This window comes from Globicephala melas, chromosome 9, assembly GCF_963455315.2.
Source record: "Globicephala melas chromosome 9, mGloMel1.2, whole genome shotgun sequence".
NCBI lineage: Eukaryota > Metazoa > Chordata > Mammalia > Artiodactyla > Delphinidae > Globicephala > Globicephala melas.
In genome coordinates this window covers 48,390,402-48,457,575 of record NC_083322.1, presented here as the reverse complement: position 1 = coordinate 48,457,575, position 67,174 = coordinate 48,390,402, and the positions used below count along the sequence as shown (strand labels likewise).

Below are 67,174 nucleotides of genomic sequence, written 5' to 3'. Positions count from 1 at the left end.
AATATTGGGGACTGTTTTGGAAATCATAGATTATGTAAATTTCCTGGGATCAAACAGAAAGAGCAACTAACAAAAGAAAGGCGGAAATCTCCTACTGACAAACGACCTATTTCTTCCCTAAACTACCCTTTATGATGTGTGTGGAAAAACAACCTAATGGTCCTGGGGACTTTTAAGTTGGACATTGAAGACACCTCGATTTCCCCCCAAACTTTAGGGCACAGTTTGGAAGAAAGAATTTGCCTGTATATTGAGGGGGAATAAATTAATCTTTAGTGCTATCTAGGGAGATGCCTAAGTTGCCTTTTGAGGGTCCTGTGCATAGATTTTAAATTCTACAAAAGGAGAGGAAAAGGAAAGAAGAAGAAAGGCAAGGCAGAAGAAAAGAAAGCGCTGTAACGCCTTTCATTTAGCTTGGGGATTCAAAGACTAAAGTTAAATCCGGCCATAAAGTTTATTGCTTCAGACTCACAGGCTGGTGAGAACAGTCCCACCGAAATAAAAAGAACGTGCAGGCAAACAAGGTTCAGGGCCTGGTCCCTGGTGCGGGGGAGGGGGTGCTGAGCCCTCCCCCGCAAGGTGGCGACCCGCGGTCCCCAGCGTCCCGCGGGCGCCAGCGGCCTGGGCTCGGCCTGGCGACCCAGGGGCCCAGCCTAGAGGTGCCGCCCGCACCCGGCCGGCCTCTGCACCCTCGGGCTCTCCCGATCCAGCCTGCGACCCGGCCCCAAAGGCCGCCACCTTCGTTCAGTGCTGCCAAATGACCCCGGCCCGCGGAGACGTATTGCCACAGCCCCGTCAGAAATCCCGCCGGCGTCCGCCTCGGCCCTGCCCGGGCCTTTCTTTCAAACTCCCCAGCGCGCCCCAGCGCAGCGCGGCCTCGGCGCCCGCAGCCGGCGCCACCCCCGCACCCGGCTCCCAGCCCCCACCCAGGGCTCCGCAGACCCAGCAGAGCCCGGCCCTCCAGCCCCGGGATGGGGGCGGCTCTGCCCGGTCTCTGCATGCAGGCCTACTCGCACACAAAAATCATCTTTTTGCACGCCGGCGAGAGCAGCGGAAGTCATTAACATCCGCGCTGGTGCAGCAATTAAAGTTAGGCCCAGGGATGCGGCGCGGCCACAGGCGCTCTGCACCGTGGTGCCTCCGAAAGCTGGCTCTTGGCGCTCCTAATTTGGGCAGAGGGAAAGTTTGCTCTCCCCTTTGGAATTCCGAGGCAACCTCAGAGTTATTGAACCAGAGAGAGAAAGAGAAAGATCCAGAAAGAAAGTTTTCAGAGTACAAATAAACTTGAAAGCGCTCAGGGGGCGAGCTTACCTTAACTCGGAGGGAGCCATTTTTTCAGAGTTTTGAGAAACTTGCGGTCTGGACACTTCTGGACCTAAAATTGACAATTTGAATGACCAGGTGGCACACGTAGCCTGCAAAAGAGTCAAATGGAGTCCAGCGTCAGTGAGATTATATGTTATGTGGTATATAATGTTGGATGTCAACTCCCCAAAACCATAAAACTTACTTTAATGGCCCCACGTGACGTTTTATAGCCAGTGAGCCGATCTGTCTGTGCTATGGATGATTTTACGATCTAATTCATAGACAAAACCCTATTCATTTGGCACCCAAATGTCATATAGCCGGAACTGGGGCTTATAAAGTTTACTGTTTTATAACTTTTTAAAGGAAAGACGGCATCAGTGTAAGCAGTCGGTAAATGTGCAAATCTCTAGTTGCGTTTTAGCTGCTCTGAGGAGTTTCCCAATCGAGCTAGGATGGGGTAAGTACCTTCGATTTGTAGCAAATTAATTATAGCAAAAGAAGCCAACTGGGTTCAGGAGGGCGAGGAGTGGGAAAGGGTGCCTGGCTGGGTTAAGGGCAGAGGGTCTGGGGGCCACAACTTGACATAGCAGCCTCTTCAGCAAGTGGAGGCCTAGGATGGCCTTAGGAGAGAAGCGGCATCTGTGTGGGCCCCCGAGGGCCGCTAACAAAGCCCTGGGCTTTTTCTCCTTTCTCTCTCTTCCTCTCTCTTTCGTACCCATCAAGTTAACCTGGTTTCCTCAGAGACGGGCAGGTTGGACTCAGGCTTTGCAACCACCTAAAGCTTTTCCACCTTCTGCCCTGAACTCTCTGATGGGTCAGTTAGGGAGGCCACGGGTCAGGGTGTTGGTCTGAGGTCCCCTTGCACAGGCAGACTGCTCAGGTAGCCTCAGACTCACTGCCTCCCAGCACTGGACAGACAGACAGAAGAGCAAACAGAGCCACTTGCTATTTGGCACAAACCAGACCAAGAGAACTTACAATAGAAAGTTTATTTTTTGTTTCCAGTCAGTATTTTTTCCTTAAAAACAAATACAAAAAAAAAAAAAAAAAAGCTGATCACAGTTTGCTTAAACAGCCAGACTTGGACAATATTTGTAACTTTGTTCACAAAAACATACATCACTGAAGCTGCGCTTATAAGAGCCACTTCCAGAGTTCGTGCAAAGGGTCCTACAAAGGCACGCAGGGACACACCGCTCAGAGTCACAGTTTTCATCACAGAGTCACTAGTCACTACACGTCGAACAAGTTAAGTTGTGTCTCATCAAGTCACTTCTACAACAGCATTAATTACACAAGGAATATAGGTAGTTTGAATAAAAATATCTTTAACAGCTTGGAGCTATTGAGACAGGAACACTTCCACTCACATGCACAGTTAAACAACTGGAGTGCAACACACAACATTGGCACTAAACGAGGTCGAAGGGGGACTTTTTTGTGTTTTTTTTCTCTTTTCTTTTTTTGTCATAGTTACTTCAAGTAACACAGCTTGCTTCATATAAATAAGTTAAAACATCTATTTTTTTTTCAAGACAAAGCCATTCAGGACAAAGAAATGAAGAGAAAGCAGATCTACTTATACAGGCGCTATAATGGCAATAAACAGGCTCATGATTAAAAGATGAATTAGGGCAACGAGAACAGGGCTTCTTCACAGAAGGAACACAAGGGAGTTTCAGAAAGTCACCTTAGGACTGACACTACGCGGGACCCGGCTAATACTGCTCAGTACTTTAAACGCTCAAATACTCAGGGGCGGAAGGCCCCTCCCGCCGCCGCCATGCTCATGCTTTTCAGCTTATTATCTTTTTTCCACTTCATTCTCCGGTTTTGGAACCAGATTTTAATTTGTCTCTCGGAGAGGCAAAGAGCATGTGCTATTTCAATCCTTCTTCGGCGGGTCAGGTAGCGGTTGAAGTGGAACTCCTTCTCCAGCTCCAGAGTCTGGTAGCGCGTGTAGGCCGTTCGGGCCCTTTTGCCTTCCGGGCCGCCTATGTTGTCTGCAACAGAAAAGTCAGCGGTTTAGCCACCCACTGCTCAGCCTCTGGCTACCAAAGTCCGCCAGCTGGACCAGCCAGGGTCCTGAACGGGGGAGAAAAGCTCAACAAGTCTCCCTCCTCACTCGCCCGCCCGCCCCTCCCGAATTTCCTTCCCTCTTCCTTTCTAGAGAGAAAACAATAAGATTTGGACTCTGGGAACAATCGGCCCATCCGAAGCTGGAGCCGCGTCCCGGACGATCCCCCGGCTTTCCCTCGCCCCTCTCTTGCCCTCTGGCCCTGCCCCTGGCGCCCTGAGGCGGGGCACAGCCCTCACAGGCTGCCCACCACCCAGAAACCCACCAAAGCAAGGCCCTTTTCTGTGCGCCCAAGTAGCCTCCAGATCACCCTCCCTTAAAGTTCCAGCCCCGCGAGCCGCCTCCTGTTCCAGCCTGCACGCTTGGGGCGCCTGCTTTCTTTTTCTTCCCTTTCCTTTCCTGCTCTCCCTCCTGCCCCCAAACTTCAGAATCCCGCCGGCTCTCGCCTCGATTATTCCCCCCACCAAGCCCCTTTTCGGGGACTCTAATTAGTAACGCTGTTTCCCCAGCGTAGCCCTCCTCATAAATTATCAGTCCTGACAAGCCCGATTCACGGCCCCTACTGCCATCCTCTACCTCTCTGCGCCCTGCTCGGCTGGCCTGACCCATGAGCGCGTTCCGAGGCGCTGGGGTTGGATATGTTTTTTTTTTCCTTTCCCCCCTTTTCAACGTCTAAACTTGGCTAGCCAGCGGCCCCTTTCCCCGCATTTGTGAGCGCTGGGCGCTGCAGAAAAGAGAAGGAGGAAGAAGGAAGGCAGGGGAAGGAGAACGGCGGGGAGAGGCTCCACAGGGCTGGGAGAGGCGAAACCAGGACAGTGACGGGGAGAGAGAGGGCGGTAAAGGAGAGTGTGGGGGGGGGGAGGACCGAGAGCCGCGCCCCCGCGGCCGCGTGGATTTAGGAAAAGACTGGCTTTACCATGACTTATGTGCAGCTTGCGCATCCAGGGGTAGATCTGGGGTTGGGCGGGCGGCGCCGGGCTCGGCTCGCTCTGAGCGCTCGCCTGCTCGCTGCTGGCGGGGGCGTCCTCCTCGGCTCCGGACGCCGTGCCAACCCCCTCTCTGCTGCTGATGTGGGTGCTGCCGGCGTTGGCCGAGGCGCCGCTGGAGTTGCCCAGGGAGTTTTTCCCGCCGTGGTGGCTGTCGCTGCCGGGCGAAGGGGCCACGGCGGAGCAGGGCAGCGGGTCGGGCGGAGGCGAGTGCGTGGACGTGGCAGGCTGGCTGTACCTGAGCTCGGCGGGCGCCCCGCTGGCGCTGGCCGCGTAGCTGCGGGCGCGCTCCGCGGAGCCAAAGTGGCCGGAGCCCGAGCGGCCGACGCTGAGATCCATGCCATTGTAGCCGTAGCCGTACCTGCCGGAGTGCATGCTCGCCGAGTCCCTGAATTGCTCGCTCACGGAACTATGATCTCCATAATTATGCAACTGGTAGTCCGGGCCATTTGGATAGCGACCGCAAAATGAGTTTACAAAATAAGAGCTCATTTGTTTTTTGATATGTGTGCTTGATTTGTGGCTCGCGGTCGTTTGTGCGTCTATAGCACCCTTGCACAATTTATGATGAATTATGGAAATGACTGGGACATGTACTTGGTTCCCTCCTACGTAGGCACCCAAATATGGGGTACGACTTCGAATCACGTGCTTTTGTTGTCCAGTCGTAAATCCTGCCTGATGACCTCTAGAGGTAAACTCGGGCACTAATGGGGGAGTTGGGTGGAGGCGAGAGGAGTGGCGCGCGCGCCCCAGGCGCGTGCCCGCCACTCGCCGCCGTCGTTCAGTCGGACTCGAGCGCCACCCGCTGGAGGCAGGGCGCATCCCTCCGCTTCCGACCCGGGGCTGCAAGGGCCGGGGTCGAATTGAGGTTACAGCCCATTATGGCAAAATTATTGCATTTCCCTCGCAGTTCCATTAGGATGTACCAATTGTGAGGCCGTCAGCTGCCGATCGCGTGCCCGGCGAGGATGCAGAGGACTGAGGGGAGATGGTGACTTGGATTTTATTTACAACAACTTTATTTCCCTGCTGTGCAGCCCCTCTTATTTTTGTGTCGAGGTTGGGGTCGGTTCTGACCGTCGTGCCGGCAGCTCTGAAATTTGAAAATACAGATATCACCTTCGGGGAAGGGGGGGGAGGCCATTTAGCCAATTGGAGAAATAAATCCTACCCGCAGCAGCAGCTACAATTACGGCTCTGTTTTTGCGAGCGCATGAGGGACAGTGTCCCTGCCGCTCTTAAATGACAGGCGTCTATTAAAGATAGCTTTTGTGTAGCGTTTCTCCGAGGCGAGGTCAAATTCCATACACTATTATAGCCGGAGTCGATTTTTCTTTCGTGTAAATATGGTTTTCGTGTCATTAGTTTGCTATTTGATTTGCTATAAGTATCCAGCCTGGAGAGTCTTCACCACCGGGTCACTTTCCTCGAGCCAACCGGGCCCCAAGTCGGAGGGTTCTCGGTGAACCCAGCGAGTGGGCCCAGGCTCCCCGCAGCCACAGAAGCTGCTTGGGCCTGGGGATTCGTGGGCCGAGTTATTAGGGTCTTGCTTAGACCTCCAGAAGTAAAATGAGGACGCTAATGAAAGCATTTTGTGGCAGTGCCTAGTACCTCCGTAGTTATCTTCCTGGGTTCTGAAAGACGAAAGTAAATCACAAATATAGCTTAAAGTTGGGTGTGGGGGGAGGTGTCCCCGCTGGAGAGGTCAGGCATCTCAGGCGCCCCTGGCACATTTGGAAATCAGGACTCTTGCCGCTCCCATAGCCCTGGGCTGCATCCTTAGGTCCTGAGAGCTGTTGTGGTGGTAGCGCCGGCCCTGTTGGAGGCGGGGAGCCGGAATCCGGAGCTCGGGGAGCCCAGTCATTCCCAGGGCTGCAAGATTCCACCCGCGCCCAGGTTGGCTCGGCTGGGCTGAGGCTGCTTCTCTTCCAAGGACGGTTGCGCGCTGGGCCGAGAGACAAGGCTCTCTCGGGCCCCCTTTGTTCCTCGCGCTTCTTCCTTTCTGGGGGCGGCCTGGGAGGCCTCGGCAGAGCTGGGGCCCCAGACTTTAGGCTCCCTCTTCCCAGTGGCCGGAGTTGATTTGGTGATGCCCTCCGGGACTTGGTGGCGAGGAACCGAGGCGGAAACGCCCAGACACCAAAGGGGGCTCGGCACCGGGTTCTTTCCTCTCCAGCAACCCCGGGACCCGAGCTCAGGGGCGTGCAGAGGCGCTAACACAAGAGCCGGGAACCGATTGGGGCGCGCCCTGAGACCCGGAGCGGGCTTGGGCAGGCTTGGAGAGCGGGATTGCGTGTGCAGTGCGCCTCGCTCTACCGCTGGGATTGGCTGTGTGTGAGGTGTTTTTTTTTTTTTCTTGTAAGAAATAAATGCTCAGACGTTTGCAAAGCGCCGGGCTCCCCTGAAGCTGCGAAAGCCCCCCGGATGGGAGCAGGCGGGAAGAAAAGTTGGGGAGTAGGCGAAGGCAAGGGGGCAAAGCCGAGGGAGGTTGCGGCGCGGGCCTGGTCCCTGCCCAGGCGTCTACTCGCCCGCTTTTGCCTCAGCGTCCTCCCCGCTGGGTTGTGTGGAATTGATGAGTTTATTTTCCTTTTTCCACTTCATGCGGCGGTTCTGGAACCAGATCTTGATCTGGCGCTCGGTGAGGCAGAGCGCGTTGGCGATCTCGATGCGGCGGCGCCGCGTCAGGTAGCGGTTGAAGTGGAACTCCTTCTCCAGCTCCAGCGTCTGGTAGCGCGTGTAGGTCTGGCGGCCTCGGCGCCCGTGACTCCCGTACACAGCACCTGCGGTCAGAAATGGCCGGGCGCCGGTAAGCCAGGATCCGGGCAGCCAGACCAGTCAGCCCCGCGCCCCACGCCCCGGTCTCGGGGCTGAAAACCACCCGTCTCTCCCACAATGTCTGGGGCCGAAAGCGGGCTGGATGGGAGAAGATTATTTCATATTAAGCGAGATGTGTTCCACCTAAAACGACTTGGGGTGGGAAATTATTGTTTTTGAAAAATCTGCTCTGTAAAAAAAAATTACAAGCAAAAGAATAGAACAGCATTCTTAGATCGGGGTACCTAAGCCTGTTTTGTGGGAGTAGAGTGTGTGTGTCTGGGAATGGTGGGTATGGAACCCTGTGGGTAGGGTAGACGCTCCGAATTCACACACGGACCTCTGTGAAGATGTTACTGTGGCCAGCCATGTCAGGACACAATATGCTTTTTTAAAAAAAATTTAAATGGTGAGCCCTCTCAAATCTTTGCAAATGCCTTCCAATTGTCTGGCCCTTCTGAGAAACGCAGAGCTCTTGAAAACACAAGTGGATTTTAAAGCAAAAGACTGTAAGTTGAAAAATCCGCACTAGCCTCTGTCCTTCTCCAAGGATTCCCTGTAGATTTTTTGGAAACCAGGAGCAAAGAGATGGAGCTATGGGCCACCTGGGGTTTCTGGAATGAAGGACTGTGATGGGCTATCTGTTCTAGTGCCAAAGGAACCCATGGGTGGGGGGCTCCCCCAAAGCTGGGTGTATGAGACACAGGCAGGGCCTCAGAAGGAGGCAGAAGTTGGCTGTGAGTGAACAGTTGAGTGGAAGGGGGAGGGGAGGGAGGAGAGAGAGGAAAAATCCTGAGGCTGGGGATGTGGCCCTCCAAGGCTTTGGGGAGACACTGCAAGGGGCCAAATGAGGGCCTTTATCTAGATGCGTTTCTGAAGGGCAGAAAGGTGAGGGGGTTGGGAGGGAAAGGGGAGTTCTCAGAATGGGTGCAGAAGGCCATCACGGCTTGGGGATCTGAGCAGGGTGTTACCAGCGTGCAGTGAGGGCAGGCGCTCTCTCCCATCCAGCCTTGCTCTCTCTTCAGGTTGCCCCTGTCACTGGGTCTCACATAGCATGGCAGTGAGCCCCCCACACGCTCCCTAAGTTGTCACCTTACATGGACACTAGTGCCCCGCCTTCATGCTGCCACAGCCTGATTGCCCCATTGGGAATGGGTTGCATTTTTTATTTTTTGAAATCTCTTTTTAAAAACCCAAAGAAACTTTGTTCATTCTTTCCTCCTTTCTTTCTATTTCCTCTTTCTACTCTCTCTGTCTCCTCCTTCCTTCCTTCTTTCCCTGCCTCCTTCCCCCTCTCCCTCCACTCTCTTGAGGGGCTGCAGGGAAACACCTTACCCGCGCAGGAGTTCATCCGCTGCATCCAGGGGTAAACAGGACTCGTGTACTTCCGGTCGGTGCCTTCGTCATGGAGGGCTTTGCCCGGCACGCTGTTGCTGTCGGGTTTGTACTGCTGCTCGGGAGAAAAGTGCAGGTAGTCCCCGGGGCCCCTTTGCTTGCCACTGCCCGAGGGCGAGGCACCACTGAGGTCCTTATCAGAATAGAAACATGAGGCCCCGTACTCGTAGGACGCCCGGTTGCAGGCCAGGACCGAGTTGGACTGTTGGTAGAAACAAGGTGAGGTGTACGTCTTGTCCGGGAGGCTCGACGCCCCGTACGAGGCCGGGAAGGGCCTCAGCGCGTCATAGCCGGCCGGGTAGAGGGGCAGCTGGCCCAAGAAGGAGTCCTGGCCGCTGGGCAGGCTCCCGGGGAAAGTGGGATTCACAAAATAGGAACTCATTTGCGCGCCCCTCTGCAGGACTGTGATTTGTTGTGTATTAGTACATCTGGCTATAACTATTAGTAGTCATCGAACTGGTTTGTTTCTGGATGGCCGAACGCCAAAAGCGACAGCAGCAAATCGCACCAGCTGACGCGGCGGCGGCCAATGGGAGCGAGCGCCGGAGCCCGCTCCCCGGGGACCGCGGCGACCGAGGCAGCAAAGTTACAAACAGCCCCCAGCCCGCCCGCCCGCCGCCCGCCCGCCGCCCGCCCGGCAGATTAATGGGCGCGCACAGCCAGCCGGCCCGGCTCTCTTCCCGAAAGCCGGTGGCGGGCGAGGCCTGGGCAGGGGCGTGCGGCTCGGGCCGGGGTAGGGGCACCCGCGTCCGGGTTGATGCAAAGACCTGGCCAGGCCCGCTCTTTCCTCCCCCCACCACCCCCCTTTTGCGTTGTTGGATTTTGCTGGGTTTTCTCTCCAAACAGGAAACCTGACAGCCCCGCGCAGGGAGGGGCGGTGACGAGGATGTCTTTGCTCCGGGCCGGCCTGCCCTCCCGGCAGGGCCCTGAGTTTGCCCCTCCCCCTGCACTCCCCTACCCGTGGGTGCGGGTTCCGGAGCTGGAGAAGGGCTCTGAGAAACCAGGCCTTCACCCCTGCTCCTCACTCCTGCGCCTTAGGGATCGATGCATCACCTCCTCCTCTCCTTCCCCACTCCCACCAAGGGCCTGGGCCTCGCCGCCAAGGAGAAAGGCTCACCTCGAGCTGACCAGGACCAGGACGAGGCTAGTCTCTAACCCCGCAGGCCCCCTACTCCCACATACAACACGTCTCCTTTGAGTCTCCAGGGGCCTCCTTCCAATGGCCAGCGATTGCCTGGCCTCAAAGCACCCCTCACAAGCTGTGAGCCCTGCTCCTGCTGCCTCTGAGCCCAGGAACCGAGAGGTCAGAAACCACTGGTTTCAACAAGAAAGGGACCTACAGAGGAGTGGTTGTGAGACTGAGCTCCGAAGCCAGCCCTGGGACCTGCTCCCCTTGCCCAAGCCCAACTCGCCAGACTCTCCCTCTGCCTGCCACCCTGATAGCTCAGAGATGAGACGGATCCAGATGTGGAGTCTCTGTCCTCATTTCAGAGGTGCTGGTGACCCAGGGTCCCTGGCCCAGCCGGGCACAGAGGGCAGCTCCGCGGGCCCAAGGCCGCGGGAATGATGGATGTGCTTGGCTTCTGGGTCACCTGTCCATGGGCTCTGTCCTGGGATGTCCCCTTTCCTGCCCTTTCTGGGACATTTTGGGGGACCTGCCACCCACAGTTGCTCCAGGACCAGAAACAGTTTGTCTCACCAGCTCCAGAAATTCTCTGAATTGCTTTTACTGCAGCCCCAGGCCTGGCCTTCCCCAAACAGGACAGGAAAATCCTGTCCTGGGCTGCGCTCTCTTGCCTGAGGTGTTCCTTTGAGATAGTTGACTTTTATAGCACGTGGATCAATCTCATTTTGTAAATGTGATATCTTTCCAATGGCATTTTTACAACTGTATTTGTTAGGCTTGTAAAACCCCTTGAATTATTTTTAAAATGCTCAGTTCTCTGGAGCCTGAAGAATGATTTATTTATGTGATTTGGTTGAATTTCCAGAGGGTGTTTATAAGATCTGTAAAACTGGCGAATGCAGGCTGATGGGGTTCAGGACTTGGGGGGTGTGTGGCAAGGCCCCCCTAGGAATCTGGCAACGACTTCCTTAATCTCTTCCTTGCTTTTCGATTTCTCCCCTCACTTCCCCCAAGGAGAAAACATTGGGAAAGGACTGGGCTATGACTGGCCTCTCCAGAGACTGTGGTGCATCCTCGAAATCGGCTGCTGCCCACCCAGTGGGGGCTGCAGCCAGAAGCCTTCTGACTGTGCCCCAATCAGTCGAAGCTGGGAAGGTTTCTTCTTTGCATATATAAATAAGGGCCTGGCAGGAGAGGACGTAATTTTAAATTGTCCTCGAATTTCTTTAGGGAAAGGATCTGATAGGTGAAAATGAAAACTCAAGAGTTAAAAATTAAAAAGTGATTTACAAAAATGTTGTGTTAGAAGAGAATCATGTTTGAGTTGTTGTTTCTTTAACAAGACCATCAGATGATGGTGATTTCAAGCAAGTTATTATCATGTAAGATGAAAATGATCATTTGGAAATGTTGATAAATGTTTACATTCATAGTTTCTGCTTCATTCCTCCAGGTCCCACACGGTGTTGGGGCTGGTGGCAGTTTACTACTGTTATTAGTATTTGTTATGGTTTGACCCGGATTCTCGATTTAATCATCGTCCCAGTCAACGAAAGAATTTGATTTCTCAGCTAAGAGTCAAAAAACAGTATATTTCTAGCTTCTATAGAAACTAAGATGGAAAAAATATATTAAACTGAAATGTCTACGTGTTAGCCAAGGCTGGTACATATCACGTTGACAGCCGTCCAGTTTATTTCTCCAAGCAGCATTAGGTGCATATATATATATATGTATGAATATATATATATGTGTGTGTGTATATATATGTATGAATATATATATATACATATATATATATATATGTGAAGAGAGAGAGCGCGCCATTCACGCAAGAATAGAAGCCCCAGACTCTGGAGGGAGCCTCTCCTGGGATGGTGAGAATGGCCACCAGGACTCTTTTCTAGGTCAAAGCCACATAGAAAGTGCACTCACCTTTCAGCTGCTCTTCGAGGGGGCCGGGATGGCAAGCAGAGCCTTACAATTCACCCTTTCCCGGGGCTGCCCACTGAGCTCCTCGACCTCCGCCGGTCTGGCGAGAGGCCTGCTGGGGGGTTCCTTGAAGGCCACTGCGTCCGCCGAGACCGCTAGCCCAGGCCAGAGCCCATAGCACACAGGTGCGGCCTCTGCCTGTCACAGGCCTTCGCTTGGAGCCAAAGCCCGCCTTCCTTGCCATAGCCAATCCTCCTCAGGGCCAGCCAGGCCTGCAGCCCTCAGGACTACGAGTGCTATCTCCGATTTCAAAATCCCACAGCGGACGCGTTTCCCGAACCAGTGTGCGCCCCCGGGGCGCCTTGGGACGCGCAGTTTGGAGCGAAGCAGCCGTGACGTGCCAGGCGGCCTGTGCAACCAGTCTCCATGGTGCTGGGGTGGCGGCAGGACTCGAGTCTAGTCGGGCGTCCAGCTCCGGTCAGGGGTGGCCAAGGCGGGGGAGGTTCCCGGCCAGTCAGGCCCTGGGAGGCCGCCCCGAGGTCCTCCCTCGCCCCCCTCTCCTCGGGCTGCTTGGGAACCTCTGAGGGGCCCGCGCAGCAGTCGCGCCAGGCTGCACGACTCGGGGCTGCGGCTGGCGTCGGTTCCGGCGACGGCCACAGCGTGGCAGCAGCGAGCGCCCGGCGCGGTCGCAATAAATAATCTGCTCGCGGCAGCCGCAGTCAAGCAGCTCACGGCCCCGCGATGCAAATGCGCCTTTATCCGCCCCAGCGCACCCCCCAGCGCGGGTGGACGTTCCCGACGTCCACAGGCCCTTCTAAATTGTAGAGTGCATACCAAGGCATCATCTTAAGGTGGGGAAACAACAACAACCAAAACCAAAAAGCAAACAAAAAGAACTCCCAGAACCTCAGGTTCATTTCTGGTCGCTGTCCCAGGAAGCTCCCGGGACAAATCTGATCGAGGTACACCCAGGTCAAATTGGGTCTGTGCCACCGCTCTTCGTCAAGCCCACGCCCGCGGCACCCTCCGCGCCTCCTCCCAGGCGGCTGCACAGTCCTCCCCCGGCTCTCGGAGATGGGCAGCGCGCGGTCGCCAGCCAGCCCGCTGCGCCGAGGTGGCTGTGGCTGGGAGGAGGTCCCCTATCGCCCAGACTCGGTTTGCGTCCTTCCTTCAACCTTGGCTGCGGGCCCCTGCCACTCGCAATAACACCACCACATCCTCTGCACCGAAACTTCCCGCCAAGCAACACCCAGCCAATTAACCCCATCCTCTCCTCCAACACAGAATTCCACCCACGAACCTATTCCCTCTCCCCGCGCTTCAGACACCTCTCTCATCGGAAAACCGCGTGAAGGGAAGCAGGCACTCAGCAGAGGACCCTGGCTGAGTTAGTAAGTTTTTGTTTGTTTTTTTCCCTCAGTCTACTTTTCTCTCCAGAAACCAGTTCCCACAGAATAGAAGGTGCTGTGTTGATGCTGATAAAACCCCTGTCGATGAATTCACTTTGCCCCCGCCTCTTACCAGCTTCCCAGGTCGGGAACTGTCTCCAGTTATTGGGGGATTCAATCCTGCCAATTGGGTTATAAAAAAAAAAAAATCCAAACCCGGGAGGCTGGCAGGGAATGCAGGGTGCAGGGCCACTTCCTTTTGGGCTCTGCGAGGTCGCCGAGGAAGGGGAGAAAGAAAACCTCAGTGTTCCTGCCCCGTGCCAGGGCGCTGTGCCACAGAAGGAAAGCAGGCATTCACTGCCACGGTGAGCCCGAAAGAGGAGAGGGAGGGAGGGTGTGTGTGAGTGTGTGTGTGTGTGTGTGTGTGTGTATGTGTGTGTGTGTGTGTTGGCGAGTGCGGGCTGTAGTGTGTGATGGAGGCGCGTGTGTGAACGGGTGAGTGGGTGGGTGAGGGTGAGTATGCCCCTCTTCAGAGCCGCCCTGGGTGCCCTCTCCCACTGCCGCCGGTGCCGGCTACCGTCTCACAACCTTTGCTCCTGTCTCCCCACACGTCTCACCTGCAGATGGCGGTTCCCAGAAGCTCCTGCCCCTCTGACAGCTGTCGCCTGGGCAGCCCGGGGAGACGAATTGTCCTCTTTCCTGGTGCTAGAGGACGCAGGAAATTAGCCAGGTTGCGAGTTGCAAAGCGGCCGCGGCGGCGCCGGGAACTGGACGAGCCCCACCTCCAGCGGGAGCGGCCGGGCCGGGCCGGGCCGGGGCCTCGTCTCGCTCGCCATCGCCGGACAAAGCACAGCCGAGCCGGGCTGGAAGGCAGAGCGCCGAAGCAGGCAGGACGGAGCGGAGGAAAAGAATGCGGCTCTATTCTCGCAAGGGAAATTATAAAAAAGTTCATGTTCACGGTTCCCATCCACATGACCGACAGCGGCCAATGGAAGGGCCGAACAACTCATAAAGTTGTATTGCAAAGTTGTAAATTTTCATAAACAACAACGGATTTATGACCCTTTCCCCATCACTAAGAGGAGGCAGCTCTTACACCGGCGCCATCTTACCACCGAGGCCGCCCCGACTTGGGGCCGCAGGTTTTACAGACCCAGTTGGGCCGGGGTTTATTAAGAGTAATAAGAAGTGGGCCCAACCCAAGCAGGAGACAGGAGTCGAGGTCTTCGCCCGCCGAGCTCACCCTGTTCTGCGCTGTCCCCACCACCCCTCGCCCCTTCCCCAGCCCCTCAATCCTTCTCATCCAGACGCCCGCGCCAAAGTTTCGAAGCCGGGTTTGCGGCCCCTGCCCCTTCCCATACCCCTCAGCTTCAGTGCTGGGCCCTGGGGCGCCCTCGCTTTGCCTGAATGTGGGCTTGGGGTCTATATCAGAGGCCCTGAATCCCGCGTCCTACCCTGGGGTCGGGTTCAGGGCTCGTGGAAAATTCGGAATCAATTGTAGGGTAATACCCCTTTCCAAGCCCGCCCTATAGCCTTATAGGAAAGGGTGGATTTGGGATTCTCTCATGGAATTTATGGAGGTTTTGGGGGAGGTTCATAGAATATAATGTATCAATCGAAGATTCCATTTTCAAGGGATCTGGAAGATGTTTGCACACACATGCAAACCGGACAAAAATCTCCACACAGAGAAATGCACATATACAATTATGGACACACAGAAACGCATGCGCCCAATTATGGACGAAGAAATACCTGCAATTGTTTACACACAAAAACACCTGCACTCAACTATGGACAAAGAAATACATACAATTATGGACTCAAAAATACACAGAAATACACATGCAAAAAGAGGTACACACACCTATATGAATCTACACATAAAAAGTCCACGTGAAAAGGGATTCGAGGTGTATACACCAATACGTGACACCCAGCACATAGACCCTATTCTTTCTTCCATTTTTGCTGTCTCAAAGCCCCTTTGGCCACATAGACACAGCCAGGGCTTGCTCTCCACTCATGCTCACCCTCTCGTCCCCAGGCCCCCTCCCCCCTAGATAAAGCGGTCCACATTTCTTTGTCATCGAGCATCTTTATTTTTCTGTTACATAAAACACTGTTCACTGGGCAAGACAGGAAGTGTACCTTCCTGTTCCTGGAAGCCCAGGCTAGAGCCAAGAGGGATGAGGGGGACACAGGACAACACAGGAGATAGAGGGCGCTGGGGAGGGCTGCCCTCCCCACACGCTATAGAGTTGGGTCAAGACAACACACCATGCTACAAAGTCACCCCATTAACACATCCTTCCCAAGTCAGGACATTGCCTTACAAATGAGCTCCAAGACTATATAAATGACAAAAAAAATCTTGTTCAAATATACAATATTTGCCATTGTAGGAAAAGTCAGGGTGTACATATTCAACATGGCTGGACAGCAGGACACAGGGGCCAGGGGAGGGGCAGGGAGGCTGGGAGCATCTCTGCGAACCCAGAGGCCTTCAGCTAGCTTGAGAATGCTCCCTTCCAGAAATAGGGGGTGATGGGCCTGAACATGGGGTGCCCAGGTCAAAGAAGGAGGGATTCTAGATTGCAACACTTAGAATGCTTTGGAATAAATATATTATTTTTCCATTTAAATAGAAGCCAATGCCCTGGTCCCCGGACACCAGTGCCTTCTCAGCACAGCCTCAGAGACCCCAAAGACTGCTAGCCCGGAAGCAGCAGCGGCCTGGCTGTGGAGGGGGGAGGGTTCGGCACTAGGTAGCAGGCGAGCCAGCCAGCACAAAATAGGTAGTTTGGGGCGAGTAGGTAGTACTGAGAGTCAGGTCCTTGCGGGTATGGGGGAGGTGTTGGGTGTCTGACAGTGTTGGGACGTGTCTGGGCTTCCTGGGAGTGGAGGCCCTCTGGGGCTGGGCCCATAGGTAGTTTGGGGGTGCCTCTCCCCGAGGCCTGTGCTAGGTAGTATTTTAACCGTGCCAGAGCAAAGCTGGTGGGACTGGGATTGGGGGTGTCTGTTCGGGGGTGGTCCTCGAAGGCAGAGGGGATCCCCAAGGGGCCCCAGTCTAGGTGGCTGCTCAGTCCAAATAAGCTGGGAGCCGGAGCGGGTAATGGGGTAGATTGGGTGCAAGTTGGGGACTGGGGTGTTTTTCTTTTTAACATTTTCTTTTTATTTTTTTCCACTTTTGTAAATAAAATCAGTCTCTAAAGACACTTTCCCGACTGTCTGGTGCAGCCAGGGCCCTGGCTCCAGCCCTCATTCCTCCTCCTCCTCCTCCTCCTCCTCGTCGTCATCCTCTTCGTCGTCCTCCTCGTCGGCCTTGTCGGCGGTGGCGGCTGCAGCGGCGGCGGGCACGGCACCCTCGGGGGCGGCGGAAGCGGCCGGAGCCTCATCCTTATGCTCCTTCTTCCACTTCATGCGGCGGTTCTGGAACCAGATCTTGATCTGGCGCTCGGTGAGGCAGAGCGCGTGGGCGATCTCGATGCGGCGGCGCCGCGTCAGGTAGCGGTTGAAGTGGAACTCCTTCTCCAGCTCCAGCGTCTGGTAGCGCGTGTAGGTCTGGCGGCCCCGCTTTCGGTCCGGCCCTGAGAGCAGACACACACACACACACACACGGACAGACAAGCGACAGGGACACAGACAGGACAGTGCATTAGCCAGGCCGCCATCCCAGAGCGCGCACCTTCCTCCCGGCCCTGACCTAGGCGGGAGTCCCCCCTCCGCCCCGCGTCCCCAAACTGAGCTGGGGGAGGAGCGGGAGTGTTAGCTGAAGACCCCGACTGCGGTGCCAGACGCGCAGGCAGCTCTGTGAGGAGGGAAGGCGCAGAATCCCAACTTTACAACCGCCCTTTCCAGCCGGCTAGGCTTCCACAATGTCCTGCTTCCCCCTGACAAAGGGAAATTGTAAATATAGAGTGTGGGCAAGTGGGAGATGCTGCGCTTTTGCCATTCAAAGGAGAGCCGGGCCGCTTCCCCGCCTAGCTAGGCAAAAGGGAGACCTTCTCCGGCGGCCAGCACTCCAGGGGCGCCTGCCCTCCCCAGCAGCCCGCGCCCCCAACCCCGGACCTTCCCAGGGAACTCCGGCTCTCTGTCTCCACTCCCACACACCCATCCCCGCCTTTAAATGGCCCCTGGCACTGGGGCGTGTGAGGGGCCCTAAGGGTTTGGCTCTCCCTGCTTTTGAGAAAAAAAAAAAGCCTGGCTGAAAGGAAAAGGAGGAGGGAGGGAGAGAGAAGAAAGGGAGGGAGAAAGAGAGAGAGAAGAGAATAGCGAACAAACTTAGTGTTGAAATTCCAAGGCAAATGGAGTTAAATAAATTTACGAGGATCGAACCCATTAATTGGGCAATAAAAAGTTTTATGAGCCTCATTTACATACAATGCTATGAGCTCTCCACGCTATGGCGCCTTGGCTCTAATTAAAACCAGAAAGGCAGAGCCGCCAAGAGTCACGGGGCAGCCGGCTTGCAGCCGCCTTGCTCCGGGCTCCGCGCTCCTAGCCCCGTGCTTCGCGCTCCCAGCCCCGCGCTCCCAGCCCTGTGCTGCCAGCTCCCAGACCGCGCGCCCACCCGGCCCGCCTAGCGGCTTCGCCTACCTGAAGACCGCATCCAAGGATAGATACGGAAATTGGTCTCGGCCGAGCCGTGCAGCGCGCCTTCGTCTGCCTTGTCGCAGGCGCCTTTGGCAAGGTCACTGCAGAGCCCCGGGATGTTTTGGTCGTAGGAGGCGCAGGGCAGGTTGCCGTAGGCGTCAGCACCCAGGCCGTAGCCGGACGCGAAGGGGCTCTGATAGAGGGGGCTGTTGACATTGTACAAGCCCGGTACGGTCGAAGGGAAGGCGCCAGCGCCCGCCCCGTAGCCGCTTCTCTGCGAGCTGGGCGCAAAGGAGCAAGAAGTCGGCTCGGCATTTTGGAATAGAGAAGCCCCCGCAGTATATTTGCTAAAAAGCGCGTTCACATAATACGAAGAACTCATAATTTTGACCTGTGATTTGTTGTCCGGCAGCTTTCAGTGTCGGTTTTACGAGGTAGCGTGATATATGATAACATTACACCCCCAGATTTACACCAAACCCCATTTTCTTTTGGACGGAGGTCGCTGCAGCACGTGACCGCCCACATGATCGCCTCCGCCAATCTCAGCAGCCCTCACAGGTGGTCTCGCTTCGCGGGGCCCGCGGCAGCCTAGAATGGAAGGGGAAGAGGCTCAAATATGTGGCCAACGAATCTGTCCGCGCCCGGCCGGCCTGGCGCGTCCTGCTGGAAAAGGACTCTTGAGGCTCCGCGCGGGCGCTCAGCCCGCCGCCAACCTGGACCCCTGGCCTGCAGAGGTCGCGCGGAGCCGGCCGGGCGCAGTCCCCTCTTGCTTATTACCGAACGCTGGACCAAGCCTGCGGGTCCTCCCTGCCCCTCTTTCTGCCCATTGATGCAGCCCAGGGAGGGTCTCTGCACTCCGAGTATCCGCCCGCCCCACGGTGGCCGGGTGGGCAAATCTCGGCTCTGGGAAAATCGACTCTTTGCCTGTGTCTCCCCCCTCCCAGGTCCAGTGGGCCGGAGGCCGACTTAGACTCTGATCCAGATGGGGCAGGCGCAGCGTCGCTTTCAGCTACAGCGAGAAAGCCACCGCAAACTGGAACCATGTGGTTGGAATAAAGTCAAGGTCTTTCAGCTTCCTTTCCTTAATCGGCAGCGCACTGTTTATCTGCCCTAAAGGAAACAGTGAAATATTTATCTATTAATGAGCCTCATTTGCCAGCAGATTTATTAACATGAGGTTCCCCCCCCCTCCTCCTGGACACCTCTGGCCCGGCAGGCTCTGTGCGTTCTCTCCTGGGCACCTGGCTGGCCTCTGGCAGCCTAAGAAATGGCCGGACACTCTTTTGTCCTCCCTGCAACCCTTGGTTCCCCCTCGCTCAAGGGAAACCAAGTCTCTTTCCCCCAGCTTGTTGGAACCTCAGGCCAACACTTTCCAGGTGCCAGCGGTGCTGTAAGGTTTCTGGTAGCTTTCACTGGGGCCACCCCTGGGCCTCAACTGGCTCCTCATGGGCCTGGATGCCTGCGAGCAATACATGCTTTAGAGCCAATTTGGAGAAGAGAGCGGGCCCGGGCGCCTGGGGACTGCAGCCCACTATAGATCTCCATTTCTTTTGGAGACCCCCAAAACAAATAGGGGGACCTTTCCCAAAAGGCCACCTAGCTCTGGCGGCTTCACCTTTCCAAGGACTGGCTTTACCTTTCCAAGACTGGAGCTCAAAATAGTCTCACTCACTCCCACCCAGGGCCTCAACTCTCGGCGCTTACCTTCCCAAGCCTCCAACCTCTGCGCAGGGTCGGAGCAGCAGAATGCCCTGCTGCCCACCACTCCCTAGAGGGTGGTGGGGTGAACCCTTCCCCTAAACGCCTCATAAACTGCCCAGGCTTCGATGGAAGCCCAGCAGTCAGGTCAGTACGCATTTTACTGCTCAGCTCTATTGCACACCATAAACCCGACCTCACAATGGAATTGCCCCGGAAATTCTCTGAATTATAGAGTTTGATTCCTTGTATACAAAACGCTTCCCATCACTTTCAGAGGGTCCAGGCCGCCCCTGTTCACCGCACGCTCTCAGGGGGTCCCAGAAGCACAAAAGGTGGCAGAAGCGTTCATGCTTGGATGCAACGGAGCCCGAGCTCTGGCCTAGTGGACTGCCTGAGGCGTGGGTGGGGAGGCGGGGGCTGTCTGGACAGGTGGGTGCCTGGTGGTTTCCCCTGGGGGCACAGGGGCCATAGTGCGGCAATATCCAGGGATGGCCTTTATGGAGGACCAGGACGATGGTGTGTCTCCGCTGGGGAATGGTGGGGTAAGACTGGAAGAGAAGAAAATACCAAATATTCCAAATAGCATTACTTTCTGGCAGGAAATAAAAGCCTAAGAAAGTTAAAGGAAGACCAAACAAACAAGAAGAAGGCTAGGAGATCAAAGAGGCGGAATTAGACAGCTTTAGACCAATAAATTGTTCCTCGGGTGACACGGAGCAAGACGCAAAGAGAAAGAACGGGCCCCGCCGCCGCCGTCTGTCTAGACTCCGGTGGCTGCAGCAGCCGACAGCGATGGCGGTTAAAGTAGAACCTGCCTTCGTGGGGCGACCCGACAGCCCGGGGGTGGGGGAGCGATTTCTGGGAGAGCAGGAAAGCACGCGTTCCCAGCCAAGAGGGCTGGGAGCCTGTACCATAGGCTCACCCCTGCCCGGGTTTTGTCCGGCGCAGGTCCAAGCCGTCCTGGCAGGACGCGCTGAACCGCCTCCTGGGCCAAAGAGGATCCAGATACTGCCGGCAAGGCCTCGGCCTTTCTGGGCCCAAGTCAGCCAACTGGGACGAGTCCCGCGGGTGCTGAAACCTCCCTTTCGTTTCTGAGCTTCTCTCTCCCCTCTTGCCTTCTGCAGCGGGGTTTTAAAACGAAAAGGCCAGACAAAAGCAGGCTTTCAATATGGCCTCTTGAATCGCGTGTTCTGGAGCCTCTGGTTTTCTATTTATTTGGCTGAAGAGAGACACCTGCACTGGGTTATATGTGATAATATTCACAGAAATACTCGTTGACGCTCGACTTGGGGCAGGCGCGAGAAGCCGAGTTTCTAAGCAGCCGAGCTGTCTTTATTGAAAGACATTTTCTCAGCGCTCTCCTGGAGCTGGGGTCCTACCTACCAAGCAGAGAGTGTTTCCCCTGCTTCTCGTTCCGAAACAGTCCTCAATATTTAAATCCAGCTAAGAAGGTAAACCCAGCTTTGGGTCAGCGAATGGAGCCTGCCGGGAGTCGGGCTGCTGGCGATTTGCTTATGTAAACTTTTCCACCCGCACCCGTTCCACGGGCTGCGCGTCTCTTCTCCACCTAGTGCGCAGTCTTCCGTCGCGGCGCGGGGGCGGATTCATCCGTGACAAGTGCAAAGGAGCTCCGCCTGGCTCGGGGTCCTGTCTGCGCGGCTCAGAGGGAACCGGTTCCCTGGCAGCCGAGAGGGGAGAGCCGCCTCCCAGCCACCGGCAGGCCAAGGGCAAGAGAGGCCCCGCCTGGCAGTCCACGAAGCAGAGTTCCCGACCGGCCTGCACCTACCTGGAGCCTCCGTGATCGGTGGTGAGAAGCGGTCGCCACCGATCTGCTCCTCCGCCATTTATTTGTAGTTACATAACTCGAGCTTTGTATCTGCGGCTTGGATACACGGCCACGGGCGGCTCTTGGGGAAGCTATAAAAACCCCTTTCAAAAAAAAAAAAACCCTTTCATCAGAGGCTGTGAAATTTTATGTATTATATAAGGAAATATAATGAAGGCGTGTGTCTGTAATACCAACGTGTGTATATAAACAGAAAAGGGCAGAGAGAGAGAGAGAGAGACAGGAGAGATGGCAGCCAAAAACCCAGTCCCCGGTTTTACAGCGTGTACAGCGCGGAGATGCAGGTTGTAAATATTTGGTGGGCTTGATGGAGATTATTACAACCCAAATAAATGCACCGCGTGGTGTGTTCACAGGGCTCGGGAGTGCTTCGAAGTGTTCCCTGTTTGCTTTTGCGTTTTCCCTCTGAAACCATTCTGCACCCGGGGCTGATCCTCGCACCCGCGCTCCGTACCGCCTCCTGGAAGGCTCTGAGGCGTGTTACCCCGCCCAGGGTCGAGAATAGGCTGGGCCTGGATTGGGGTTCACTCCCTCCTCCTCCTCGCTTCCTGAGCAGGGGACGCCAGAGTAACCTCAGTGCCTCCACTGCTCAGGAAATTCGGGGGCGAGAGAAAGCAAGGGAGGCTTTCACCACGTGAGCTCCTATCCTTGAGCTGGGATGTTAATATAATTATTTTAAAGATCACATTTATTTTAGAATAACTAAAGCAGTTCCTGGTCTTTCTCCCGGGATTTCCCATCCTGCCATACCCACACCAGACAATTACCAAGAATGCCTTTATGCCCAATTTTCAGCCGCCTAATTTTATTGTCACGTTTTTAAGGCGGCCTAGTCCCGGGATCCTGGCTCGCCTGCGGGTGCTGGCTCTCCCGACCCTGTACCGGGGCGCAGACTTCGGGTCTCTCTCTCGGGCCGCCGTAGGACCCTTGGCCACCGTGTATGCCCTCTGCACACCCTCTGGGGGGGGGGGGTCACCCGGTCCACGGGCTGTAGGCCTTAGTCCTTGTGTCTGTCCGCCGGTCAGTCGCGTTCTCCGACCGTCGTCGTGATGCCCCGAGGCCTGTCCTGGGCTGGGAACGGTGACCCTAGATCGGTCCCCGCGCCTGGAGCTACTGCCCCATAGCAGCCGGACAGCTGCAGCCCCGCAGCGCTAGGCCCCCGGGATGGGGAAGAAGAGGGCGGGAGCGGTGCAGGTCAGGCGAGGCCCCGCCGCTTGCCTTTTTGTTTCCCAGCGAGCCTTCTGTCCAGGCATGAGCAGCTCCGAAAATATACGACCACCGTTCGCTCAAATCTGGGTCTCCCATTCCGGAAAAGCTTGCATCAAGTCGACATCTTAGGAACTTCCTAGAGTCAAGGCGGCGGGAGATGGCGGCGCGGGCGCCTTTTGCGTGGAGCCATACTGCCATCTTCTGGCCGCACCTTGACACTGCAGCCAAGCCGCCCGGCCTGAACTTCGCCAGCAGCCGCCGCGGGTCGGGCGTCCCACTCCCAAAGCTGGGCAAGGGCCTATCCCCGGGGGGTCTGCACGGAGCCCGGAATCTACGCTGCCGAGAGGGCAGTGCCCATAAAAGTGAGCTGTTTCCGCAGCCGCTTTATCGGCGGCAGACAGAGCAAACAAATGAAAGGGCTTTGGTGGAAAATCTTAATTGGGGCTGGACAGTTGTAAACTCATTAAGGGCCGAATTCCAGACAGTTCGCAGACCCGGCCTTTATGGCACACCCTTACTGCCCATTCTTTGAAGTTCCTTCTGTCTGCAACAAACAGAGGGCGTCCCAACCTGGCGGCAGGGTGGGTTTGGGAGAGAGGGGACGCCCCATCCCCCGGCGCCCAGGCTCCCCTTTTCCGAGCCCAAACACAGATAACTTCGCAGAAATCGCGGGGGTTCGGGGGGGTGGGTAAGGCGAGAAAAGAAAAAGGGGGAGATGAGGCTGAACCCTCCTCCACATCTAGAAGGTGCTCAGGCCTCCGAAGTTGTGGCCGCTCCCCCCGCAGCCCTTTACACCCCATAAACGGTAACAGCCCTCATTTTCTTTTATGGCGCTTGGGGCTGGTCGGTTGCTTGGGCTCTGCCTCTGTCAGGACTTGTGCTTGGGAGGGGTGCGCGGGGCGGGGCCCAGAAGGGGCCCCCGGCAGGCCTGGCAGGGCGCGGGGGCGGAGGCCTTCAGTCCCCTGAGAGCCCCCGACTGTCCGTGCCCGCGGCCACGTTGGGGCGGCCGGGCTCCAGTTTCCCTCCTGGCAGATTCCTTAGGAGCCAGATACTCAGCTCTCGGTCCTGCCGCCGCCACCCCCACTCCAGCTCCCACCCCCTCCCCCTGCCAGGGAAGAAGGCCCCCCGGAATCGCTCTGGATCCGGTTTGGGAAACTCTTGGGGCTCCAAGATGAAAGAGTGGCCGTTCCCAGCCACTGGCCACCCGTACGCGACACCCCAGCCCGACTTCTCTGAGGCCTCCCCGCAGTCTCGCAAATGGACACAAAGCCGAGAGCAGGGCTTCGCCGACCCTTGTTATCCAGCGTTCATCCGCTGCCTTCATCGCCAGACAGCCGGCCTGGTAGGCAGAGCTGAGGCCCGTCCGAGCCTGGCTGCTGCAGGTTTGGGCTCCCGAAGGCCCGCTAGAGACTAAACTGAGGTTCTGTCCTCCTCCGTTTCAGTCCGCCCCCCACCTCAGACTCTACCCAGGCTCCCCTGTCCCGGAGAAGAAGGTGCAAAGAGCTGACCCGCAAAAATTAGAAAAGAATCAATATTTTATTTGGCAAAAAGTTAAATATTTCAACACAATTTGGTCAGTAGGCCTTGAGGTAACTATTGCAAAATATACAGTGTACGTTCAGCCTGATGGAAACCCCAGATTCATCAAGGATACAAATCTACGGTAGCCCCATGGCGGTTTCATAGTGTATAATTTATTATCAATAAAATTAACTCCATTACAATAAGCATTCATTTTCCCCCAATTAAAATTAAACGTAAACCATAGGTAGTAACCTTCTGCACATACGTATAGCTCCAAGTTTCCTCACTGTTTGGTGCAAAAGCAATATTCAAACTTGTTTGATTACTTTTTCTTTAATATGTGGATTATATATATACAATGGACAAGACAGGTCTATAGAGCATGTGAAGACTAAAATGTCCGCATTTCAAAAATGGAGAAAACCGTGAATCTATGCGTCCAGGAGAACCCTTTCTTTTCTTTTTAAAAAATTTTATTTCACTGGGAAATCCTTACAGCTAGTTTACAATCAAAGGTTAACAGCCTAGTTATACAGAAGACATATTCCACTACAGAGCTATACCCCTATGCAACTGTTTTCTCCCCTCATAAACAACCTGAGTTCAAATCGAATTCTAGCTTTCACAATCACAACGGGTGCATCACCCATCACAGAAGTTTGAGTCACAAAACATAATTACCACAATAAAACACAGTGTTCAAGTATCTGGGCAGATCGTTCTGCCGCACAAAGAGCAAATTAAATTAACTACACAGACTAAACACTATACAGCCCGCCGTCAACACTTGTGCATTATAAAAAGGTAGTTTTTTTTTTGTTTGTTTATTTGTTTTAAGCCAGGAACAGGTAGATTTTTTAAAAATATACACAAGCTAGCACATACAGCCATCAGCGCTAATACCCCCCCCTTTTTTTCTGTCTTATAGAAAATGGAAAGCTTACAATACCTCCTCCATCAAAGCGGCAGGCCAAGGAACCAGCCTGAGCAGGGTTTGCCAGGGGGAGATGAGGCCTGGAATTTAGAGCCGCTTTCTGCGGGGTGGTGGAGGCCGGGGTGGGGTGGGGGTAGGAGAAGGGGACGGGCAGTTCTCTCTCTCTAGCTCGCTCTCTTTTCAAATTAACTTGAGTCACATCACTCGTCTTTTGCTCGGTCCTTGTTGATTTTCTTCATTTTCATCCTGCGGTTCTGGAACCAGATCTTGACCTGCCTCTCGGTGAGGTTGAGCAGTCGGGCCACCTCGTACCTGCGGTCCCTGGTGAGGTACATGTTGAACAGAAATTCTTTCTCCAGTTCCAGCGTTTGGTGTTTTGTATAGGGGCAGCGCTTCTTCCGCGTGGAGCGAGCATGGAGCCAGTTGGCAGCCGGGTTACCTGCGTGGGAGCGAGAGATAGGAGGGATTTAGGAGGAGAAGAAGCACACCCACCCCTCTCCGCTGGGGGTTAGGAAAACTCCTGTGGTCTTCAGCCAAAGTTCAGGACGCTGCTGAATTGGTTAGGGAAGGCAGGCGAGCCTCCAACACAATGGAACCCTGGCCCAGAGACGCAGGGACGGTCACTTACAATTGCATGCCGTAAAACCTCGGCTCCCTCCTCCCCTCTGAGGCCCTCCTTTCTCTTCCTCTGTCCTCCGGTCCCCTCCTCTCCTTCCTCCCGCTCTCCGCACATTGTGTAAGAAGTGAAATTTGAAAACAGATCTCTTTCTTGCCACACAGGGGGAAACCACTCTGCCCTGTATTCCTTAGTGAGATTAATATTCTATTCTCCCTCTCACTGACTATCTTCCCTTCCCAGCTTTCCTTCTACTACTCTCCCCACTCCTTATTTTGACCTCCCTGGAAGGCCGTGGGAGCTGGGCAGGCCGGCACGGCGCCCCTAGGCACCCCAAGACCGTTGATCACTTCTCGGGTTTATTTGAATAATCTAGCATGGGGACCCTCGTGTCCCGGTCGCCTGCAGCTACATCTTGGGCAGGATTTACACCGCCCCTGGCTGGAGCAAGAAGTGGAGAGAATCGGCAGTCTTCCCCAGCGTCCCGGGTCAGGCTGCCCCGGCTGGCTGCAGTTGCTGCCGCCGCTCCCGCACAATCTAGCCGCACAAAAGACTTTCTCTGCCGCGCTGCTTTCGAAGAATCTCCCAAAGTGTCTCTGTCTTGGTCCCGGGCAGCCAAGGAAAGGGGCGGTGGGTCTTGGCTCGTACCCGCAGCGCCTGCCCCGCCCCCTCTCTCGGCAGCAGCCGCCTCCCCTCCCCCGGAGCCCGGCGCGCCCGCTTGTCACTGCTTTCAGGACTTGGGGCCCCATCCGAGGCCTCCCAAACAGCAACTTCTGGCTCCCGGCCTTTGCTCATGAGGCTCCCAGCGCGGGCGAAGGCTGGTTCCGGAGAAAGCTGGTGGGCCGGCAGATCCGGGTTGCCGGCGTGGAGGCGGTGGCTGGTCTGGAGGGAGGAGACACTTACTGGGATCGATGGGGGGCTTGTCTCCGCCGCTCTCATTCTCAGGATTGTTTTCAGAGAAGGCGCCTTCGCTGGGCTGTTTTTCTCTATCAACTGGAGGAGAACCACAAGCATAGTCAGTCAGGGACAAAGTGTGAGTGTCAAGCGTGGGACAGTCACCCCTTCTGGCCGACAGCGGTTCAGGTTTAATGCCATAAGGCCGGCTGGAGGGCAAGCCCGCGAAGGAGAGCGCGCCGGGCGTGGGCTCCAGCCAGGAGCGCATGTACCTGCCGTCCGGCGCCGCCGCCGCCACGGGCGCCTGGGGGTGCACGTAGGGGTGGTGGTGATGGTGGTGATACACTGCCGCGGGCACCGCATTGGCGCCCGCCGCGTGCACCGGGTTCCACGAGGCGCCAAACACCGCCGCCTTGGACTGGAAGCTGCACGGGCTGAAATCGGGGTGCTCCGCCAGCGCCGCGGCCTGCCGCGGGGGCTGGCCCAGGGCTCCCGGCGCGTAGCGGCCCGCGCCCAGCTCATCCGCGGCATCGGTGCCCAGCAGGAATGAGTCCACGTAGTAGTTGCCTAGGGCCCCGGTGGTGGCCATCGCCGTGCCCCGCGCCCGGCCGGCCTGGCCCGACCCGCGGAAATTATGAAACTGCAGATTTCATGTAACAACTTTGTAGCACCAGGGGGAAGTACAGTCACCTAATAAGTTGCCGGCGCCCGCGCCCCCATTGGCCGCGCGCGTCACGTGCCCGCCCGACAGAACAATAACGCGTAAATCACTCCGCACGCTATTAATGGCCCAGTGTTTTGCAGTCATAATTTTTATAGCAAAAGCCATATGTTTTTATGCAAAGGGATCGCAGCGCTCCACGATCGGGTTTATTTTAATTGTGGCCAACGAAGATTAAAAGATCAAATCTGGCCTTGCCGCTGTACTCCCTTCCCCTCCCACCGCCACCACCAGACACACACTTCTTAAGCGGACTATTTTATATCACAATTAATCACGCCATCAGCAAGGCGCGGGTCCCGCGTGCGAGTGCGGCCGGCGGAGCCCCTCACATAAAATTAGACAATAATTGAAGCCATAAAAAGGCAGCCAAATCGCATTCTCGCTCTACTGTATTTAAATCTATATTTATGATATTTCATAAGGAGTTATTGTTTCAGAAGCCACACAGGCTGGTGGGAAGTTGGGAACGACCAACAGATCCGTTTGACTCGTCGTGGCTCCCAGCTGTAAAAATTTACGAGGACTTGGAAAGGTTAAATTAAACTGTTGTGTTTGGTTGGCGAGCTCCCTGTAAATAATCCTTGTGGTCCCAGGAGATGCGAGTTTACCCGGGGCCGGTCGAGAAAAGTCAAATTCAACGCAGTATCCGTCCCAAACTGAGCCACCACCTCCCCTGTCGGAGGGCGCTGGTCAGGGACGGGCCGCCGAGAGGGCAGCACCTATTGTGGGTCCCCGGAATCTGCCCGACTGGAGCGCAGGACGCCCGGACAGCAACCAAATTCGCCGCTGAGCCTCCAGCGAGGGCCCGACCGAGGAGCGGCCAGAAAGGGAATGGCCAGCCGTCCCTGAGGCGATGGGCTTGAGGACCTGGTTGTGACGCGCACTCGGCCCCAACCCCGCGCACACGCGAGCCCCTCGCGCCCTGCTCGTGGTCAGCCCGGAATCACTATCCCCCACCGCCCCACCGCCCCCCGCCCCTGGCGGACGCAGCAGGCGGCCCAGCGCCCTGCTCCAACCTCGAAGGCCCTAACGCTGAGCTCTGCAGGCCTCGTCGCATTCCCTGAATCTGAGCTGCGAAAAAACACGAGGCAGTATCAATGAAAGGCTAGCCCGATGGCAAAAAGGCAGACCCGCCTAAGAGATCTCGCGGCTCCAATAGCTGGGAGGCCCGCACCGGAGCGGTTGGCCTCCGGGCCCCCGTATGAGTCCTGCAGGGCTCCTTCCTTCCCGGCTCCTATCCCGGGCCCGCCTCGTTTACCCACCCGCACCGAGGCTCGGCAGAGTTTCAAGGCCCGAAGCGAGGGGCCGCAGCTCAAGTCCAGGGCTAGAAATTAAAACGGGGAGGGGCACAGGGCATTGACTTTTAATCCCATTCCTTAGTTTGGCCAAATTGAGGAAGGTATTTCTCACCCCTTAGAGTCTTTCAGAGGTAAATTAAAAGGCCTCGGCCTGGATGTTAATTGAAAAACAAAAACAAAAAGCTACTCCAAACCCGAACAGAAAGAGGCGACTCCTAAAAACGGGGTAATTAAATTCACGTGTGAACACTGTGTTTGCAAGAGAGTGTTTCTCATTAGCCCGCTTCCCTGGCGGCGAGGGCGGGCGGGCGGCATCGGTCGCTTCCATCTTCTTTTTTGCCTTCATCCTCCCCAACTGTTCCAGTAATCCCCCAAACCCTGATACACCCCTATCCCAGGTGGGGACCCTCAAATGCCAGGCTCTCCCCGAGAATAAGGCTGCGAAGCCGCGCAGAGACCAACCGGGTGCCCCTTCCTCGGCCCGCGCCGGAAGAGGGAAGTGGCCGACACAATGAACTCCGACGTGGCCGGTCCTGGCCGCCTCGGCCCCCTCCTCCCTAATATTTTCTTTTCTCTGTAAATTCCTCCGCCTTATCCGCACCCTCACCGTAGCCCAGGGTGTCCCAAATATCGACCTCTTAGATTTTCATTAAGAAAAATTAACCCTGGAGGAAACCTTCACTCCTAATTGTAATTGCCTGCCAACGGGCTGGATACGCCTGCTTGCTGTTTCCTTTTTTTTTTTTTTTGGTAGCCAGAGAAGGCACCAGTGATTATTAGTATTTTTTAAAATTAAAAGGCTGGGTTTCTTTAAATAGCCTTAGCGCCCCCAAATAGGACGCTTACTAAATAATTAGCAGGCGTTGAGAATTAAGCAGTCTTTACTGATGCCTAGAAAGGAGGGAAATCACAAAACTAAATGTTATCCCTATTTAGCCCACAGGTTTGGGGAGAGAATATTCAGGCTTTTGTGTCTGCTTTTATTTTGGAAGTGAAAAGGATTGTATGTGCATACAGAAACAAGAAATGGGTGTGATTACAAACTGCCTCTTCTAGCCTGAGAGTTCAAAAACCTTGGCCTCCAAAACAAATCCAATACTCAGGTCCTGAAAATGGCAGGGAGGAATTGAGGCGAATGCCCTATGCCGGCCTTTCAGATAACAGGAGGGCAGGCTGAGCAGCGAAAATAGTTCCTGGGCTGCGGGAGCTGGGAAGGGAAGCGCTGCTCCGTGGGCTTTAGCCTAAAGGCCCACACGTGTGTTGGGGGATATGGAGGGGTAGAAGTTGTTTTCAGTTCCCTGTAGCGAGAATGGTCCCTCTGGCTTCAAACCATGGCCTACAACTTGGAACACGGACTCAAGTTTGTATTCCAACGGTTCTGGAATTTAGGATTCCTTTCCCCTATTATTTGAAACAGACTGGCACTGGAAGGGTTCCCTTCTCTAGCATCTGTCCCCACAAGGATGCCATATCTAACATACTCTGAACCTGACAGAAGTTGCTGGCAAGCAAGCAGCCAATCTTTGCCCTAGCGGGGCTCCCTTATCGCGGTTAAAGCCGGAGCCTGGACTCGCAGGCCGGGAAAGCCGAGGAAGCTTCCCGGCAGAGTTCCCTGCGTGACGCTCCACCGAGCCTGGCTAGGCCTCAGCCCAGGTCTCAGCCTCAGCTCCCCAGTGAAGTTGGCGACAGGCCTCCTTGCCCTCGGAGTGGGCACACAGAAACGCCGCGAATGCCCCTAATCAGATCTCCCAGGCCGCCGCGGAGTAGAAACGCCAGGCCGCCGCCATCCGGTCGTGATCGTAACCGAGGCCTTGTCTGCTCCGTGGCATACCAGGCCCAGATCCACACCCTCGACAGCCGTGCCCCTCGAGCCCTTCCTCTGCAGATTCTGACCTCTACTTGAACGCGCATACAAAAATAAGCTACCCCCCGCCTCCACCGCTCTCCCCAAGCAAGCCCTGGATCTCTCCCGGTTCCCTCCCAAAGGAATAGTTGGGGAGGAGAGGAGGTGGAGATAGAAAACTGGACATAGATCGAAGGTGAAAGAAAAGGAAAGAAAAAAGGGAAGGCGTAAAGAAGAAAGAAAAAAGAGGAAGGAAGGAGGGAAGGAAAGAAGGAAGAGTCAAAGGCAGCTCATGGGAGTAGAGGGCGGTTTACAGAGAGAAGGGTAAGTGACAATTCCAGAATCCCAGCTCCTGTTAGCCCTGTCCCTCATAATTTAGACTGAGTCTGCACTGGCAAAGGGATCTTTCCTGATCTCGTACCCTGGATTGGGGCTGGAGGTGTCCCAGCCTTGCAGGAGAATGTCAGAGTCCCTAGCCAGGCGCAGGCCTGGAGCGGGGGAGGCTCAGGATTGAAGCGTGCGCCCCTGACCTTGAATGGCCCGAAGCCCAGAATTCCTACCACGCCCCTGGCGTCCGCGAAGGAGCAGCTAACCTGACCGTACCTGCTCCGGGCCAGGTGGGGGCGGGGGGGTTGAGGCCAGCAGCCTGGCAGAGCGCTGAGGAGGCAGCGTCGAGGCTCCTGCGCGGGATAAGCCGAGGTTGCCACCGCAGGCCTGGCACGACCAGGGCCCGGATGCCCCGCCCGGCCCGGCCCCCGCGCGCACAGGTACCTGAGACGATTTCAACTGAAGTAATGAAGGCAGTGTCGTGCTGTCGAGAGAAAGGTGGATCCCAACAACAGGAAACTACCTAAATCACCGACCAGTTCTGGTGCTGCCCGCGCGGAGCTGCCTCGCCCGCCGCCACTGCCGCCGCCGCCGCCAGAGGACAACCCTGTGATCGCGCCCGGCCCCTCGCCAACCTGCGCCCGCCGCTGTCACTGTGTGTTCCGGGCTGCCGCTAAGGCATCACGGAGGGAGAAGCCACCGGCCCCGGTAAGGTAAACCTGGGAGAAGAAGGGAAGGGAGGTAAAGGAGAGAGAGGAAAATGGAAGGAGGGGAGAAAGCGAGAAGAGAGGAGGGAACGAGCAGTGTGCGGGCTGGTTTCCCAAATCTTGCAGCTCAGCGACCCGGCGCGGCGCCGAGCGGCGGCAGCCCTGGGCGATTCGAAAGCGCAAGGGACAGCAAGGAGTCCGGCTCCCTGTCTGGCCTCGGCCTCCCGTGCTCGCTCCCTGCCACTCGTTCTCCCCCTCTCTCCCTCCCCGCCAGCCAGCCAGCCAGCCGGGGTGCGCGCTCCTGCGCCCCCTCCCCCCTGCTGTCGCCCCCCCCCACCTCCCGCGAGCAGGAAACGCGTGGCCCCGCCGAGGGCGACCAGGTCGGGGAGGCCTGCTGGGGGAGGGAGCACCCATGCAGCCCCGCCGCGGTCTACCTAACCGCTGCTGCGGACGCTAGTGACGCGCTGTGGGCCCAGCCTGCTCCCCGGAGTCCTAGGCTGGGGGTCATTTAGCACCCGGAGACCCACGAAATAAGCAGCCTCTGCGAACCTCCCGGGGGTCTCCCGAAAGAAATCCTGTTTGGCTTCCTCTGTCTATGCAGCTCCCCTCTCAACTGAAACCACTGGTCCAAGACAGCCACAATCCAGATATACTAGCAAGTCATAAAACTGAACAAAAGCCGACAAACCTTACGGCACCAGGGCTATAGGGCCCAGACAAATTACGACCGTCTAGGTAATATTTAAATAGATGCCTAAAGTAATTGCAGGGGGCGCGGGCTAGTCCTCCTGTTGTAAAAGTGGTGGACGGGATAAAGTGGAAGGTGAAGATAAGAAGTCAAAAAAAAAAAAAGAGGTAAAATTAAAAAGCTTCATTCCACAGCTTTTATTCTATAAGAACATAAACATCGTCTTTTTCCACGCACAGCAGCATTACAATATTAATTTATTCTGATTTAAGATTAGAAGTAAATAGAGCTAGAACTAACATTTATAATAACGATAGAATGCATTTGCATAAAACAAGATTGGCAATTTTTCATAATAATAGACATTTATACAGATTTGTATTTTATAGTTTTTTCTTTTTCTGCACCTACAGGTTTGACCCTTTTATGCATGTAACTTCACAGTATAAAGGAAACCCAACAGTGTCTCCCTTCTCTAGTCTATTCCGCTTGCCCCAGCCCTCCTTGGCTTCCGTGAATTTTAGAAAGAAAAAAAAAGAAAAGAAAAGAAAAAAGGGAAAAACGAGGAAAAAAACCTCCACAAGATAGAGAGAATTATGGTGTGCTTGTTGTGTTACCAGTGGTAACAATTATTTAATGACAAAAAATCCACTAAATCTGCAGGTATAAACAAAACAACATATGATTATTTATCTACAGCCAGAAGGGCATGGAAATTCAGACTGAAGTAATTTAGTCCCACAATGCGAGACCTTACACAAACTGGAAGAGAAGTTTCCTTCTCCTGGTCATTCTTTTCTTCCTTTAAAGCTGGGATATCTTACAGAGGAAGGAAAAATTAATCTTTCTGACTTTCTCAGTTTTGCCAATCAGCCCACGTCAAGCCCTTTTGCCAACCTGTGTGTCCATGCCTGCAAGCCCTTCTCTTTGCCAAGGAAGAAAGGAAGAAAGAAAAAAGAGACCCAGGGGCCTGTATCCCCTGATTAAACACAGCCCAGCACTCCAGGCAGGCAAGCCCGGTGGCAGCTCCTTGCACCATTGACCTCAGGCCAGACACCTCAGCTGCCTACAATGCGACCTCCGCCTTCTGGCTAGGTTTGCCGGCCCTGCAGGAAACCAGCTCGACCAGGAGGACAGAGGCCATTTCAAGCAGTGGAACCCCAAGACAGCAAACCATCCCTGTCACCGCTTTACATTTAGGACAATATCTCTGTATATAGAATTTAGCGCTATATGGCTTTTCCCCCCAGAAAACAACAAATAAACCAGCACCAAGCAAACAGAAAAAGAAACAAAAAGTCAGAACAAACCAGCCCTGCACAGATGGAACAGCCAGCGAGATGGTGAGTGTGGGAGGGAGGAATGGGGCTCCGGCACAGGTGCGAGTTCCTGGGCAGAGCCGAAGACAGAGGGGGCAGAATGGCCCTCTGGAAGCGAAAAGAACCGCATTGCCTGGAGCTTCATCAGGAAAAATTAAAGTTGGCTGTGAGCTCCCGGATCCGGTTTTCTCGGTTCATTTTCTTCAGTTTCATCCTGCGGTTCTGAAACCAGATTTTAACTTGTCTGTCCGTGAGGTGGACGCTGCGGCTGATCTCTAGGCGCCGCTCTCGAGTAAGGTACATGTTGAACAGAAACTCCTTTTCCAGCTCCAGCGTCTGGTGCTTGGTGTAGGGGCAGCGTTTCTTCCGGCCGCTCTTTGCAGTGAGCCAGTTGGCTGCGTTTTCGCCTTTGGAATTGCCTGGCATTTAAGAGAATAAAGAGGGGAAGGTTAAATTGAGGCCACGCGGGCTGCACACAGGGGTGAATTCGGATCGTGCCTACCGTAAGAGGGATGCCCTGAGTCACACGGAGAGAGTTATGCCCCCCTTTAGCTTGCCCAGGGAGAGCAGCTCCTCCAAAAGTCATGTGCAAAATCGAGTGGGCCTCCAATCTACACCTACTCTCCCAATTTACATTTGCCTCCGCTTTTTTTCTAAACACCTGTTTTAACACAAAACTGCCAGGTGCCTGCAGAAGGAACGGCCTGGGAGGGCAGGCTGTATATCTTGAACTTAACGCCTTTCTGTGCTTCTCGCCCCGAGGCAGACTAGCATTTCCTGCAGCCCCCAGGCTGCGGGCGCAGACTGGTTTCTTGGAAGGGGGGGGCGGGCCACGTGGCTGTGTCTCACTCCAGTTCCCTGGTTGCCCAAGGCCTGATGAGGAGAGGAAGAAGGACATAGATGGGACATGGGGAAGGCACGAAAAACTGATTGGGGGTCAAGGGCCCTGCCTCACGTCTCTCCAGGAGCCAGGGACGTGCAATCTGGGCGATTTCGAGTTCCAGGGGAAGCGAAATGGCCCCTTTCTGACTCTCAGAGCAGGGCCCAGGCATCCGGGCTGCATATGCCTTTTCTTCTCCCTGCAACGAGGATTCCCATCCCTCCGGCAACTTTGAGAAAAGCAAGGGGGATCGTAAACTCGAACTTCGCCGGTTAATGGGCTTATTTATTGGTGCTGGCGGCTGCTTATTTTGGACGCCTTACAAACATCCGCGCTATCTACGGGCGAGACACATTCCCTCCCTCCTCCTCCCCCCCGCGTGGGCCGCGCCTGGCAGGCTGGGCCCAGACCACCGCTTAGGGTGCTCCGGGGCTCGGCTCGGAGAAGGGCACGCACAAGAGGGGAGTTGCTTGCCGGTGTCCTCGCCCCCAGCCGGAGGACGTCTTGGTGTGGGGCGCTAAGCCTGACATGAATTTTTACTGCGTTCCCACGCCCAAATATTAAAAAGCAAGTTCACAAGGTCAGCCTGCCTGCAGTTCGGGCCAAGGCCGACCGGCTGCCGTGCGGACTCCTGGCTCTCTGCTCCTTCCCTTCTCTGGGTCTGCCTGTCTGCTTGCCCGCCTGACTGAGGCCCTTCAGCGCGCCCTGCTTACCCAGGGAGTCCTTCTCGGGCGAAGCTTTGCTGCTCTCGGAAGGGGCGGGGGAGAGCTCCTCCGCAGCCGAAGACGACGCGTGCGCCTCCTCGTCGCCCTGCGAGCCCCCGCCGCCGCCACCGCAGGCCAGCGTGGGGGGCGGCGGCGAATCGAGGGCTCGCTCCTTCCGGGCTGCATCCGCAGAACCGGAGGCGAGCGCGGGTGGCGGGTCGAAGCCGCGCCCCGGAGGCTGAGCAGGGAACGGGCCGGCGCCGAGCTGCTGCGCGCCGCCGCCGCTGCCGTAGCCCTTGGCGGTGCCATAGGCCTGAGAGAGGCGGAAGTAGCCAGGCACTGGCACCCCGCTGGAGGTGCCCAGGGCGCAGCCGTCAGGCGGCGGGCCCCGCGGGAAGGGGCCCATCTCGGCAGCGGCGGACGAGCCTTTGGGGCATTTGTCAGCCGAGTCGTAGAGGCAGTAGGAGCTCTCCTCTTTGATGTTCTGCGCGAAAGAGCACGAGGTGGCCTGCGGCGGGGGCTGGGGTGGTTGTGGCGGGGGCGGCGGCTGCTGCTGGGGCTGCGGCGGCGGCGGCCCTTCGGGTGGCTCCATCCGGCATGACCGGGGCGCTTCCAGCCACAGATCTATAGGCGCGGGCGCGTAGCCGTGAGCCCCGGGACCCAGGCCCCCGCTGCCACCACCGCCGCCCGGCGACGCCGCCTCATTGCGCTTGCCTCCCAGAGCCGGGAAGAGCCCGCAGCTCTGCAGCCCGTAGGGCAGGTCGGCGGCCGACGGCAGGTAGACCCCGCCGTGGGCATAGTAGCCGCCGCCGCCGCCCCCCGCGCCGCTGCCACCACCGCCAGCCTCGCTTCTGCCGGAGCTGATGAGCGAGTCGACCAAAAAAGAGTTCGCGGCGGGGCTCTCCGAGCATGACATTGTTGTGGGATAATTTGGCGAAGGAAGCAGATAGCCCTTTCTGGCTGACATTTCTTGTGCAAAACATGCTGAATACGATTAGCAATCCCCCCGCACCGCGGCGAGCGCCCGCAGCCAATCCTGAGCCAGAGTTTCCGCGCGACCACTCCCAGTTTGGTTTCGTAGGCGCGGGGCCGCTCTCCGAGGGCGCCCTCCGAGCCCGCGATTGATATAAATATGTAATCTGTATTGATGGGCCGCGAGACGCACACCCAATACCTCAGCCCAAAGGCCAGGAGCTGCGGGGGCAACCCCAACGTGGCTGGTGGGGGCCCTGGCCCCTGGGCTCGCTCCGCCCATGCCCAGACGCGCGCCCTCCTTTGGGGCCTGTTTGAAGGGCCCCTGGGCCCCGCGCAGTTAACAAGTGGGGTGTTTACGGTGCGCACCCCGGCCCGCCTTGGGTGCTCCCCATTTTAATTTCGGAATCAGCCACCAGACCTCGGTGCACTCTAGACACTAAGGGGGGCTGTCAGGGCCTCAAGCTCTTCCCATTCAGCCCTGGACCTGGAGCTGTCTCCCCAAGGTGGTGGACCTATTCCTAAGGTCACCAGGATCCTCAGAGTGTCCGAAATCCAGAGCAGACTGGAAGCCGGCAGTTGCTGCTTCTTTCTTGCATCCCTCACAGAACTCTCCCCAAAATGCAACGCCCTGGCCTCTCAACCCGGTACGCGCTCCGCTCCTCCTCCGCCCGTGGGTTGATCCAGTTAGGAAGTTTACCTATGGCGTGCTCACCTGGCTTGCCGTCTCTGCAGCTTCTGTCGGTGAACCTTCGCGGGCTGCCACGAGTGGGGGGTCGAGGCGACTGACCACTTTGATTGAGAGACTTCCCCACCCTTTTACTCCAAGGCCAGAGCGAGGTCCAGCCACCCCGCAGCCACATGGCCCTGGCAGCCTCCAAGCTCATACGCCTTTGGGGGAAGTGAAAGAAAACATTGATCTTCAGGGTTTTTGGCTTACCAGGAGGCGAAGACCTGGAGGGGGAAACTTGGAGGGGGGTGGCAAATGGACACCTTTGCCACACAATTCTCCTGGAACTCTCCCTTTAGCCTTGGCATTCGCACGCTGCCGGAGGCTACGACAAGAACGAATGTCACCACACTCCTGCCTCTCGGTCCCCTCCCCTCTTCCTCCCTCCCCTCCAAACCCACGGCTGGGGCATCCCTCACTCCCGCAGTGTGCGCATTTTAACGAGGCCCGCGGTGAGGAAATCCGTTCTCTGTGAGGCCTGGCTGGGCTCGTGGCCCAGTTATAGGCGCGTTCGGAGGCCAGGCCCTTTGCTCAACAGACACCGGGGCCTCCTTCTTCCCTGGCCGTAGGGACCGCGCTCTCAGTCAACTGGAAACGGCAGGCCCAGGGCGCTAGCCCCCAAGTGTGGGCCTCATACATGTCTCAGGAAATGCGACCTTTTCCGGCCGGATCCAGGGAGCCCAGGAGGCCGCTGCCTTGCCCCTGGCCTACGGGCTAGAGCTCTCCAGGATGCCCCAGGCCTGCCCACTCCGCCAGCTCCGGTCCCTGCAGAGGGCTTGGCTGGAGCTGCTGAACTCCGGGATCCCGCTGCGGGCGGCGGCGGGGAAAGACCCTTGCCTTCCGGGTGACTTGCCAGGCACTTGGCCTTGTTCCTCCCAATATGAACTCAGTCGGAGGAGGAAGCCGAGCCTGAGAGGACACAGAGAGCGCGTATGCGAGAGCTGGCGGCAGAGCCCTGGTGCTGGCTTCTGAGATGCAAGTAAGCAGTTGCGGTCTCTGCCGGCAGCGGCTGCTCGGCGCGCAGCACCCGGAGGCCGTGCCACCGCTTGCGCTGCGCTCCAGCCACTTACACCTCTGCGCCCTGTGGTGACCAGCTCTGCGGACTGGACGTCTGGGGTGGAGAAGAGAGGGATAGAGAGAGAAAGACAGGAACAGAAGGAAAGAAGGACAGAGGGAGAGAAAAGAGAGGGAGAAAAGGGGAGAGAGAGCATGAGAGAGTCGGCTCTCTCCAATCCGACAGGGTCTTGAGGCTGTAGTAACGACGCAGCCGAATCCAGTGAGGGGTCTGTGGCGAGAGATCAGGATCTGTCCTTCACTCTCCATATCGCTCAAACGCCCAAGGCCAAGGCAACTTTTAATCGGGCTAGGCCCACGAGGTCAACGAACTTGAGTACCAAAAGCTTCAGACCAAGCAGCCCAGGATCCTTCCCCAGATGGGCTTGGCCCGTACCCACCTTGCAAGGAGAGTGAAACTGACTGGAACTCTGGTGCCTGAGAAGGGGGTTTTGCCCCTCAGCACTGTCCATACCTCTCAGGAAATCTCAGGAAATCTCTGCCCAGTGGGAAGTAGGTTCCAAGTACAAGAGAGGGTCCCTTGAGGAGAATGAGCTCCAGCAGGCCAGTGAGCCAGGAGTTGGTGCCTTTTCAGACAAAATGCAGAAAGCGACTTCCCAGCCCACAGGTTAGGAAAGACCAGTGGCCGCAGCAGAGAACGCTTGAGATGGTGAAGGCTAAAAAATTAAGTGAAAGACAACGCTCTAAAGGATCTAAACCTGTCTTTCTTAACCTTTTTGGAAGTTAAAGCCCCCTTTGGTAAATCTAAGGCCACGTTCTGACTCTTATCCTGTGAAAAATGCACATCTGTGCATTCCCACAATTTGACCCGTTATTTTCAGGGAGTTCACAGACCCCTCAAAGCCTTTTCCTTGGGGTCTCCAGAATGTTCCAGGACTCTCCGGGAAATCAGCAGCCCTGCCAGTTTGACTAGTAAGACAAGCTGGGTACCCGGCTGTAGGCAGCTCAGGCCCAGTCTAGTTAGAGCTCTGTAGGGTGGCCAAATGGGCTTCTAGGCTGAACGGGATCCCAGAGCATGCACGCTCCAACCAAGGTTACAAATAGTCTGGTAGCGCATCCGCTATGAGAAGGCCGCCTCAGCTGTGGAGTAGAGGAGGTGGAAGGCCCGCTGAGGGCTCACACACCATGGCATTGGCACTTGGGTCTTCATGGACCTTTGGGGAAAGCTGGATGTTTCTCTCCAGTGTCTTTTCCCCCCTTCTAATAAACCAAACGTGACGTTGAGTTTGTGCTATTTCTTGCTTGGAAAAAAAAAAAGAATATGTAAGCCTGTGTGGGATCCCCTCTCTGGCCCAGACTGCCACTCCACCTCCACCGCTGAGCGGAGAGTGTGTGGAGAGCCCGCAGATGCGCCTGGGAAGCAGACTGGCCTGCCCGGCTGGCTGGTTCGAACAAGAAGATATCCACACAGCAGAAGCTCAAGTAAAACGCCTGCTGCCTTCTCAGTCTGTCTCAGAGCTCCCAGCATCCCCAACCGCCCCCAAGCCTCCACATTCCCCAGACTGTAACACCGAGGTGTTAGCTTCCTCAATAAAATATTCCATTTATCGATCATCTCAGCTTTCCGGGGGTTCCCCACCCCCAAGAGATTAAGAAAAACAATTCAGTTGCAGCATGGGTTGGCTTCTGGACACTCTCTCTCCCTCTTGACCATTTACCTTCTTTTTTTCTCTTTCACCCTCTTTCCCAGCTGCCGAATTTCTCTCTTGTTGGTCAGGATGCCTTTGACCTCAAACTCTCTGGTGTCTACTTGCTTCAACCAGGCCTGTGCAGCTGCCAGGGCCCACGTTTTATTTAGGAGTAAATATTGCTCATTTCTACCTGGTTAATTACATGTCCCTTCAGCTATGGAGCCGAAGTAAATGCCAGGCTGGTGAAATAAGCCCTTTGGCAAGGATTACCATGCAGTTCACCAGATAGCGGATTGCTTCTCCTGAGTAGGCCCTTGCAAACCACGAGAAACAATAAACTGTTATTACCAAAAAATATTCTTATAAAAAATACCAGGTACTGAGATTGAGATAGCCAGTAAACAATCTGTATCTGGAGGTCACTCTCGATGCTTTCTGGGCTCAGAATTATCTGATCAGCTGTGGAGTTGAGGTGCAGCCCCAGAGAGGAAAAATAAATGCTACTTCCACAAATCCAGCTTTAACAAAAATTCTGGACTTTTTTGATTCACGCATTTACCGCATATTTAAAATTTGGGGGGTGAGCAGTAAACTTCTTCTCCTGTTCATCTTTAAGAATGTCAGCCTTTTCAGGGATACAGTATTTGATGTGTCTGCTTAGAATCAATCACGTGCAATGTGTCCCTAAATTTTTTTTCTATATCCAACCACTGAACTGGCCCTTCTCTCCTGATGGGGGGAGTGTTGGGGCCTTTTCATTCACCCCTCACATACACCCCTCAATTGCAATATCCTTAGTTTCATCCATCATAAACTGCCTCTGGCCTTGAAACTAGAGGCAGCTTTGGGATTTTAGGGAAGGCTCAGGCGGCAGAGAGCACCATGTGGGCGCCCACTCAGACCACGCTCAACAAAGACTAGTGACTGTGATCGGCAAAATTATACATGCACACACAGGCGGCACCTACTTTCTCTGAGACTCCCCCCCCCCCCGCCACTCACCCATGCTGAGTATATTTGTGAAAAGAAAATAACCATTTCGAGAAACGAATGAAAACATACTGGAATAAAAAATTTAAAACTAGGAAAAAAGGAAATTTGAAGCTGGCCTCTGAAATGTAAGTGATATGATTATCTTAAACTTCTTTTATGACAACTCTGATGGAGAAATTGTTTGATCAGAGTTTATCCTCAGTGCCAGCCTTTGAAAATGTATAGGTATTTACCAAGACATTTTTTTGCGCATTTGCAAAGTGTGCAAAGGATCTCATTTTTGCATCTAAGAAATTGCTGCGAAACTCCAGCCAGGTTTATAGCGGCACATTCCAAATAAGCAACATAGAATTCCCTGGCAGCCTCAAAAATATAATGCTACTTTTCTGAATTGGTCTTTTTTGGAACAAATGTTACCCCCAATCTGCTGGGCAAACCTAGAGATCACACATAGTAGGAAACCAGCTACCTCCCAGACTTCTGCCCCAGGGAATAAGCCTGCCCCAGTGGCTACGGTCGCTGACCACATCATTGTTTCGAGTAGAAACTTTCAGTTTTCCCCAGTCCCACCATCTCCCCCCACCCTTTTTTTTTTTTTTTTTTTACCACCATAGTCCCGTATCCCAGCACAGCCGGGACCCTTTTGCTTGGATGCTTCCCACCCCAGGCTCATCCCATTCTGAATATTTCTACAAAATCTAAAGATCGCCTTAGGTGAAATGCTGGCGCATAGAGTTAAAATCGTCAGCTTTTCCACTGAGGCCTCCCCCCCTGCTTTCCAACCTTAGGGGGTGACAAGAGAAGGGGGGTCGAGTGGGCTGAGCGCCTATAGCGTCACCCCCCAGCTCACAAACCCAGCCACTTTCCCAGCCCTGCTCAGACACCGGCCCCACTCCCGCCCCAGCCAGATTGAAATTGCTAAACTTGTGGCCTCTTACCTTGACACATTTCCGAAATCACTGCCAAGGGAAAGCTGGCTTCTCCGCGCCGCGACGCCTGCGAGGCCTAGAGAAGACGCGTTGCTTTAAATTACAGCACCAACCGCTACTTGACGGTGAGGCCCCCTTTTTTTGTCACGAAGGAGAGCGGGACAAGTGAAATAACGTAACGTGCCGCTCTTAGTATCAGAAGCGAACAAAGGCCAAGAAATGCGCTGGGGTTCCCGGCTCCCCGGCGGCTTTGACATTGATCGGAAGTGCGCCATCTCGTGGCGGCTGAGCGCCTAGGCCGGGCCCGAACTCCAGCCCGGAGCCGGGAAAGGAGAGCAGACTCAAGGCAGAGACAGAGCGAGAGTGTGCCCAGCCCGCTGCTAAAGAGATCTCATTTTTACATCTAAGAAATTGCTGCAAAATCCCAGCCGGGTTTATAGCGGCGCATTCCAAATATGCAAATTGGCCGGCCCCGGACGGGTTTACGACCACATTGTCACAGCCATCGGAGGATAGGCTTTTATAGGGCTCAGAAATCAAACCCGCGCCCGCTTGCCGCCCGCCCTCGAACAGTCCTCCTGGCTAGACTCTCTGTAGCAACTTGTGAGACTTGGTTAATCTTTAACCGTCCCAAAGGAAGTCTCCTTAAATCCTAGGCTTCCCTGCCCACTCCTTCCCTGCCCCCAGGAGAGTCCTTGTTCACCTCTGTGTGTCTATCAACCTAGGCATTCATCTCCGGGGTCCGTCCCATTCCTCTTTGAGTTTGATTTCCCCAGTCGCGTAAGTTAGACAAACACACAAACAAATAAACAGAGCGGGGCTATGGGGTCTGGGGCCTCTCTCCAAATTCCATCCTCTCTGCTGCTCTGATCCTGCCTGAGTGGCTAGGGAGAGAGTAGGGATGGGGGGGCGGTGGGCAACAAAAGGCTCTGGCCTTTCGCCCTGCTCCTCAAGGTTATGGGTGATGTCCAAATTTAAGGCAGAAGTTCAAAGGCAGGAAACAAAGAGGAAACCAGTATCTTTCTTTCCCCAAAGGGAAAAGGCAGCCTCAACCGGGAGCTGGGGAGAAAAGAAAGTGCTCTTAGAGACTCCTAAGACTCTGCTCTGTCTTTGTACCCAGACCAGTCTCCCTCTTGCTGCAGGGCTCCCCAGGGCACCCTAGAGTGTTTCCACTTCAGGCCTCCTAGTCTTGAGGTAAGTGAGTCCAGCCTGGGATCAGACCCACTGGCCACCTCAAGCCCCAGGGCTTTCTCCCAGGGCTGGGGTCAGTTTGAGAGGATGAAGCCCCGTATTCCAGGCCCTGAGATACCCCATTCCTGGGACCCCACTTCCCCATGTGAGGGAAGCCAAGGACCTGGCCATTCACCTTGGCTTCCTAAGTTTGGCTTCTAATGGAATTAAATCCTAAGTCACCTCCCCACCCGCTCAGGGGCCTAGTAACTTGCCCCTTTCCTAAGGGGGAGTGGTGTTGGTGTTGGGGGGGGGCAGACATTTGGCAGTAAAAGGCAAGCGGGGAGAGAAATGTCACACCAGGACCCAATACTCAAGTTTCCACAGTCTTTATTTTCCTTGTGCCCTGTCACCTGTATACATGCTGCGACATACGCAGTGGGTGAGAATGGAGGACAGGCCAATACTCCTGTTACAAACAGAGCCACCAGACGCTTCTTAACACAGGGGGGCAGAGGAGATTTAATGGAAGGGTGCCTGCCTTTCTCAGCTGAGGTCCCCAGACCCTGGAGGGCCGAACAACCTCAGAGCATCTCCCTAACACTTTTCAAATATGCAAGAAATTAAAAAGACCATTCCCGACACACTTTCCATCCCCTCCAATACCCCAAAGGCAATCAACTAATGGCAAAAAATATATATATATTCTCAAACAAAATAGGTTATAGTTCCTTTATTTACAAGTCTTTTGAACACCATCCCTGTATGAAGCGTACATTCAAATATTTTTAGCAGTGAGTGAGTTTAACCATGGAACACTGTAAACAGATAGAGCCTTTAAATATTTTCTTCATCTTTTCTCCCCCTCTACATTGCATCTTTTAAAATTTGCTTTGGTTCTTTCAGGGAAATATATATATATAATATAATATTTATCTTTTAAAATAATTCCAAATCACTCTCGAGCTCTTGGAAGGTCGCTGGAAGCTTCCAAGCTCAGTTCTGGGGTGACGAAGGGCAGAGCGCGGCGTGGGAACTGGGTGCTTGGGGGGGCTCAAGCCCCTCATAGCTGGGGACCGCTGGCCAGGCCTGCTGCTCTGCTGCTCCGCCGCTCCGCTGAGCAAATCCAAGCTTGATTTAAGCGTGCTGTAGACTTTGCCAAGCTGCCGCACTCCACAGGCACTTCCTGCAGGGATCTGGGGGCCAGCGGCCTGGGTGCAGCCTCTCGGCTTTTTGATGTCTTCCACCTCAGGGAATGGTCTGCTCTGTCACTAGGCTTTAGGCCAGAGTGGCAGGCCAGGACGAACACCCTAATCATAGGAGAAACTAGGTGAGCTGCAGAAGTCGACTGCTGGAAGCTCAGGCCTGGGACAGTGTGGTGAGTGGCTAGGAGGGGGTGGAGAGCCCCTAATGCCACCTGGAATAGTAGATTATTTTTCCCTCAAGGATCAGCAGCCCTCTCCCACCTCACAGCGTCCTCTTAGTCCAGTCATCTTTCACATTGGCTTTGGAAAGGAGCCCCAATCCGGACGTCTAGGAATCCTCCCCCTTCCTTCTGCTCCTGTTCCCAAACTGAATTGGGTTTGGAGATCTTGACGCAGGGGTCCTGGAAGTGGACAGGCTCCATGTGGAGGGTCCCTGGTCGGGGTCATTCTCCAGGGGGTCTGGAGGGGGCCCAGTCCCTGATGGAGACCACACCCAACCCGAAGCTCTGCAGTCGCCAAGAGTGAACCACCAGGGGCCCCGAACCATTCATTCTCGCTGATGCACAACTCTCCGAATCCAATTATTGTTAGAAATCTTAACCACCGATGCCCAGGAGCGTCCCCGAGCGGCCTCCTTCCAGGCTGTCTCCGTGTAGCCTCCCCTCTCTTGCACATCGCATTTCTTCAAAAGTCACCGTGTGCCGTGACCTTGTCAAGGTCAAAATCTGCATATAATCTCATGTGTATGAAGCCCCCCACCCAGTTCCAGTTGGCTGGAGCCTTAGAGGAGCGGGTTGGCCGAGTAGTACTGTAAACGGTCTCTGTTAATTTTTTTTTCCTTCATTCTTCTGTTCTGAAACCAGATTTTGACTTGACGGTCAGTGAGGTTGAGCATTCGAGACAGCTGCAGGCGCTTCTCTTTGTTGATGTACACGCTGAAAAAGAACTCCCGCTCCAGCTCCCGGATCTGGTACTTGGTGTAGGGGCAGCGCTTTTTTCGGGTTCGTTGGCCACCTGTGAAGGGAGAAAGAGGCAGGGAGAGAGCCAGGTGTGACGGCTGCAGTCCATCCCAGAGCCCCAAGTGGAGGAAAAGGGCTGGCCGCAGGGACTGGAGGCCCTGCCCAAGCCCCATCAAGGTCCCCCCAGGTCCCTGCCTCAGGTTCCTACTGCCGGCTGGGGAGAGGCTGCCGGCGGAGGCTCAGCTCCAGATAAAAGTCAGCTCCCTAGATAGGCCCCCAGGGAAGCTGCTTACTCTGCCCCAGAGCAGAAAGGAGGGCTCCTCACTGCAACAGGCGAGTTTGCGCCGCTGAAACCGCTTTCAAAGCAGCGAGCGGGGGTCGCCGGCTGTCTACAGCCTGGCCAGACTAAACAAACAGCCGCCCGCCCGCGGACATTTCACCTTCCAGCACCTGGGCGGCCAGTTCCCGAGGCAGTAAAGGCGGCCCCAGCCCCAGTCTTTCCCGGCTGCGGCGGGACTCGGCCCTCATTAACATATGGGGCAGCTGCCGGGTCTTCGTCAGCCTGAGTCCTGGCCATCAGCTCCTGCCTCCCCGGCCAGCCTCCTGGCTTCCGCGAGGTGGGGAGGTGGCAGCGGAAGCCCCCTACCCTGGGCCTTTCCTGAACACCAAGGCCACACAGCCATCCTGGTCCCCCCGGCAGAGCAGGGGTGCTATTCCAATAGGGTGGAGGAACGAGGGGTTTCCCAGAGCTGCGGGCAGGCTCGACTTGCTCCCCTTTCAATAAAACTCCACCAGAAGTAAAGAAAAAAACCCGCTTTTGACAGATTGAATAACAACTATAACATGCAGTCGGACAGAAGGCGGCACGTAATTGCCACCGCGCCACAGGAAAATGGCTTCCTTTGGACAAAAAGGCCAACTTTGGGTTAGTTTGTTTCTTTTAATGTATTACTCGAGCTAAGCGGGCTATTTTATCTGTTAAACACGTTCCTAGTGCCATCGTTAAACAGCGATGTCTTTGAATCCCGGCCGGGACTGGAATCCCGGCGCAACACATGGCTTTTATAAAAATCTCCGGATTACCTCGCTATCAAAGGCTCCGGAGCCCTTGCAAGGGGAATTTACAGGCGCCCACCTCCGGCTCCCCAGCCCCGACCTGGTCCCGAGAGGGGTCGAGCTGCTGGGCTTGGGAGCCGAGAAGGGAAAAAAGGGAAAAAGGCAGTTGTGTGGGGTTTTTTGTTTGTTTTGTTTTGTTTTTTTTTTTTTTTTTTGCAGGCATGCCTCGGCCGGTGGGTATTTCACGGCCAATTTCAGCACTCGCCACGTGATCCCGCCTTTTATAACAAAGTTTTGTTGGGGGAAACCTAAAGGCCCTTCATAAACCTTATATGCTTATAAAACAGCATATAAAAATTTAACAGCGGTGCTGCGCTAGATTTCCAACTCCCCTTTCATAAAGCGCAGGGCGCTGCCTTTATACGTACTGGAGCCGCCGGCCTTGTCCTCAGTGTGGCCGGAAGACGACTCGGGGCTGCTGCTGCTCTCGGGGCGCCGCCGCCGCTCCTTTTCCTCCGCCGCCGCCGCCGCCTCCCGGCAGCCGCCGGCGCCGCTGTCCGAACTTGAAGTTGCCGGCGTGCCCGTGGCCGCTGCCGCCGCCGCCGCCGCCGCCGCCGCCGCGGAGGTCGCCGCGGCTGCCGGGGGCCCCTTCTCGGCGCTCTTGTCCCCAGGGTAGTCGGAGGAGGCGAGGTTTTCCGGGGTGCCGTAGGCCGTCTCGAAAAACTGGTCGAAAGCCTGTGGCAGGACGCCGTTTCGGCCCACGGTGCTATAGAAATTGGACGAGACGGCGGGGGTGGGGTGGTGGTAGACGTTGGCCGAGCTCTTGGCCAGCACGTCGCCAGGCACGCCGGCCGCGCTGGGCGCCTGCAGGCAGTCTCTGTGCACGAGCTCCTCCGCGGAGTAGCAGTGGGCCAGATTGCCGCGGGGGTGCCATTTAGTGGCGGGCTCAATGGCGTATTCTCTGAAGGTCACTTCGCGCACGGGTTGGACCTGGGGCAGGTTGGAAGAGTAGGAGTATGTCATTGGGCGCGAAGACGGGGTCTGGGGCAGAAAAGAAGGGAGGCTGGAGAAATCTGGACCCGAGACGTAGTAAGTACAACTTGGCAAATACATGTTAGAGGAGCAGGGACCACGCTCATCAAAATCCATCATTGGGCTACCTTGGGCTTTCCGCAGTAGCCGAGCTTAACATGATTCTCCACTGCAGCTGCCTCTTTGAAGCGGATCCGTGAAGTAGAAATTTGGAGACGTAAGCTGACGTGGAAATCTATCCCCATCCTTAGCAGGGAGGTGCTGGTCATGTGACCCGATGTTGAAATTGACAAGCTGCTAGCTAGTCCGGACCTTCCCCCCCCCTTTCCTTTCCTTTCTTCCACACCCCCCCCCCGCCCCCAGCTTCCTTTCTTTGTAGCCACCTCAGGGGAAGCAACAGATCGTCACTCGGTGTTCTCACCGAAAGCACGTAATCGCCGGTGTAACTCATGTTGGCTGGGGGGGCCTCCCGGCGCGCGGCGAGGCTGGGTGCTACCCCGTGCCAATTGCTTGTGCTCAGCTGCACGGTCCTGGCCCTCGAGTGCGCCGAGGGCGGTGAGAGAGCTCAACTCCTGCCACCCACCACTCCCCGGGTGAGGGAAGCCACAGGCTGGGGGTGGCCGGGTGGGAGCTCGTCGCTGCGTGGCCCGTGCGTGGTCTTGGAATCTATTCGCCTGGAGGCTCGCGTTCGCACCTCCTTCTTCGCTGTCCCCCTACCACAGGCTTGCTTTGGGAACCACCTCTGCCTCCGACTTTGGCCGGACCCCCTTCGGGACAGGGTTTGCAGCCGTGGATGTGCCTGCCTCGTGGCTCGCCCGATTTGCACGGTGACTTGATTACACGCTCGCATTCATGGTCACTTCCGAAGCGCTTTAGTGCCTTCCGTCCCTAAACCGCCAACAACCTGGGCGGCTTCCCCCGCGGTTTGTCAGGGATCCGCAGGTCCCGGAAAGCCCTTCGTCTCACCCGGGATCCACCTCCCTTTCATTCTCCCTGCCGGCCTCCTCACCCCACGCCCTGCCCTTGGAGAAACCCGCTCCTCCTCGCTGTCTGCCGGGGTTCGGAGTGACACCGCAGAGCCAGAGGCGTGGGAGCTGCGCCGCTGCGCACTGGTCCGCCCGCCCCCCTGCCTGGTCTTCTGGAGCTGAGGAGTCGGGGAACCATGGAATTGAGGCGAGCCTTGGGCTGCTTTAGAGGCGCTGACATCCAAGGAGACTTCTCCTGGGTATGCTGCACCTTCCGGGAGCCCACAGCTGAGCTCCAGAGCTGTAGGGAGAGGGGGCAGTGAGCAGGGGGCGAGGGCCAGGGAGCCGTGGCTGAGAAAGGGGTAACACGCCACCTTTCCTCTGCAAAGCTTGAGAGCCAGGGATGTGCAGGGCAGAAACTCAGAAGGCTCGGCGCCTTTCCGGCTACTCATCCCACAGAAGGGACACAATGCCAAAGAAAAGAGACGTCTTTCTGAACCTCCCAGCACCTTGGGTGAAAAGAACGCTTTGAAAAGGCTAGGTTTGAGCTAAAGAGAGAGACAGAGGCCATAGCAGCTAGTATGAGTCTAGCTTTCTTGGGAAGAGGAAAGAAAAAAAAAATGAGATGGTGAAAAATGCTTGCCATCCTGCAGGACTGAATGAACAATGTTTGGGAGAAGCAGAAGAGAAGGGCATAGAGCAGCCAGGCAGGGCCAGGCACTGGGAGGGGTCCAGCTCTGAGGCCTCCCCACACCTATCTTCTTGGAAGGAACTGGATGTCGCTGAAGGAAAGTTGAAAAATGAAAAAGAATAACCTTTTCCCTTTCCCCATCCAGGAAATAGCCGAAGGTATCTATATATCTCGGGGAGATTTAGAGTATAACCTCTAAGATCTTTGGTATTTAAGTGTCAACATCGATTTATTTATTTATTGCTGAGCTAACTGTAACTGACACAATAACAAAATCTAATCGTGTATTGCACTGCAAAAGAAATATTCTCATTATGTATTTTCTCTAAATGATGGCTCACCATTGCATTTGAATACTCGCTGTAAATATCAATAATATCGAGTAATTACTCTGTAGTGGAGTACACTAATTTATTAGCATTTATGTTTATGTGGCTCCAACCCCCCCCCCCCTTTACAGGGTTGCGTATCACAAATCAAACTACTCCGACACATTGGTTTAATGAACGCTTTATTCAGGATTTGCTGCGAGAACTTCCATGCCCCTTGAATCCCTGAGAGCTGAACTTGAAATTATTTGTGCATCTCCAGCTTGACATATTGGGGCACTGTGGCTTGTGCAGAGGGCAGTATCGGTGTGAGTGAAAAGGTCTGGTGGGAAGGAAGGTCATTGGGAAGGGCAGCTTGAGACCTCCTAAAGCTGGGAATCACAGTTACAGGATTGCCCTGCAGCGAAAAAACTTCTATTTCCAGCGGCGACCAACAAGGCAAAATATTTATTTCTCCACAGCATCTTTCTTGAAGACTGAATATAAAAGGGAGGAGAGGTTTGCGAACAGCAGTATTTAAGTCATTCCCTGGCTGATTTTGGCTCTCTCAAACTCTCTCCCAGCAGCCCACCCAGTCCCCGCCACCCCGACCCTCGGACAAAAGGAATGCTTGAGGGGTTTCAGTGACTTTGCCATAACAAAGGCGCCACCATTGCGGGGCTTGCCCTGCCCCTGGGTGAAGACAAACAAATTCTTGCACTTGTATTAGGGCTTTTAAGACTATAATTGAACCCGGGGGCGTCTAGGAGAACCAAAAACTGTTCTAGACAGACCTGGGGTTTTATAGCAGTGTTGGCAGTCAACTTCAGCTTGTGCCTGAGCAGACCGGCTGCAGTGGCCCTCCAGCGGGGGACGCCAGGCTACCTACCCTAGCTGCACGCAGCCCCTCTCCCCATTAGATCGGTTTTCCCCTTGGTGCCAGGGAGAGGGGGGGTCACCACAGAAGGTTGGTATAGGGATATGTGCCGTTCCGTAGAACTAGTGCCTCCCGTGTTCTTGAGAGCCAAGCCAAGAGGGTGCTGGTCAGTCTGGATCCCATGGGTGTCTGCAGGAGACAAAGGCGAATTCCCGAGGAAAGGCTGGGGCAGGGCAAGGCGCTCTAGGAGCGGCTGGAAGGGCAATTCGGCTGAACCAAAGCGGGGTGCCGGGAGGGTCTTGCAGCCTGGAAGGGGGTGAGTGGGGGCGTTGCTGTGAAGATGGATGAGGATAAAGGCTCTTGATGCCAGAAGGGAAACCGCCTGGAGCGGCGAATGCTTTTAGTTCCCCGGCAGGGACAGGAGGGGGATGCTCTGATCCCCAGTGCTGCGCACTCTTCCCAGCTTTGCCTGCTTCTGCCCCCCTTGCCTGGAATATACTGGCGGTGTGAATGTTTTTTTGGGGGGCTATTCGGAGGTAGGTGCAGCTCTGAGGATCAGACCAAATCTTAGGGAGGCAGAGCTTCGGGTTCTTGGTTTTGACTTTGCTCTGAGCCTAACTGACTCTTCCGCTTTGCAGGAGGCCCAACAGCCAAGCTGAGCCCACCCGGCTCAAGAGAACACCCGACGGGGGGGGGGGGGCTAAGGCTGCCCTGGAAGGCCAAGTGCGAGTTGCATTTTTTGAAGAGTCCAAGATGGGCATGGCTGTGACATTGGCCCTGGAGACTGGTTTTCCATGAGTTGTTCTTTCTCAGGAGCTCCACGGTGTGAGGCCATCTCCAGAAACGTCTTCAGCGTGTATTTCCTTTTATCGTCAACCCGGAGCCCCATGGCAGCTAATGCAAGAGGCCAAAAATGTTTTGGAGGAAGAAAAACAAAGGCAGGAAGTGGCGGCGGCTTGACGGTGCGTGTGTGTCTGCGGAGAAGGGAGGGAGCCATTTCAATCTCTTCTTGTTTTTCCAAACTTCAGGGTCCAGGCAGCCCTCGCAGGGCCGACCCGTTGCTCCCCGCGCAGCATTTGGAGATGGCCACCCGGAGAGGAGAAGGCTGGCGCCGGAGCCAGCCTTGTCAGGCGGAAACGGCTAACAAGGCGATTTGCTCAGCAAAGCAGACCAAGCCTTTCCAAACTTCATTTGATTTGGCCCTAAAAGTGGGGGGTTGGGGGATTCGGAAACACCTCCCGGACCCTCCTTGGCGGGCGGGCTGAGTGCTCCGTGGCGGGGATTCGGGAGCCCTGCACTCCACGCGCCTTCCCAGGCGGGATATGGGAATAAAGTCTGTCCAGATGCCTCTGCCCAGCACTGCCGCCTCCCCTTCTTCTTGCAGCCGAGGGGTCTGGGCAGCAGCCGGAGGGTGCCTGCTGGCAGTGCCCAGGCTGGGTAGCCTTGGCACGGTTAGTGTGCACCGGTGTTGTCGTGCTGGGGGCGTTTCCAGCAGTCTCATTCAAGGGATGTGAGCAGAAAGGACCATCACTTGATAGGCAGCCTAACACCCGCTCACTCTGAGGGAGGATAGAGCTGGGGGGCAGGGAGTGCCTCCACGCTCTGGGGTTTCCAACCCCAACTGGCCATGCTGCTAGGCTGCCCTCTTCTCTCTTTGGGGCCAGCTTGGCCTCTGGCAGCGGCTCATTGTCCCGGAATCTGAGAACCTGAAGTCCCCGTGCCACTTGCAGCCCTGTGACTGCTCAGTGCATAACCCTTAGTGTGAATGCCAACATCAGGCTGTCCGCTCACTCTGTTTCCTCCTTAGCCATCAGTCTCCATCTCCCTGTGGCTCCTGCTTGCCGGTCTCCTGCCTCTTTCCAGCTGAGTCTCCCCTTCTGCGGCCTCCCGCCTCTTCCGATACCTCCCCTAAGCTGAGCAAGAGCTGAGGTGCCACTGGAGGGCACTCAGTTCGGAAAGCACAGAGAAAGGAGGCTGGTTAAGTTCCTGACTCTCCCCCAATTCAGGCCTCCACCAGGGGTCTGAACTGGACCTCTCACTTCCTTCTTCTGAATACTCCATTCCAGGTTCTGTTTCTCTCCCTCCGTCTCTGATCAACACTCCCTCCTTCTCTTCTTAGGACTCAGCTCCTGCTTTTGTGGGCCTGGCAACCTTGGATGGCAGCCGGCCTGGGAGGGGTAAGGCCCACCTGACAAACCAAAATTCACTCCCAAAGGTCAACAGTTGTTTATCTGTGGATCACATAAGGCACACGAATTTTTTGCTTTTTCTTGCTGGTCTGAGCCCCTACCTTCCTCTGTCCCTAAATGCCACACCTGTTTCTAGAAAGCTATACAAAAGACCATTTTAACCCCTGTGATCATACTGCACACAGGTGCAAGAGCCAGCTGGAGGACCCAGGGTGGAAATGGCTATCAAGCCCTTCACGGGCCTGGAGGCCAGGCCGCCATCTGGAGGCTTTCTCTTTCCAAGTGGGAGATATCCTGGAGGTACATCTGTCCTCCATGGTAAGCCTGGGAGATGGGTTGTCTGGGAAGCTCAGGAGATCTCCTAGAATTTGTTCTTAGGAAATGGTCTATTGGCAGATCATGGCCAACTAATCCCATTTCCAGGCACCGTCTAGAGGAGGCACTGAGGCTTCAGTGAAATATCAGGAGACCCCCTTCTATCACTACTAGGTGGAGGCAGGGGTTAATTTATCTCCTTGGCTTGGACAGGTGGCACCTGTCCCACCCACAAGCTCCTCCTCCCTTCCCTAAAGCAGGGGAACAGGTAATGCCTTGAACTTGACCTTATGGTTGGTTCTCATCAGACTCACAGGTTCAATCTCCAAGGTCCCTAAAGATCTGAAGAAGTCCACATCCTTCCACTGGCCACTGAGGGCTGGGGCATAGGGTTTAGCAGAGGGTCTCAGACACCCAAGCAATCTGGTTATTATTTAGTTTCGTGTGTCCCAAAGTGATGGGAGAAAGAGGGTTACTTCCTTTGAGAAGAACTATTTTTATTTTTATTGTTGTGGACTCATTAAAGATTTTTTTCCCCTACTGAGTGGGAACAGATGGGGGTGGGGGTTGAAGGGCAAAGCCCTGGTTCCCAGTGTCTGCCTTCCATCCTCCCCGCAACTTCGGCCCAAACGGGGCTTGGCTTGACCCAGCCAAGTGTATCCGTAAGAAACAGGACAAAAGACGGCAGCCCAACCAGAAGGCCATTTCTGGTCCTCGGGGTCTTGGTCCGCACGGCTGTGGCTAACAGGAAGCTCCCATACCCCAAGCTTCAGCTGCCACCTAGGGCAGTTCCCCAGGCTCCTCCGAGTTCTACTCGGCCTCGATCCATGGCTCACACTCCAGGCTGGAGAAGAGCGAGCCCCTGCCTAGTCAAACCCTGCCCTTAGGAGTCTCCCCTATGTGCCCTGATAGGCAGTTCTGTGATGGTACCTGTCCACCGACAATCTTTCTACCTACTGTCCCCTCAAGACTCCACCCATGCAGCCCTAGGGATAAAGCTCAGCTTTCCTGCATTCTGTTAAAAAAAAAAAAAGATGAACTCATTTGCAGGGTCTCTTTGATTCACCTGGAGCAATAAGCTCGGCGGCAGACCAGGTTTAAGCGATTGACCACTAGGCCGGATGCGGTGACCTGCTGCAAGCAGGCTATGGGCAGAGGTAAGGGGCCCCGACCCCTCCACAGCACAGTGAGGGGGTTCTTGGGGTCTGGGAGTCAGGGATTTTTACCTTTGGCAGAATGCACCTCACTTCTTGGCCCATATTTTAGGCAGGAGAAGAAGAGCATCAAAGTTCTCACCAAAGGCCTGCCATGCACTGAGGGAGCGGACCTGGACTCAGGGACCTCAACAGAAGGTCCCAGCAGGTTCCTTGCTTCCCTATTCTATTCCATGTCCAGCTGGCCCGGCTGCCCCCGCCAGGTCCCTTGTTTCTACCGGAGCTCACGACTCGGATCCAGCCGCGCGTCCGCTCTCCTGAGCTTGAAGGCGTTGCCTCTCACGCCGGCTAAGCTTCCGTGGGCTCAGCTCTTCCAGGACTCGACGGGGACATAGCCTGGGCCACCCCTGGCTGCGGGAGCTCCTCTTCAATACGGCTGGGGGCGAAGGAGTTGGTAACCAAGAAAGAACTGCCTCCAGTCCACGATCCCAGGGTATCAGAACCAGCTTGCAGCTGGCCAGTTGTGTGTCCTGCGCCTTCCCGCGGCGACCGGTCCTGGCCATGGAGACAGCCATGGCGCGGAGGACTTGACCTTTACGGCACGAGAGGAGGGCGCTCTCTGAGATGCCGGGAGGGGGGTTCTGCTCTTTCTAACCTCTCCCACCCAATAGCAGCCGGGACAACGCATGCCGCTCACCCCCATTCCCCCCTCCATTTTGTGCAGTGTCCACAGACCCGCAGCCGGAACAAAGCTCCCAGCAGTGGTGTCACCGTCGCCTTTGCGAGCTCTTGTCCCTAACTCCCCTGGGCCAAAAGCCTCAGAGCTTAAGCCCAGCGATCTAAGTTCCCCCCGCCGCCCCACCGCGCCCTCTTTTTTTACTTAACCCTCAGCCAGGGCCAGGGTACTACTCTGGGTGCCGGGCCCCCGTCTGTGCCAACTTCCCGTGCGCCGGGTCCTGGCCTCGGGCTGCGGGCGGCGCCGGGCCTACAGCCGAGCCTAGCGTGGCCGAGGCGCGGGATGAAGCGAGGCCGAATCTGCTTTCCGGCCCGGGCGGAGACCCGGGACTGCGCGGGGCGCCCGGATGCGGCCGCACGGGTCCGCAACGTGGCCGTGCGTGCCCCGTTCGCTCTCCGCTCCCTCGGATCTCACCCCACCCGTCAGGCCGGGGCTCAGAAAGCGGAAGTATTTGGTAGAGAAAAACACGGTTTCTTTTCAGCCCGTTTCAGAACCCCTTTTAGAGAAAATGCTCCTGTCAAGTTTTATTTCCCGTTGCAAACCACCTTCCACGCTGCCAAGAATTAAGACCGGGAGAGATTAAATACCTGATTATTCTCATGGGGAGGGAGGGGCGGGTCGGAGAAGGGGCACCCGCACAAAACATTCGTTTGACTCGGCTTGTCCTCATCAAATAACGCCTAGAGAGACCCGCGAAGGCCCGCGCGGGCGGCGGTGACGTCAGCCTGCAGCGGCGGGGCGAGACGCGGCGCGGTGGCCGGCCCTCCGGAGTCCGCCCGGCGCGGGCCTAGGGCGTCGGGGCCTTGACCTCTGCCTAATGTCCTGCTGCACGCCCTCTCCGGCCCACAAGCCGTCCGAGCGAGGCCGGCTCTCTAAGGCTTTGAGCCTCCATTTTGAGGAGAGAGTTCATACCGACGCGCGGAGGATTTCGAGCCTCCTCGGCCCCCGAGGGGCGCGGCATCGGGTGGCTCCCCAGGTCCGCGGCGGTGCTTCTCCCGCGCGTCCCCGTCCCTGCACCTGGGGGAGGCCCCGCGCCGCTGCGCGACCGCCCGCAAAGGTTCGCACATCTCCGAGGCCCCGTTGTGAAGATTGCTGCCGGGTGGATCCAGCTCTTCGGCGGCGCGACGGAGCCAGGCAGAAATGAAATCAACTGTGGCGAGGCCTTGGCTGCTTCCACGGAGGACTTTTCTGTGCCAGCGTCTTTTTCCTTCCCTTGAAAATCAAATTAAAAATAGCAAACACCTTTCAGGCATTCGTCGGCGCTAGGCAGATGCGCTAGGATTGAAGCAGCCGATCAGAAAGTGGGTATTTTCATAAAGAATGAAGCCGGCTGGTATTGACCCGGCGGCCTGGCGGGTGAAAACTTAATTATTGTGTGCGTGTCCTAAAACTGAGGCATAAATCTCCCCAGGCCTCTTGGATAACGTTACATCTTTGCTTATGAAAAATGGGATGTGAGCAACTCGCTGCACATTTCTCTGATTCTCCAGGTCTTGGGCTGCTGACACGCATTCGGTCAACTTTAAAGGAATGAGCATAAATCAGCAAGCCCCTAGCGTCTCCTCCATAGAGGTTCGCAAATCCGGAAGGGCGCCTCTGAACCCCCTGGGTCTGGAGCTTAGCAGTCCCGGGCAGGCTCCGTCTCCCCTCCGAAAGAAACTCGGGAATTCGCAGAGAGGAAACGAGTAGCCGCATCTTCACCAAACCCTCCAAACACACTCAGCAGAGTGTAATCCGCACACGTATTATCATTCGGTGAAATGTGTCATTAGCTACCCGCACACACATGTATCATCCTCAGCTGAATTTCGCTGCCTCGTGAATTTTAAGAAAATATCTCAATTAGGTTGAATTTTTAAAAGGAATAATTTTCTCCCTCTTTCTTTAAAAAGTTGTTTTCTGTTTTCAAAAGAAAAAAACAACAACAACTTAAATGGATGGCTTAAACTCTGTATCAGGCATAAATAGTTGTGAAATGCAAAGTGGCGTTTTACAATCATCCACTTAAAATACCTCAATAAATTTGACAGTATTAAGAGCAGATGGAAAAAGTAGATTTTTTAAAGTACCATATTTACAATTTTTTTAAAAATGGTCACATGACAGGCCATTACAGGATTAAAAATCATTGCTAATTTAATAGACGGAGACGGTGTCTAGTTGTTTCCATATTACAATTTCTTATTCTGAAAGTGTGTCCCTTTGAGGGAAAAAAATACTTGAATCAGCTATTCACCAACACTATCCCAGTATTTGGTGTTATTATTCCTACATAGTGGCTGGCATCCTCCTGGATGTCTTTTTTCTAAAGGTTCAGATTAATTGCTATTTGGGTATTGGGGAGTCATCATAATCCATGCTTACTTCAGGTTATCTGGTAGATCCAGGGGAATTTTAAGTAAGAGGTAAGATCCACATTATCAACATCTGTTTCAGAACAGGCAGAAGAAAGCTCTGAAGTATCTTCTGTCATTAGTTTCAAAAGCTGAAGGGAGGAAAAAAAAAAGAAAACTACTACTTTACCCAGAGTTCCTGCAGTGGCGATGGCTTGTGAAAGGGGTGGTATTCCGGCTGTAGAGCTGCTGTTGGCCTCCTTCCTAGGCCTGAAGCTCAATATTTCTTACATCTAAAGAAAAATATCCCCCAGTCAACAGAAGAGTCCCCTTCGGAGCTGTTCGTAAACACACAGTTTGATCCAGCTTTGAGGGGATTTTCCACCACTTTAAACACTTTGGGAGAAAGCTGTTATTTGGGCTTGATGGCAGCTCACTTAGAAACGGAGTGCTGTGGAACAAGCTGTGGGGACGCTGATCTGAAGCATCATTTTCATTTGCTCCCACAAGTGGAGTGAAAATCCTCGGGGCAGCAAAATTTGATTGCACTTCACAAGACCACTCCATGCGTATATTTCAAGACCAAGCTTTAGAGATTCTTTCTGTAATTCTCCACCAATAAAGGAGGTTTAAGTCTTCAGGTTGGAGAGGTTTCCGTCAGCCAGGTTTGTAACCAACCAATATTATCTTCCATAAAATGATGAATACGTTTACTCAGTTCACAAATACTTTCCTCTAACATAAAGATAAAATTAACCTCATCTTGAAATTCTGCACCCTAAGGATCCTGGTTCCACCAACGTTTCAATACATATTTGCGTAGCATGTTTCTGACAAAACACATCACCTTATGTTTATATTAAACATATAAACATACATATGTGTTAGTTACGACTCTAAACACATCTGATGTATTGTTTGGGGTCAATAAGTAGTAGAGATGATTATCACCAGTATAGTTTTGATGGTGGTTGTTAATATTAAATGTATATATTTCTTCCATAAATCAAATGGCAGCTTAGAAAACATCAGTATAAGATTGCACACCACCCAGGCGCAGCACTCAACCCTGAGCTATCCAGGATAACTCTCCTTCTGCATCCGTATTATGGTCATTTTGTAGATATGAGATCTTTAAGCTCTCCATACTGACCTCTTAAGAGGTGAGTTTCTTTGAATTTCTGAAATGTAACTCTAGAGCTCTAGAGTTAGAAAGGCATCTGAAACTTTTTATTTACCGTATAGATTCCCCTATAGCTCTAATTAGGATGGTAGACCACCTTGGAGGGTGAGGGCCAAGAAAGAATGGTTATTTAAGAACACCTCTTAGACTGTAACAAAAATGTACAGCTTAAAAGCAGATCTGCAGAAATCCGATGCAGAGCAAGCCACTGTGAATACAAATCAAACTTGGCCATTAAAGAAAAGGAGCAAAACTTCATCAGGTACATTTTGTACCTGAACTCTTGAAATCACCTTAAATTATATCATTCTGGGTCATCAGTAATTAATGATACTATATCTGTACAGATTCTACAAATACATATACAAGCACACACAAGCACTGATATGCAAATGCATACACGTATACACATATGATATATATTCACATATATACAGGCACATGTATAACTTACATATATTCAAATTTGCTCCATCTGGAGCCAAAGAAATGAGTACTAAATCTCTAAAACAAGGAGTCAAGGAAGTAAGACTTTTGATTCCCTTGAAGCTGAAGAATTACAAGGAAGCTTGTCAACGCGAGGTGGCGCCCTTGATCTACTAATCCAGCCGAGGCCAATTCACGAGCTGTCAAAAGTCAAGGTCACAAATTGTCTTTTTTCATCAAGGTCAAGGTTTAAGGCCTTTCCTAGTCCTGTCATTTCAACAAATATCAAAACCTGCCCTCTCAGACACATGCAGACCCAACAGCAGACTTTAAAATACGACAGCCTGGGCATCGCTGATACTAAACAACTGGTTTTCATTTTCCACAGGGAGCCTGGGAATTTATATTATCTCTTCCTCCTTTCTTTTCTCTCCCTTTTAGAATACCTGACACTTTAACCTTCTTGAAGCACTTATCTAAATTTTTAGGATTTTAGTTGTGAGGGATTTCTCCTTTTGCTTGAAAAATTTGTAGCCAAAAAACAAAACAAAACTGAATAATATAGAAAAGAATGGTCCTTGGTTTGTATAGGACAAACCTGCTCCTTTTCTTTCTGTGCAGTGCATGTTTAGCATAGGAAAATAACGAGTATTTCCTTCAGATTTTAATGGCAGTGACTACTTTATTAACATAATTAATACCACTATATCAACTATCTACAGGTCTAAGTTGTTTCTTTTTTACTATTATTTTTAGTAGAAATATTTGAAAAGCAGGTGCACAAATACATTTTCACAGTGTGCTGAATGTCTTTATTTACAAGATAGCATTTTATAGTGAATATGAACAAGATGAATGTGCTGGTTGAAATAACTGCTTGATTAAAGATGTGCTGTGAAGATGAATCCCTAAACTTTCTAATGCAGTCTCATAACACAATAAACAAGGAAAAAATACTAATTCCTTAATAGATCAAAATATAGAAAGTAAACATCTAACTGTCACAGGGGAATGGATTTCCATTCTGACTTTTCTAAAAAATAAAAAAGGAAAATTATTTCTCCAGCAATATGTTTATTAAGTATTGGGAAATATCAATTTAAATGAAAAATTGTGTTCAAACCAAAGGCCACCATGTTAGGGTAGGACCTCTCAGGAGATCTGACACAAAGTGAATTCCGTGAATTATCTGATGCTTTAAATATTTTTTAAAGCTATCAAATCCTTTGAAAAGTAGATTATATTGGGGCGGAAAATATTGTCCAAATGCCACAAAAGATCTTGTCATAAGCAAGTAAAAATTATTATCAGAAGGACATTCCCAACCTGGGGTTCCTCTGTAGCCTCAAAGGCTCAGCTGGTTGTATTTACTACCAAGACAAATGATCCTCGGAAGAGCTTTCTCTCCCTTTGCCCCTTCATAGTAAATAGTCCAAGATCATTATTTCAGTACCTTCTTCTCCTTTCCTTTCTAAATCTATACATGACACGTTTTGCAGAATATACAACAATGGTAGGACTTTCACTGAGATTTACCTGAGCAGTCACTTAACATGCAAAGGGGATTGTGATGGTGACCCAAGGACAAGCATACGTTTACAACAGCCTCTCGCATTTGTAACCAACTTTCGGATTATTATCGTATAACATACTGTCCTAAAATATAACGGTCACATAAATACTTACAAGATTTCAGTAAATGTGTAACTTATCTGAAATTGCGTATTTCGGGGTTGATGTTTGACTCTAGAGTTTTTCATTTAATGGTCTGGTGGGGTTGGCGGGAGAACTGGCAGTCTTTACCATTTCTTAGAGTAAAGTTTTAAAAGAGTTGTAGATTCCACAGGAGAAAAAGATTCCCCTTAGGAAAGCAAAATGCCAGTATCTCTCTTTCTCTTTCCCATTCTTCAATTATTATTAGCATTATAATCATTATCTGGACAAAGCAACAAGTTCTGAAGCATTTCTTCAAGTTGCCCTCTAGCTCCACTTTTAATCCATTAACTAGTGGTCTTCAGTTTGTTGATAACTTTTTTCTCTTTGACCCTCCTGTTCTGGAACCAGATTGTAACCTGCCGCTCGGAGAGATTCGTGGTGGCTGATATCCGCCTACGTTTGTCCTTGGTAATGAATTTGTTTGTAGCGTATTCCCGTTCGAGTTCTTTTAATTGCACCTTGGTGTAAGGGACGCGCTTCTTTCTCCCCCTCCTGTAGGAGCTGGCGTCTGAGGGATGAGAGACCACATCTGGAAAATAGGGAAGGCAAGTTACAGAAGGGTCAGATCCAGGCCAGGACACAGGCAACAGCTCTATCTGAGACACCGCCTTGCAGTGCCCGGCTGCCCTTTGCCAGGCTGTACAATCCAGCCTTTCTGCCAAAATCTGGAGGGCCAGTGGGGAGGGTGGTTAGTTCTGCACTGAAATGAAATCGCCCAGGGATCCAATGACCACCCCAGCCCAGGCCACTCTGCCCACACAGCAGCGGGCTTTGCTTGATCTCCTGGCCCAAACGTTAGCACCAGGCTCAGGGGACAACACTTCTACGCCCAGATTCCTCGCTATATCCCCAAAGCCCCAACACTTGATGTTTCTACACTGAAGGATTTTTGAGAGAACGAATACGGGCAATTTGGTGAACCATTTCCAGGTCAATTTCCCATCCTTACTTAAGTCGATGTCAAGGGCTGGCGAGGGCGGGGCGCAGAGGGAGAAGGAAGCCAGCTAGGGTCCCCACAAGCTTCTTCTCAGCTATCCCTCACCCAGGGAGAGCCAGGACCAGCCCAACTCAAGAGCAGTGCGGGCAGGGCAGGCCAGCCGGGATCGGGCTCCCAGGGGTGCAGCACCACTAGGACAGGCCAGGGAGAGAGCAGAGGGGCACGAGGGTGACCCAGGAGCGAGCGGAGAAGCTGGAGCAGAACCGGAGGACCGGGACTGAGAAAGGGGCGCCATTTACCGGGCAGAGTGGACTTCCAGAGGTGGGAAGGCTGTGCCTGCTCTTTGGGGCAGTACATTTGGCCGTTCCAGCCGTTGGGCAGCGCCCAGGGCTGGTAGCTTTCCATGGGAAGACCCAGGGGCTCGTGGCGCGACTCTCCAGGGCCCCCGAGGCCGGGCACCACCGGCATATCCAGGTAGCCAGGCACGGGCTGATGGTGGTGGTAAGGCCCGGGCGCATAGCCCTGGTGGTAGAAGGCGAACTCCTTAGCGCGTGAGCTGAACTCCTCGGCCGCGGGGCCAGCGGTGTCCATGTACTTGTCCGCGAAGGCAGCGGCGGCGGCCGAGGCTGGCTGCGCGCACGACTTGATGGCGTTGGGGTGCGGGCCCATGCGGGCGCAAGGGTAGTAGCCGCTGCCGAAATAGCCGTAGGGCAGCGCTGCGGGCCCCGACGAGCTCTGCGCCGCCGCTGAGCAGGGACTGCACTGCTTGGCGGCCTCGGCGCCCGCTGGGCCCGCGGGGCCCGGTCCTCCCGAGGACGACGCCGCCGCCGCCGCTGCTGCAGCTGCGGCGGCGGCGGCAGCGGCGGCGGCGGCCGACGGGGGCGCCTCCCCGGGCGCGCTGCTGTAGGCGGCCGCGGCGCCGGGCGCCAGGGGCGCCGGGTGCGCCATCAGGTTGCGGCACTGGTTGGCTGCGGCCGCCGCGGCCGCCGCAGCCGCCGCCGCCACCGAGAAGTTGCCCCCCGCGGCCGCAGCCGCCGGGTGGGGGAAGCCCCCGCCCCCGGCCCCAGCCGCAGCCGCCGCTGCCGCCGCCGCCGCCGCCGCCGCCCCTTCCATGTTCTTGTTGAGCTCGTCGGCCACCAGGCCGCCGCCGTTGTCGTAGAGAAACATGACGGTGGGCTCGATCCAGCGGGGGTGGAGGAGCACGGAGGCTGTCATAGCACGAGCCGCATGGAGAAGACCCCAGTGGCGCTGTTTTAAAAAGCCCCCAAGAAGTGAAGAGCGCGCGGCGCGGGGCCGGGGCCAGAGCGAGGGGGGCGGATCGCGCCCCGCGGGGTCGCGCCAGGCGGCTGCCCATTGGCCCGGGCGCCCCCCTTCCCGCTCCGCCCATGGCGTATGCAAAGCGGGCGGCTCCAACCCGGGCTCTGCTCTGTACACCCGCCGTCCCTGCCGCCGCCCGCGAGGTCCCCAGCGCCAGCGCCCGCCGCGCGGCCGCGCACCATTCACCCAAGGGAGAGGCGGGGGGTGCGGAAGGGTAGGGGCGGAGGACAGGGCGGGCGGGACCTGGAGGGAAGAGCGACCTCCTTGCAGCTCCCCTTCCCTTCCCATCTCTCAGTGAGGCTCGGAGCAGCGTAAGGCGGGGAGGGTATGGGGCGAGATGTTGGGTTGCGACCTGAGGCGATGGGAACAGGTCAGGTAAATTTGCGGACGGCTGGGGACGGTAAAGTAGCGAGGCGTAGACCAGGCTGGGTGTTTCTTGGGGCCTCCGGCGCTGTTTTCTTTCCAGGTATCCGCGCCTCTTTCTGCAGCGAGACACCAGCACGGACACTTGCGCTTTCGGCTTCGACAGCGTCGCGATTTGGCTCTCTTTCCGGGGGAACCGTGGCGGGGCGTTTGTGGATGCGCCTGGCTTATGGGTCCCAGGACATCCCACTGGAAAACTTGGACTACATATAGAAGCTTCCTCCCCTTCTTTGTCCACAGTGTTGGTGGGCAATCTCCTACACTCGTATTTAGGCCCATATGCTCAGAACGACCCATCACACCCACACGGACACACGCGCACACACACAAACCCAAGTGTGCTCTGATCACACACTCACACTTTTATATACAGACTGTTCCTCACTTTGTCCCAGTAACAACTCTTCCTCCTCCAGAGACTTTGAGATGGAGAGAGCGATCTTTGTGCACCGTTATTCAGTGCTCCCACATCTCCAGCCTGGCTGGCCTGTCTTGGAAGGTTAAGAGGAACAGGCCCCAGCTGGGTGCTGAGCTGGGACTCGAGCCCCCCGTCTGGGGCTTTAATGAGGCTTCACAGAGCCTGGGCCGGAGCTGACTCTCCAGGCACCTGGGCACTCTATTGCACTCCGTTTGGGGACAGGAGAAAGGGACTCTTTGGGGCCACTTCATACCTTCCCGCCCCCCCCCCCCAAGTAGGACTGGGGAGAGCACTGTCTCCAGCCTGCAGCGGGTGCCCGGTCCTCCTCTGGCCATGAACCAGCTCGAGAAGCTTTTTTTCCTCTGTGCCTGGGAAATGCGACCCTTTCCTGAGAGCACAGTGGGGTGTTGGTGCTGGAAGAGGCAAGCAGCTGTCATATTTTGGAGAGGGATTCTGGGGGTCCTGTCGCTTTCGGTCACATACTCTCACCTCCGATTGTGGATGCTGTGAGCTGGTCAGATGCCCAGAAAGGGAACATGCATTCAAAGTGAACATGAGCGCATTCCACCAGAGCATCAGAGTTTGGAAGAGTGCTGGACTCCCTTCCATCCCGGGCAGACTGGTGAGCAGCCAGGCTTGGACCTGTCTCCTGTCTCAGCTTGCAGACTCAGCCCTCAGATCAGGGCACTGCGAATATCCCCATACCCTTACCAATATCCCCTTACCCCCGCCCTGGTCTGCTCTCTAAGTTTCCTGTTCTTCCCAAAGTGTCCGGACCAACGAGGCTGGGCTCCGGCTTTTATCCACCCTAATCCCAGGTTTGCCCGGACCAATGTAAGTGTTGCCCAATAAAACCTTCCATAACCCGCCCCCCCCCGCACCGCCATACACATACCCAGTGTGCCCTTTCCCTCCTGCCTTTTTAGTAGCTCCGGGTAAATATTGATTTGCCCCCAGTTTACCTCCTCCCTGACTGACCATTTGCAGACTAAAGAACCAGCCTCTGTAGGGACCTGATTTTTGTGTTACTTTCCGGCCCGTTCGCCCCCCTTCCTTCCTCCAAGTGGCATTGTAAAACTCATGATGACAAAGAGACAGGGTAGGGTTTGAGGCCCCAGTTCCTGAGGACTTAAGGGCTGTTTTACATACAGGTCAGACACGGCTGGAGGCCAAGGTCAAGTTGAAAGTTGCAGTCTAGCCATCTTGAGAACTGCCATGCAAGCCTGGAGACCCAGGCAGCTCCTAAAGGCCCACTGCCCACCTACCCTCACTCTTGATTCCCTTTTCCTTTAGAATTCCTCCTGTTTCTGGCTCTGTTTGGTTACCCAGCAATTTTTGCTGCCTTTGTGGAGTTTTTGGGGCGGTGTTTACAGACTCTTCTTCTCTGCCTCCGCCCTGCTCTTGGCCCAGGCTTCGTTCCTCTTCTGTTTTCCAGCCAGACCCGGAAAAACGAAAACACAGCTCGGGGAGCCCCCACCAGCCAGCGCCTGTGCCAGCTCACCTCTGGCTATGGTGCAGCTGCCTCCCGGTGCACACCGCGGCCAAGGCCAGCTCCACATTCCTCCCTCACTCTCCCCACTTCACCGGAGACCGAGCCCTGCATGCAGAGGAAGGGCCCCAGCTCCACAGACTGCCAGAGCCAGCTAGGTCCCTCCTCACCAAAAATGGTGAGACAAGATTTCTGCTGAGGAGCCCCAAGAAGGTTTGTCTGGGAGGGACGGCACTGGGGGGAAGGCTTTGGATTGCATCTCGAATTAAGCTTTGCTTCCTAAACTCGGTAACCCCGCAAAGGAAGGGCGTCAGGCCTGAATTATTTATTGAGCTTTGTGGTGGATCTTTCGTGATCAAGTTATTGGGATATTTTCTTAGTTCTGAATATCTCTCTATCAAATTTTAAAAACTCGCGAGATGTGATTACTTAGAGGGAGGCAGCCCTGCCTGTTCCCTTATTGTCTTGGATCTCAATATACACAAAGTGATTTTTCTACCAGGCAAGTTAGTGGTGTCCTGGTGTGCCTTCACTGTTTTTAAAAGTCTGCCGGTCCCTTTAGATACTGAGTTGTAGCCACCAGTGGGGATGGTTTATAGAATTTGAATGAACTCCATGAATAATTTTTGGGTTTCTAGAATTTCTCCTTACTTTGAAGTAAACCTCTTTCTCTCCCCTTCTTGTCCATTGCTGAGAGACCCAAGAGATCCACTGTAGGTTCCCAATATTGTTTCTTAGCCTCTTAGCCCTCCAGGCAGCCACCAAACCTGCTTGCTGTGGAAAAAGAACGGTTGGAAGGCAGTGAAGAACTGGAGCGTGCTCTGGGAAGCAAGCACAGACTCCCCCAGCGTTCTTCCTCTTTTCCCAAGGCAAGGTCAAGACTCACGTGCCTGCGCAGCTGGTTGGGTCTCATCCTCTGAGCTGTCCCTCTGCTTTTTTGTCTACCAGGCTCAGGAAGTCCTATGGGATTGCAGGGAGATGCCTCAACTTGAATCCCGGCAATGACAAGTTTATCCTCAGACCCTTTGTAGGCTTTGCTGGGAAGCCATGGCACTCATTGGGATCTGCGGGTGGCAGTGGCCCCTTGAACAAGAGGGTGGCAGGAGTGGAGGTGGACTTTGCCCGGCGCTCCCTGATTTCCTTTAGAGGAGCCCCGAGTGGGCAGCACGGCAAGATTGGAGGGCAGCAGCTTTTGTTCCAGGAGCTGCCAGATCCTCTCTCTTGCCAGTGCCTTGGCAGGCATAGCTTCCGACCTCCTAGGGCAGGCTGGGGTGCCCTGAGGGACTTTGGTTGCTCTGGAGCTGAAGAAAGATACTGTGGCTGGGTTTTTTTGGGAGGGGGGGGGTGGGGACTCGCTGCCAGCCTGAGCTATGAGGCCCTGGGTTCCCAGGGTTGGAAGAGAAAAGGACAAAGGGAAACCGGGTTTTAATCGAGTTTGATTTTCACTAGCAAATGAAATTTACCTGCTCTCACTTTAACTTGGAGGAGGCTGTCAGCACTGCTCTCTGGCACTATTTCTCTGCATCCATCCAGCATTAGGATAAACATTCCTTGGTTGGTTTTAAAGACACTTTGTATTTCAGGATATTCATGTGTTTCTAATGTATCCAAGCAGCTTTACGAGCTGCATTTGCAGAACATCTTAACCCTCTCTCTCCCATTGCAGGAGGGGTAGGGGCTCAGAGATAATGGCAAAGGAAGAGAGATCCAGACGGGGAAATGGCTGAGGAGCTGAGGCTAGCTAAGAGAGAAAGAAAGAGAGAAAGGGGGCAACACCAGAACAGGATAGCACTTCCAAAACTGTAGTCAACCAGACTGTTTGGGACAGGTGCAGTTGAGGGACAGCTTTGTCCATGGTGGGCTTTATGAGTTTCCCCACCAGGGTAGAAACTGTACTCTTTCTTAAGGAGAAAGGGTAGGTTCTGAAGAAATCTGGGCCAGCCCTGGCCAGTAGGCAGAGAAATGGCACATCCTGAACCACTTGCTGAAGCTTTTGTTCTAGATTTTTTTCTTTTCTTTCTTTCTTTCATTTTTTTTCTTTTCTTTTCTTTTTTCTTTTCTTTTTTTTTTTTTTTTTTTTTTTTTTTTTTTTGCCATTTGAAGGCAACACAAGGCCCAAGGCTGTAGGGACAGTTTTGGACTGTGGGAAGTCACTTGGCACTGTGGTGACCGAACGCTAACATGGTGAAAATGGGAGGATGAGCAAGATGCAGGAAGATCCACGAAGACCCCCACTTTGCCTTGAAAGATGCCCTCATCCTGTGGATTTTGAGGACAGTGAATTTTTGGAGGAGCAGCTGTCCCTCTGCCTGGTGTGTTCCTTCTGGTACCAGGCCTTCAAGGCCACCAGTGCACAGAGCCCCAGAAAGGACCCCACTTCCAGCCCTGCCCTGTGGTATTTCTCACAGAAAGTCCTTGAGCAGGAATAGGGGCGTCTCCCCTTTTAGAACAACCAGGCCCAGGTCCCAGGCTCCCTTGAGGAGCAAGCCCTTCTGCACAGTGCCAGCCAGCGGTGCCCAGACTCCGCAAGCTTGGCGCAAACTTGGAGTGAAGGGTGCGTTCCCACCTCTGAGACCAGCGGCCCTCCGGCTCAGGGAGGCCTGGGTGATTCCCCCAGTGGCGGCGGAGGCAGTGATGGTGAGGGGAGTGCTGCCTGCCCCGAAGGTGCTGCCGCTGCTCTGCTGTTAACAGGACCTGGAAACTCAGCCTCCACTTAAAGGACGGGAGCCTGCGTTAGAAGCAGAGGGAACTCAGAGAAGTGCTCCTCAGAGGCAGGAAGCGCCTTCCTCGAAGTCCTCAGTGCGCCGGCCAGGGTACCGGTCCACAGGACTGCGGGGCCCACGCCACCCAGGGGGTGAGCTCCCCGTCACTCCGCCGGGGCGCCGGGAGAGCGCAGGAAGGCCGAGGAATTCTGGGAGGCTGCGGTGTGAAAAGGGCGAGAGATCTCCGTCCCGACGCTGTCTGTTTGTCCCTGCCACAACCCAAGAGGTGTCCCAACTGCCGGCCTCCACCCCCATCCTAGCTTGATGTTCGGGCCCGCAACAAAACAGGAAACCAGCTCTGGGGGCTGTGGATTCATTATGTCAACAGATACACCGAAGACA

The 67,174-nt window shown here is 54.7% G+C and overlaps 7 protein-coding genes across 8 annotated transcripts; all 7 read right to left on the bottom strand.

Annotated features, from left to right (window-relative positions):
- Positions 1–2,367: 2,367 nt before the first annotated feature.
- Positions 2,368–5,199, bottom strand: HOXA5 (homeobox A5). The gene is made up of 2 exons (XM_030857400.3): positions 4,305–5,199; positions 2,368–3,314 (listed from the first exon to the last, which is right to left on the bottom strand). Exons 1-2 carry the CDS (start codon positions 5,197–5,199, stop codon positions 3,064–3,066), a joined length of 1,146 nt encoding a protein of 381 aa, XP_030713260.1. The 3' UTR covers positions 2,368–3,063.
- Positions 5,200–6,894: 1,695 nt separating this feature from the next.
- On the bottom strand, positions 6,895–8,965 carry HOXA6 (homeobox A6). Its single transcript, XM_030857408.2, has 2 exons — positions 8,524–8,965; positions 6,895–7,154 (listed from the first exon to the last, which is right to left on the bottom strand). Exons 1-2 carry the CDS (start codon positions 8,963–8,965, stop codon positions 6,895–6,897), a joined length of 702 nt encoding a protein of 233 aa, XP_030713268.1.
- A 7,031-nt stretch (positions 8,966–15,996) lies between these two features.
- Positions 15,997–18,007, bottom strand: HOXA7 (homeobox A7). The gene is made up of 2 exons (XM_030857407.3): positions 17,629–18,007; positions 15,997–16,619 (listed from the first exon to the last, which is right to left on the bottom strand). The coding sequence occupies exons 1-2, from the start codon at positions 18,005–18,007 to the stop codon at positions 16,291–16,293; spliced, it is 708 nt and encodes a 235-aa protein (XP_030713267.1). The 3' UTR covers positions 15,997–16,290.
- A 7,035-nt stretch (positions 18,008–25,042) lies between these two features.
- Positions 25,043–26,959, bottom strand: HOXA9 (homeobox A9). 2 transcript variants are annotated; one of them, XR_011377712.1, is made up of 3 exons: positions 26,625–26,653; positions 26,362–26,451; positions 25,242–25,281 (listed from the first exon to the last, which is right to left on the bottom strand). XR_011377712.1 is itself a non-coding variant. In XM_030857411.3 (2 exons), the coding sequence occupies exons 1-2, from the start codon at positions 26,939–26,941 to the stop codon at positions 25,043–25,045; spliced, it is 819 nt and encodes a 272-aa protein (XP_030713271.1). In that variant the 5' UTR covers positions 26,942–26,959. The 2 variants fall into 2 exon arrangements, 1 of the variants encoding a protein (XP_030713271.1); XM_030857411.3 differs by having other exon boundaries at positions 25,043–25,281; positions 26,362–26,959.
- A 6,443-nt stretch (positions 26,960–33,402) lies between these two features.
- Positions 33,403–35,809, bottom strand: HOXA10 (homeobox A10). Its single transcript, XM_060305001.1, has 2 exons — positions 34,852–35,809; positions 33,403–33,677 (listed from the first exon to the last, which is right to left on the bottom strand). Exons 1-2 carry the CDS (start codon positions 35,807–35,809, stop codon positions 33,403–33,405), a joined length of 1,233 nt encoding a protein of 410 aa, XP_060160984.1.
- Positions 35,810–44,327: 8,518 nt separating this feature from the next.
- On the bottom strand, positions 44,328–46,713 carry HOXA11 (homeobox A11). Its single transcript, XM_030857410.2, has 2 exons — positions 45,990–46,713; positions 44,328–44,560 (listed from the first exon to the last, which is right to left on the bottom strand). The coding sequence occupies exons 1-2, from the start codon at positions 46,711–46,713 to the stop codon at positions 44,328–44,330; spliced, it is 957 nt and encodes a 318-aa protein (XP_030713270.1).
- Positions 46,714–59,770: 13,057 nt separating this feature from the next.
- HOXA13 (homeobox A13) lies at positions 59,771–61,638 on the bottom strand. Its single transcript, XM_030856963.2, has 2 exons — positions 60,723–61,638; positions 59,771–60,015 (listed from the first exon to the last, which is right to left on the bottom strand). Exons 1-2 carry the CDS (start codon positions 61,636–61,638, stop codon positions 59,771–59,773), a joined length of 1,161 nt encoding a protein of 386 aa, XP_030712823.1.
- Positions 61,639–67,174: the final 5,536 nt, after the last annotated feature.

What these genes read in the sequence shown, in the direction of transcription:
- HOXA11 (XM_030857410.2), bottom strand. Translation starts at nt 46,713, where the DNA reads ATGATGGATTTTGATGAGCGTGGTCCCTGCTCCTCTAACATGTATTTG. An exon ending in GGACAAGGCCGGCGGCTCCA is followed by an intron (nt 44,561 to 45,989) that starts GTACGTATAAAG and finishes CTCCCTTCACAG; the next exon opens with GTGGCCAACGAACCCGAAAA.
- HOXA10 (XM_060305001.1), bottom strand. Translation starts at nt 35,809, where the DNA reads ATGTCAGCCAGAAAGGGCTATCTGCTTCCTTCGCCAAATTATCCCACA. An exon ending in GCCCGAGAAGGACTCCCTGG is followed by an intron (nt 33,678 to 34,851) that starts GTAAGCAGGGCG and finishes CTTAAATGCCAG; the next exon opens with GCAATTCCAAAGGCGAAAAC.
- HOXA6 (XM_030857408.2), bottom strand. Translation starts at nt 8,965, where the DNA reads ATGAGTTCCTATTTTGTGAATCCCACTTTCCCCGGGAGCCTGCCCAGC. An exon ending in GCGGATGAACTCCTGCGCGG is followed by an intron (nt 7,155 to 8,523) that starts GTAAGGTGTTTC and finishes TTCTGACCGCAG; the next exon opens with GTGCTGTGTACGGGAGTCAC.
- HOXA5 (XM_030857400.3), bottom strand. Translation starts at nt 5,199, where the DNA reads ATGCGCCCTGCCTCCAGCGGGTGGCGCTCGAGTCCGACTGAACGACGG. An exon ending in CAAGCTGCACATAAGTCATG is followed by an intron (nt 3,315 to 4,304) that starts GTAAAGCCAGTC and finishes TTTCTGTTGCAG; the next exon opens with ACAACATAGGCGGCCCGGAA.
- HOXA7 (XM_030857407.3), bottom strand. Translation starts at nt 18,007, where the DNA reads ATGAGTTCTTCGTATTATGTGAACGCGCTTTTTAGCAAATATACTGCG. An exon ending in TCCTTGGATGCGGTCTTCAG is followed by an intron (nt 16,620 to 17,628) that starts GTAGGCGAAGCC and finishes GTCTGCTCTCAG; the next exon opens with GGCCGGACCGAAAGCGGGGC.
- HOXA13 (XM_030856963.2), bottom strand. Translation starts at nt 61,638, where the DNA reads ATGACAGCCTCCGTGCTCCTCCACCCCCGCTGGATCGAGCCCACCGTC. An exon ending in CTGGAAGTCCACTCTGCCCG is followed by an intron (nt 60,016 to 60,722) that starts GTAAATGGCGCC and finishes CCTATTTTCCAG; the next exon opens with ATGTGGTCTCTCATCCCTCA.
- HOXA9 (XM_030857411.3), bottom strand. Translation starts at nt 26,941, where the DNA reads ATGGCCACCACCGGGGCCCTAGGCAACTACTACGTGGACTCATTCCTG. An exon ending in CAAGCCCCCCATCGATCCCA is followed by an intron (nt 25,282 to 26,361) that starts GTAAGTGTCTCC and finishes GCTCCCACGCAG; the next exon opens with GTAACCCGGCTGCCAACTGG.